The sequence below is a fragment of the Pezoporus wallicus genome, unplaced genomic scaffold, assembly GCF_028554395.1.
Source record: "Pezoporus wallicus isolate ANWC-B61680 ecotype Strahan unplaced genomic scaffold, APGP_CSIRO_Pwel_v1 contig_7842, whole genome shotgun sequence".
In the NCBI taxonomy this organism is placed as follows: Eukaryota; Metazoa; Chordata; class Aves; order Psittaciformes; family Psittacidae; genus Pezoporus; species Pezoporus wallicus.
In genome coordinates, this window is record NW_026638766.1 from 253,718 (window position 1) to 322,670 (window position 68,953).

Sequence of the window (68,953 nt, forward strand, 5' to 3'; positions counted from 1 at the left end):
GAGCGCGGCTGGAGGCTCCGCCCCGTCCCCCGCCCCGCGGCCCCGTCCCCGCCCCGCCCGGGCCCCGGCTGCGGCCGCTCCCGGCCCCCGGCCGGGCGGGTCTCTGCTCACGTCTGGTCCCGCCCGGGCACGTGGCGTTTGCGCGCCGGGTACAGGCCCCGCCAGACCTCGCCGCGCCGGCAGCGGAACGGGAGCGGCGGCGCTGCCCCGGAGCCCCGCGCCCCCGTGACCTGCCCCGCCCCGCGCCCGCGGACCCGTCCAGTCCCGTCCCGTCCCGTCCCGGCGGGCATGGCGGCGGGCGGGCGGCGCGGCGGCGAGGAGCTCCCGGTGTACCTGGCGCGACCCGGAGCGCCGGTGGCGCCCCGGCAGAAGCGCGGCGGGCTCTTCTGCAGCGTCGAGGGGGCCTTCGAGAGCAAGACCCTGGACTTCGGAGCGCTGCGTGTAGGGCAGCGCCGCGCCCCGCCTCCCTCCCGCCCCGACCCCGCTCCCGGCTCCTGCCCGGCCGCCGGTGACCTCCGCGCAGCCCCCGACGAGGAGCGGCTCCAGGACGTGGCCCCCGCGGATGACATGGTAGGGGCCGGCGCGGCGGGGACGCTGGACGGGTGCGGCGGGCGCGAGGCCGGCGCTGGGGCTCGGGCGGTGGCGGGGCCTCTCCCGACCCCGGGCCGCTGCCCACGGGCGGGGCTCGGCAGCCTCGGGACCCGGGGCCGGTCCCGCTGGAGCCTGGAGCGGTGCGGGCGACGGGCTCCGCTCCCGCGACGTAGCTCCTGCCATCCCTGGCGAGATGGGAGTGAGGGCAGCAGGCAGGCAGGGCAGACCGGCCGCGCTGCTGTCTGCCGGTGTGCGAGGCTCCTGCCCGCGGGACGCGTTGTCTTCGGTTCCCAGCCCGGTCCGAGGGTCCTCACAGCGTTACTGGGAGCGGTAAAGCCGAGTGCTGGAGCGGCTGACTGGGCTTACTGCGGTTGCTCGTTCTATACTTGAATGAAAGAATACCTGCCCCCATACCCCCTCACCAAGGGGGGTTTTAGGGCTATAACTCCAAACAGGCAGATCCTTATCTCACACTGACACAACTCCGAAGCACCACCCCAGAGGCGAGGGACATCCCATTGATCTGGAAGTGGCATTACTAAAGGTGTCATCAGGCACAAAGTTTCTCAAGTTGTGCCGCGATGAAGGTAGTGAACAGGTTCATCAGCTCCACAGCACAGATCCTCTTGCTTTGTGGTTCTGGTCCCGTTTACACCTGTGTAAGTTTGGCCGGGAGATGATGAAGTTAATGGTGTTGGGTGAACTCCTCATCTGGGGGGGTCAGTGTGCCGGTTGCTCAAAATGGGCAGAGGAGGCCACTCAGGTCAGTGAGCTCGTCTGGGGCTGAACTGTACAGTGAACAGTTGTCTGGTGTCCAGGGGTGAACAGGGCAAATTCGTAAAACCCATTTTTAAAATGGAACCAAAAATCACTGAGGTAAACAGCGAGCCTGCAGCTTAGCCTGAGGGGAGTGGTGGGTGTCCTGGGGGCTTGTGTCCAGAGTGAACCTTGATAAAGTGTGTGATCTGGAGGACCCACCTCACCAGCCTGATGGGAGAAGCAGCAGCACTGAGATGCAATTGGCCTGTTTCAGTTTTGAGGAAAAGCATCAACCCTCTTTAATGTCTGCATCTTCTGTAGGGGGCTCTCAGCTATGCAGTGGTCTTGAGGTTTCTTCACCCTCTGCTCTCTGGCTTCTTACTGGTGCATTCTTTGGTTCCCGTTTTTGAGCATTGCTCCTTTACAGCCTGTTTTAGAGTCAGGAACAAAGTTGACATTATATTCCTCTCAGTACCAACCTTGTCCACATGGTTTGAAGAGCAGCTGCAGAAATGACCACTGTATCAACAGTTTTATGGCGCCGCTTGTTGGGAAAGAAACAACCTCAGCCTGTCTGCAGGCTTTGCTATGAGCTTTGCTTTGTTAGCCCTACCAAAACTTTGAAACAGTCTTGTTCCCTTTTAAGGTCTTATGTAGATCTTTATCTCTGGAGTTTTGTAGCAGAGGTTTTCCTTCCACAGCCCCTCTCTTCCTGATGATTTCTACTCCTAGATTTCTTCCTCTGAGGCCTTCCACCAGATGAGCATCAGGAACCAAACCCTTTTTATCTGCATGCCTTGCCTAAGAAAGTGGGAGGCTTCACAGATGGGTTCCTGTGTGTATGTGGCTGGAAGGAATCCTATGACTCGCTGCTGCAACGTTCAAGTTCAGGAGTTCGGGTGCTCCATGCACACCGAGGCGCACCGCGTGCCAGCTTCTGCTGAACCCTGCAGATTCAGAGCGCACAAAGGCTCTTTTGTCAGGGCAAATCGAACCTCTGAATAAATTCACAGATTAAGAAAGAGAGAGAGAGGTTAAGTCACCTACCTTTGACCAAGAAACTTAGTAGGGAAGCTGAAAGTAAGAGAATAGCCTGCACACAGGGCAGCAGGCAGAGATGTGTCTCCTCATCCTTGCAGTGAGCAGTTTCTTGGAAGCCCCCCAGACAAGCACACCTTTTCTTTAATTTTTTTTCTTTGTAATGGCATTAATTGCAATCAAAGCGCTGGCTGTTCTGCAGGAAGAAACTGCAGCGTGTAACACGTGAGGAAAATCAACCTGTCAGTGTGAGACAGGCCCAGGTATGTGATTCAGTCTCACTGTGCTTTATCACCAGGTCTGCTGGAAGAGCAAACCCTGAGCTATGGGTGCGGGCACAGTGAAGCCGTGGTTATGGCTCAGGTCAGTCAGGTGCCTGCTTGGCTTCACCACTGGGAGCCTGAGCTTTGCCGGCTGGCGCAGGGACAGAGCGGGTGATGGGTTGCTGGGGCCCTGGCTGCAGAGGCTCTGCCTGTGTGGGCAGATGGGCTTTGGGACTTGATCACATCCTGGTGCCCAGTCCTGGCGCTGGGCTTGCCCAACCAAGATGTGCCTTTCAGGAGTCTGCTTTCCCTGCCATGAGTTTCTGCTGCAGCAAGGGTGGTTGTTGCAGAGCACTTGAAATGTGTAGGAAGAGTGTTGAGGGGCTGGATTCTGCTCTGATCTGGACTGTTTTGCAGAGACCTTATTTAACAGGAGCTGTTTAACTCTGTGCAGGTTTCCCTCAGTAACATCTTGTGTGGACTCTCAGGTTTTCCTGCAGTTTTCCTTGAGGTCTGCCATGCCTTTTGTCTAACTGGAGCGGATTACTTTACTAAAATGAAGTCAAAGAGAGTTTCTCTGTAGGTCACAGACAAACCTTCTGAATTCCTGTGGTAAGGATGTTCACAGAGAGCTAGTAATGTGTGAATAGTGGAGAGCTGCGCCACTGGGCCTCTGCAGGGGAAACATGACTTACAGAGCGGGGAAGGAGCTTTTAGCTCTGTGCTCAGTGCTGGAGAAGGTGGTACAGCAGCAGCTTGTGATAGCCTCTCCCATGCACCTCCTTGCTGCCCAGCCCAGGCAGGAGCACTCCCTTGTTGCGCTCAGCCCCGTCCCGTCCAGTCCCACTGCGTGGTTCAGCCGTGAAGTCGTCATTGCCAAGGCAACTGGCTGTGGTCCCACAAACACGGCACTGCAGCGGCCCCACGGCGGCTGGGGCAGCTCCATCAGCCTGGCGCCCCGGAGGGCGAGGAGCAGAGCCAGGAGTGTGAGGGAAACCACTGGGCTGTGAAGGCCAGCCAGGGGTCTGTCCCCTCCTGAGGACCTATGGCACCCTGCCCTTGGCTTGCTCCTGGGCAGATGTGCCCTGTCCTCTCCAGCTGTGTGACACCCTCGGACCTGGTGTGATAGATCCTGGAGACGTGGGGCTGCCTGCAGTGGAGAGCGAGGCTTGAACCGACTCAATCCTCTCTCAGTTTTTCTGACACGTGTAAAATGTGCTCTGACTTCAGCATTCAGTGTTCTTGTTTCCATTGCCGGTAATTTATAGCAGAAACACCAAGCCAACTGCAGCGTTTTCCTCACGGGTGAACTTAGCATGATCTAAAGTTGCAGTTGTGTGCTGCCTTTTTGCACAGTTCTCCCAAAATCTTCCATTTGTGAAAGAGATCATAAAGCACTTGGATAGCACCAGTTCATAACCTCAGTATCACCCCATTCAGCAGAGAGCTCAGGTTTCTGTTTTGGTTTTACGTTTTTTAAGAGAAAAATTTGGAGTTACATTATTTCTAGTATTTCTGCAAACAATAGAACAAACCCAAGCCACTGGACTAGTTCCCACAATGCAAACAAAACAGTGAAAGCTGTGATAATTCACAGAGTTTGAGGATAAATACTCTGGTATTTATTGGAAAAAAAAATCCCACTCATTTTTGTGTTGGGTTTTTTGGTTTTGTTGTTTTTTTTTTTTTTGGTTTTGGTTTTGTTTTTTTTTAATAAGAAATCTGATGCCTGAAGCACAACAGCAAGAGGTCAGTTCTTTGGCTGTTCGTGCTGGGATACACATTAGTGCCAGCAGTTATGCAGAACTGCAGTTCAATAAACCACCCTCTGTGTGAGAAGGCACAGATTTCATGGGAGTTATGCAGTAGGGCCGCTTTTATAAAGAAATTGGAGTCAGTTGAAGAGTTCCTGCTTGCTGCAAAGAGCTTTTGTGTTACCAGAAATCTCACCCTAACAGAAATAGTTTGATTTACCTTGTGCGAACAGTCCTTGGTTTCCTTCCTCCCATGCTCCTGGCTGTGGTGGTGAAGGCTGCACAAGCGTCTGCTCTGGTGTCGGTAGTGGCAGAGCCAGGAACTGGCTGCAGATGTGAGCACTGTGATGGCACTGGGCTTGGAAGGACGCTGTGGTTGTTACTCCGGGTGGTGATTTTCAGCCTTCTTGAAGCAGATCTTCCCTGTCTGAAGGGGTAGGGCATTGGACAGGCTGGCTGGCATGACCTGCAGGATGAGCATTCCTGCTGCTGCCTTTCTCTTGTATTGTGACCCCGAGGGACAGGGTTTAGAGAGAGTCTGGCCAGTGGTTTAGAAGGGGCTCATGTGCAGGGCAAGGAAGGAGTTCTTTCCTATGCCTGTGGTAGGGTTTATAATGTTCTTTATCTTCACAAAATGATACTCCAAAAGACTTTATTTAAAATAAAAACCCATTGATCTTGTTTCTCCACATTTAACAAATAATAATAGATCCTAGCTATGGAACATTTTAGGGGAGCAATGGGGCATCACCAAGCATGCCACGAAGTACATAAAACGTATACCAGATTCTGTGGCAATAGCCTAATGCAGCAGGTTGGAAGAGGTGATGCTTCTTTTAATACTGTGTATTTCTTCTGGGGTTATCAGAAAACACAGCAAGAGCCGCATGTGATGCGGCATCAGGAAAAGTGCGTTGTGAGTAGCTTCCAGAGGAGCTGACTTTGCTTCTGTCTTGAGTACAGACCCACAGGGGGCTCGCCCAGTGCACTGATGGGGGATGCCACAAGAACACCTGCAGCAGGACATGGCATCCGAGATGCAGCAGCTGCTCTCCCTTGAGGCGGTTGTGGCCAATGAAGCCCAGCAGGGTACGAGGGGTTCTGTCCCTGCCAAGTTGCTGGCTTTAGGATGAGGGGCAGAAGCGAAGGACTGATCCCCAGGCGTCTGTGGTCCTGACAGAGGTGCTGCAGAGATGTCACCAGGAGACTCCTGGCAGGTAACGTTCAGTCCGCAGACATGCTTTGGGAGCCAAACTACATGAGCCGCTTGGACATTTCTTTGTGTTCTTGCAAATCTGTGTGGCTTCTGAGATGCCCATTTTAGGAAAGAAAGGAAAACCATAAAAAATTCTGGGAAGCAGCTAAACTTTGTGAGCTGTGCAAGGCAAGACTCACTGCTGTCTCACTTGGAAAAGGCTTTGGTGTGTTGGAAACTCCTCTAAGCATTTTTCTATGAACATAGTTGAAAGTGTCAAATGCAAACTTCGGTAGGTTTAAATTGAATTAAACATTTCAATTTGTGGTTTGGCCGCAGCAAAACGGTTGGCTCTGACCAAAATAATGTTTTCCTTTTTATCTGAGATGTCAGTACCTTCAAGAGGCCAGAATAGCCCCAGCTGACTGGGTGGATACAGCTCCGTAGGGAAACTGTAGGGGGCTTAGAAGGAGGGTGTGTGACTTGTTTAGTGGGAAGCTTTATGCTTTATGTGTTAGATGCAACTCTTCTCCAGTATCACAAATGACCTGGAAAGAGAGGTACAGCATGTGTGGAGTTGACAGTGGTGCTGTGAATGCCAGCTGGGGAGGAACGATCCCAACATGACCTTTGGGACTCAGAGAGGTGATCCGGGAATGACAGAAAGAGATTCAGCTCTGAAAAGCACAAGCGAACAGACCTACAGAAGGACTGTGAAATGTGCAAGATTTTGTGATGAGACCCAGACAAGTAATTTCCTGTGTGTGGCCTACTCTTCAGAGGTTGTCTGGGAGAATGCAAGCTGTTCACTGATGGTCAGTCCTAATCCCAAGGAAAACTGTGGTGGAGACAAGCTAGAGCTGCATTTGCTCTGTCACTTTACTTGGGTGGAAGCTTTCCCTACACAGACCCCTTCCATTGTCACCTCTGCCACGAGGTGGAAGGCGGAGAGGGTTGATTTTTCTGCTGAGGAGCAGTTGCTATGGATGGCTGGAGGAAATGGGAGGAAGAAACACAAAATAAACATGCCAGCAGCCTTCCTGGAGACAGGGATGAGAAGCTGGAAAATACAGCTGAACCTTGGCTCTTTCAGCAGGGCTGACTCTCAGCTGTGGGTTGGATCCAGCAGCATCTTTCCCATTGCTCTTCTGGGAACAGCTGAATTCCATTTTACAGCACACGGATTTGGATCCAGTAACGGGTTGTTTACATTCAGTGAGGGGGGAGAAGCAGTGATGCTAAGCAGAGAGCCCAGACTTTGCTAGTCCTTGCTTCGCAGGTTAAAGGTGGCAAGACAGGTGCCTGTATTTCATGGACTTGGGCTGGCCTGCCCATGCTCTGAGGGAATTGAGTCACTTCAGTGGAAATCCAGATGTTCTTGTGTAGCCGAAGCTCATCTCATGGAGGGAACTAAGTGTGAAGTGGAAGCCATCTCTCTCCTGGCTTGGCATTAGCATTCTGGGGTGAGTGGTCTCTCCTAACCCAGACATATCCATCCAGGGAGGCATGGAAGCAGCTGCCTGCAGTGGGAGCAGGTATCTCCCAGAGGTTGGTGCTCTGCGCCCTTGTCCACATTGCAATGGGCATTGCAACGTCCAGGTACCTTACTGCTCTGTCCGGGTGCTGGTGTGGCCACAGGCATCATGGATGCGCAGGGATTGCTGTGTGCAGGGATGTCTGCTGTGTACAGGGATGTCTTCCCTCTGTGCTTGGGCACCTCCCAGGGCCCTGTCCCAGCTGTGGTCCAGCAGCCTAGGTAGCTGCTGTGTCTGGAAGTGTTGGGTAGCTGCTGTTTTGTCAGTCATCCCCAGAGTGCTGCCTGCAGGCTGCCCCTTGTTGCACAGTGGGTCACAGTGCCTGTGGTTTTGCTAGGATGAGGTATAGTGATTTCAAATTGCACAACAAAGATTCACAGAAGTTCTGTGTCAGTGGAGAAGGGAAGCGACAAGGGAGGTACCTTTCACATCATGGTGAAATAGCTGAGCGTAGTAAAAATCCCGCTTTTCAACATACGCATTGAAGAAGTGAGGAGGGACCTGAATTTGGCTCAGACCTTCCCCTCATGGCAGACTGATGTACGAGGGAGTGGGGAGAGAGCAGAAGGGGCTGAGCTACCATCATCAAGTGCGGCACATGTTCTGGTCCCACGTGAGAAGGGTTGTTCCACTGTTGTAGCTGCGTTTGTCCTGCATGCGGTGTGAGTCTGGATGTGTTTGTGGGTGGGGTTTGGGTCAGTTTTCAGCCTAGGCTGGCTCTTCTGAGGCTTGGAGAAGGCAGGTGTCAGCTGGGAAGGGAGCCACAGAACAGGGACCTGGAGGCTTGGATTGGGTGGGAATGGGAATGGTAATGAAAGGGGCATGCATGCTGCGCTCTAGCTCTGCCATGCCTTCGGAGGGAGGTGGTCATCCACTGGAGCTGGCAGGGGATAAACATGCTCCTGTCTCCCGTTATGAGCTGGAAGAGTACTGTCATTTTAAAATAACTTTCCATTTGACCGTGCTTCTTGTTGAGAATGTTTTGAAGCACACGAGTAATGCCTCATTGATGCACCTGGGGAGGTCCTATGGAAAAAAAAAACACCTTTTTGTCCATTTTGAATGTTTTGGGCCCAGGCAGCACGTTTTACTGTGATTTGTGTGAGCATCATGTAGTGCCCAGGTGGGGAGCACATCTCTGCAAAAGAAGGGTCTGAAGTCACCTTGGTTGCCTGGCATTCAGGGGGCTTGAGCACTGTCCGAGTGCTCAGGTCATCAACATCTGCCCTCATAGTCATTTTGGTAGCTAATTAACTGCTGCTGTTTCTGTTACTTCAGACAAAATAACATGGTGCCACCCAGCATGGGGATACTCTTAAACTTGCTGGGAGATGGGTGAATGAAGTTTCAGGATGTTTGGCAATAGGCATTGAGGGTCCCTGCATTCCACCCTCAGCCAGTCTCATTTCAGTAGAAACCAGGACCTGTTCTTGAAGCGTCGCAGCATCGTGGCAGCACAGTTCAGTCTGGTACCTTACCTCCTCCCCATGTACTACTCAGTTGCAGAGGCTCTGGCACAGCGCTGTGGACACTTCCCTGCCCGTGGATCCCCAGGGAAAGGAAGGCTTCAGCCTTCTCTTGCCAGCTGCAGGGTGCAGGAGCTGGGGAAGAGGAGGCAGTGGTCCAGCCGCACCACGCAGCTCTTGCAGTTTGCAGGCTCTCCTAGTCCTGGCAGCAATAAGTAATATTCTTGAGAAGCTGCTGACTTTAAGCCGGTGAAATCTTTCTCTATTTAGAATAAATATGTATCCAGTAAAAGTTTCTAAGAGCTTCAGCGCACACAGAATAACAAACTCGGTGAGTAGTAAAAGCCTTGGGCTGGATCACTGAGCTGATGGAGGCATCAAAGCTTGTGTTAAGGGAGGGCTGCCACACCAAGCTGTGTACTCACACCGTTCAGTAAGGGGAGCATATAATTGATACCATGGAATGTGCCTCCACGCTGAACTCCACAGCAGAGCAGCGCTCAGGACAGGCCAGGCGGCCGTCACCCACTTGAGAGCTTTGTAGCAAAGCCGGCTGCAGCGTCAGGGGTGTGCCATGAAGGTTGCTTTGCTTGTGCACATGCTGGTGAGCAGAGTGCTCTGTGGATTCCTGCAGTTACCACAAACCGCAGTTACGTTGTAGTTTGGAAAACAGAGGGGAGGGTTGGGTGTTGATCATCCAGGTCAGGGTGCTAGAGAAGAGCTGGAAGTTGCCCTGTGTAAGGTTTGGCTAGTGGATGCCGTAATTGTGTGTCTCGGCATACGCTGAATACCTGTGACCTTCCCGCCTCGATCACAAGTCCTTAGCGCTGCCAGCACTCGCAGTGTTTCCGCAGGACACGCGATTCCCGGGGCAGACGCGTGGTGCATCTTACTGCTCCTTGAAAGTCTCCAACTGCTGTGCTTGTGACTCGAGGCTGAGGCTGACCCGCGTGCCACAGGACCACGGGCCCGTTCTTCCCTCATGGGAAGGTGTCAGCTCGCGCCGAGCCGTTGGGTCCCTGCTCCCCCGGTGACCGTCGCTGCACCCGGGTGCAGACCCGGCCCTGCTCGGTGACCCCTCCGCAGCCACCCCGAGCCCCGGGCTCCCCCGGCGGAGGAGCCGGGGCCTGGCGGCGGGGCTCTGCGCGGGGACCGGGGCCGGCTGCGGGCTGGGCCGTACCTGGTGCGGGGAGCGGAGCCCGGTAACGCCGCACCGGGAGCGGCGCCCGGTATCGAGGTGCCCCCTGGCGGCCGCGGGCGGGGCTGTGGGCGGGGCGGGGCGGGCGGTGTCCCCGGTGGCGGCGGGCACGGCGGGCTCGGGCTCGCCTTTGTGCGGAGCCGGCGCGGAGGGCGGCGTTGGGCCGGGCCGGGCAGGCAGCGCCATGTCGTACCAGGGCAAGAAGAACATCCCGCGCATCACGGTGGGTGCCGCGGGCGGGGCGGGGGGCGCTGCCGGTGCCGAGCGCCCCGTGGGGCCGGGGTCGGTGCCCACCGGGGCGGTGGCGTCGCCGCGCAGACAAAGAGCCGCCGCCCGCGCAGGTGCCCCGGAGCCGCGGGGGGACCCGGGCTGCGCACGGCCGAGCCACGGCGGGGTCAGTCCGGGGGAGAAGCTGCTGCGGCGGACGGTGCCCGGCGGCGCCCGCTCCTGGAGCGCTGCCCGCGGCCCCGCCGGCAGCCACCCCGCCTCCCGCGGAGGTGAGCGGTCCCGCAAACCCGCCGGGCGGGCGGGCGCCCCTTCGAGCGCGGCCCGGGCTGTCCCGCAGGGCGTTCCCTGCTCCCGGTGCTGCCGCGTCAGGTGCGGCTGCGGCGCGGGGACCGCACCCAGCGCAGCCCGGCCGCGGGGCGCTGTCCGGCATCTTCGCTTCGGGGACGCGGGGAGCCCGGTCCCGAGGCCACCGCTGCCCCTCCGGGGCTTCCGTGCCTCCCGCGGCGGCTGCAGCACCTGCCCGCCCCCCCAGAGGAGGCTGCACCGAGCTTTCTTCGGGGAGAGCGGTCAGGGCTTTCGTTTCCCCGGTGCCTTGTCGCTGGTTTTACATGGCTCCCGATTGTCCTTCTGAGGGCGGCTTTTGGCCCCTTGGAGGAGAAAGAAAATCGAAGCACCCGCGTTTCATTATTCTTTTTAATGTACAAATGTGAACAAAATGCTCCCAGAGAAGCACAAAGATCGTTAACGCTGTAAAGAGAAATTCCTTTGTCAACCCAGATTCAGTTGCTTTAATAAGCAATGTTGCCACTGTGCACATCTTGTCTTTCCTGTATCCTTAGACCACCATGATGATAAGGACATTGCTTCTGCAGGTGGGATTTCCCTTGTTCTCTGGGGCGTCTCTACAATGACCTTTTTTCTGTTAGGCTTTACTAATATGCAGGGCTTGTTCTCACTCCTCTGGGATCTGGCAGGAAATTTCTCACCTCAGTGGTAACAAAATCTCTCAGGTTACTTTATTTCTCCCCATTAAATCCTTTCCTCTGCCTGCTGAAGCTGAATGCGCTGTGAGTGAGTGGTGTCTCCTCTGACTCCTGCAGCTTGGTTACCAGTTTGGGGACTCTCTTTCCCTGCTCTGCAGCATTATCATGTCGTGGTTGGGTGGCGAAGATGGCTCAGGAATTCCGTCAAATGACCCATATGCTCTGAACCCACCCCTTGAGGCCCAGGGAAGCCGTGAAGTGAAGTCAGGTGTCTCTGTTTTAGAGGGATGGCAGAAGGAATATCTCGGATATGGTGTCTCTCCTGGAACAAAGCCTCTTCTGTCCCTTTCTGCAGGTTGTGCCCCCTCTTCCCCCCCCCCCCCCCCCGGCATTTGACTGTTTATTCCTCCTGAGGTTTCCACCCCAGAATCTGTTCCTGCACATCAGGACCATTGTGACTTCTGGGATGGTAGATTGTCAGCTAAGCTGCCCTCGTTAGGAGAGAGACTTTAGGGACTGTAATGTGCCATTAGGGCATAAGATACCTGAGAGACCTTTAAAGCACCACAGCTGGAGGCAGGTCTGGCATGTAGCTCACCTGTAGATCTCAAATCTGATAGTACTGCAGTGACAAAGCCTGCAAATGAAGGGAGCCCTGGTTTTACCAAATAACTGTTATCAGAGCTGTTGTTTGAATCAAAATTGCCCAGTCTTTCTGGTTTGGTCACACTATCGAGGTAGACTGGAGTTCCCGTGTGTTTTCTGGGTGTGCGCCATGCCTATCCCATTCCACTGCCTGTCACAGCCCAGGAGTGGCACCTCTGAGATGTCTCTGGCACCTCTAAAACCAGTGAGGTCTGTGTGGGGATCTAGCATGTGGTGTTGGGTGCAAGTGGGGAGAAAAGCCTCAGTTACTGACTAGGTGGATGTTGGCAATCTGGCAGCCATCAGTCTGGCATTTCTTGCCATGCCCACAGGCTGTGGGGGATCACTGAGTGTAGCTGGTGGCTGCCCTCAATCCCTGTGGTTCCAGCCAGAGGTTTTTGCATGCTGTTGTGTGGTGCATTAGTAAGGAGGAGACATCCAACTACTGATGAAACACCATGGCAATTAGTGTCTCTTATCTTAGAAGGGAAAGAGTAGTAAGGCCATACACCTGCTTCCATGCATTATACTCTGGTGCTTTGTAAACAGGGTGAGCCCTATTCCTGAGTGGTTTCAGTAGCCTTCTGGAAGCTGCAGCCTCCCTTCTGCAGCATTACACTGAGAAGTGTTAACAGACCCCCTGATGTTTTGGGATCTCAAATGACTGGATGATGCTTAAGAGCATCAGGAGCAGAGTGTGGGCATGAGGGAATGAGCAATGGTTTTGAAAGCTTGGTCCCAGGAACCAACAGGCGGAGAGACAGGCAGTGCTTAGCAAAAAGGTTTTCTGGCAGAGCACGGGTGCTGGTGGTGATCCTGCCAGGCTTTGGCAGGGCTCTGCTGGAAGATGCTTCCAGGTGTGGCCTTGTGGGGCAGAACCTGGGCCTGCAGAAATGGATGCTCAGGAAAGGTACCACCACACTGGTGACAAGTGGGCTGTTGCTGGCTGCGTGGAGACTTGTTGAGGCACAGTCAGGGGCTGGGCTGGAGCTGAGGTGCCCTGCAGAGGCTTCTCCCAGGCCAGGAGAAAGGTGGTGCCCCTGGAGCCTCTGAGGATGTCTCCATCTGCTAACAATGGCTGATGACACAGACTGACACTGGCTGGCAGGGAGATGTGGTTGTGGAGATGCACAAATGAGCTCTGGCAGAGGAAACAGTGCATTTATTGTAATCTGAGGCTGCTCTGGCTGCAGAAGCTTGTCTGTTAATTCAGACTGGTTTCCTTGTAACTGCTTTATTCTCTTCCTTTCTTGTTCACTGCCTCTGAACGTCTGGATGCACTCCTGATTGATGCTAGGGCCCATGGATGTGGTACCATTTGGCTTTCACTTATTTTATGCTATATTTCTCCCTCCACGCTGGGTAGCTGCTGGTGCAGCCTCCCTTCTCCCCACCCTGCGGCACAGGGGTGTCCGGCAGATAGGCTCAGGGCGGCCCCTGAATGAACGCCTTGTTCCAGTTCCAGCATGATGGACCTCACGATTCTGTGTACTAACAGAGTTAGCACCGAGCAGCATTTCACGTCTGCCACAGAATGATCGTTTGTGTTTGCGGGCAGGCACATCTTCTGAGTTCATATTAACAGCTTATTCTGCAATTGTCCAGTGCTGCAGTTGCCTGGCCCCAAGCTGTCCGTCTGTGCCGGTCTCCCTTTGCTTCCCCTTGCCTGGTGTGCAGGGAGAGGCAGGGCAGCATCAGCGTTTGCTGGCACTGCTGCGCGAGCTGGGGAGGTTTAAAGGGTGTGGGCAAGACAAAAATAAAAGAAGGAGGCCCAGTCATGTTACTGGATCTGAGACTTTTTCCTTCGTGTAGGTTAGGTAAAGCCAAGGAGGATCTGCCAGGGCATGGGGAACTGCCTCCGTGGGAGAAACTCTGTGTATGAAATATAAAAACCAGTCTTCTTCCCTGTGTTTCTAACCATGGACCTCATTCGTCCATAGCCGATGTCTGATACTTGGTAGTTGCTTGGTAGTTTCTATGTTTCTTATACTGCTACTTAAATACTCACTATTTGCATCCATGGGAGCCAGGGTTCAGCTGCCTGCCCGCTGTGACTGACAGGCTGTAAGCAACTGGCTGTGGTCACACGTGGCTCTTTTAGGGGTTTCTGAACTAAAAATCACAGTCTTGTTGGTGAGATGACAGTTGGAGAGACACAAAAGGAAGGACAAGCACCCTGCGCTGGGCGAGGAGGAGAACCAGTGGCTTGTCAACAGCGTTTGTTGGTGCTTGGGGTCTTCAGCCCCAAGGCTGAGCTTTCCCTGGTGTGTGCCCGTCAGGGAGAGGCAGCTGAGAGCTGGCCCAAAGACCTGGCACTTCCAAGCCAGTGCTGTCCTCCCCCATCTGTGCCTGGGGAAAAGATGTGCACAGAGGGTGGTAGTGAAGGTCCCCCAGCGCAGCAGTCAGCGCTGGTATCTCCGTGTGCAGTTTGTGATTTGTTAAAGCTGTCTCTTTAAAGGAGCTGTGCAGGAGGTCTGTGACCAGCATCGTGCCTTTACTTCCAGACTTTCCTTCCCCATTAGACACCAAAATTCCGCTAGACCTTTGTGCTGACGTGCAAGCTTAGGTCAGGAGAGAAGAGGAGCTGACCCCAGGTCTGCTTGTGGGTGGGATGTGAACAGGGGAACAACTCGACCCTGCACTTTTCCTGGTGGGAGGCTCGGCTCCTGATGGGCGTTAGGCTGTGCTGAGCAGGGAAGGTAAATCCCAGTTGCTGGGACTCCGGTTGCTGGTCATCCGTACGGCCGTGAGAGGCCCTTGCCTGGGAAGCAGGAGGGACGATGGCCTTCCCGCTGCACCAGCGCTGAGCTGCAGCCACGCCGGGCGTTCTCGTCCTTTCCCCACCCAGTTTCTTTGTCTCCTCTGTGAGGATGAGATTGCTGTAAAAACGCACGTGGGTCTCCGGGCTTTGGCTGCTGCAAGCTGCAGGAATGCAGGGGATTCTCGTGCATCCTTCTGTTGCCAGGGAGGAAGCTGCAAATTACCACCACTGGGGTGATACGCCCAGGAATCACCCCGGGGGGGGGCAGATGAAGAGCAAATGCAGGTCCCTGTATAGGAATTAATTGTGCAAGAGCTTCACAGGGTGAGGCTGGTGTGTGAGCCCTGCTGAAGGCTCCTGTCAGCCCTGGTCCAGGCTTGCACAGTGAAAGGGGGGTGTACTCACATGCCAAAACCTGGGCTGTGGGCACCAGGGGGGAGCTGAGAGGAAAATTAGGGGAGCTTGAGAGCTGGAGGGTTGTTGGAAGCATTTTAAGCAGTCAGGAAGGCTGTATTATTCTCTGGAGCAGCACAAGTAGCTTATGTCACCCAAATACATGGTAGTCCTGTGTGCGGTGGGGCTGTTTGCCCCTGTACAGCCTGCAGCTGGGGTTTGGGCTTGTGCACGTGAAGGTAGAAGAGCAGGACCTTGACCTTCCCTGTTCCTCCTCCCCATGAGACAGTTCCCATTCTCTTCCATCAGTGCGTGCTTGGTTGCCCAGGTCCACAAGTGCGAATGCAGAAGAGCATAGAGCAGTTCTGGTTTGGATGCTCCTCTGCTCCCTGGCTGCCCTCCTTTGGAGAAGGCTGCTGGCCACTCTGGGTCAGTAAAAGGAGAACAGAGGAGATGGTAAATGATGAGATAGTTCAGTGCCTTCTGGGTCTGGTGTAGAGCTGTGTCATTGTGAAATGCCTCAGAAGGACTACCCTGAGCATTGTAGTGAAGGCACAGGTTCTAACAGCAGATGCATCATCTTCAGGGCTGCCTGTCATGTTGGTGGTCTTCGCAAGGGGGTAACAGATGAGATAGAAATTGTCTTCTTTAATGCAACTGATTTTGTGTGGTATTTGGATAAAATTTAAGGACATGCCCTTAGTAACTAACTTGCTCTAAATGCTGGTATGTGGCTTGAGCTCCCTGCAGATGTGCATAATGACCCGGTGTAGGCAGCTTTTGACTTCTCTCTGTCTATCTTATGGAAACATCTTTGCTGTGTCCCCAGTGACTCTCCTGTCCACTCATTTCTGCCTCAGGTGTTTCTGGCAGCACCTGCTCCACTCAGAAGCAGCCCATAGGATTGAAAAAGTCATAGTCTTGCTCTTGTCCTGTTGTTTCAAGTGTCGGTACAGAAGTGAAGTTTCTGCTGTCTGATGCTGTAGGATTGCACCCAGGGAGGGCACTGCCCTGGCTGCTGAGGAGCGTCTGTGTTCTCTGCTACTGACAACTGCTGTGTCCTTCCCTTCACAGAGTGATCGTCTCCTTATTAAAGGAGGGAGAATAGTCAATGATGACCAGTCATTCTATGCTGACATTTACATGGAGGATGGCCTCATAAAGTAAGTATGGGACTTCTGTTATCCGCATCTCCTCTTAAACTGGTTTCAGGTTGATGTTTGTTTTGGCTTTTTGTGGACGTGGTCTGTATGCAACTTGCCAGCCACTAAAACTTGATAGCCCTGGATACCTCTGCTTAGAGGCTCAGCTCTCTGCAGTGTGTGTGAGCACGTATGTGATTGCCTGGTGTGTTTGTGTACAAACTCCAGTGACCGAATTGCAGTTGGGCTGGAGACTTTGTGATACCGTGTCCATGGTGCAAAGCGGGGCTGTATTTTGATGGGGCTGTTTATAGCTGGTGACCAGAGCATTTGTGCCCAGGCAGGGCTCAGAGCCAGCTTCAGGTCTTGCTATGGCACAGACTTTCTGGGTGTCTTCAGGCAAATCTCTTAGCCTCATCTGCAGCCTGGAAGTCTCAGAATCATTGCCTGGGGACCAAAGTACTCTTACAAGTGAATTCTGGTAAGAATACACTGAGCGGTTTAAGTCTTTTGGTGATGATTCATCTCAATAGAAGCAGTGGAAAGAGCTGCTGGTTTATTGCTGTGAGGACGCTGGAGTGAGCAGCTGTGTCCACAGAACTTCTGCAACTCTAAGGAAAAAGAAAAAACAGGCCTGCAAAGTGGCTGAAGTTGAACAAAATGTGAAAATGGAATTTGCTCCTCATCTACCTCCCTGGTGTGCCAGGGAAAATCAGAGTTTTTCACCAAAATCAACTTTACTTTTATCTTGATTTATCAGGGAAGACTGAGGAAGGCTTCAAGAAAATAGGATTTCTGAAAGAAGAGATTTGAAAGCTGAGTGCTACATATGGACAGATAAAAGGATTGAGGGGGCAGGGGGCTGAATGGAATCCTGAGGTTTGGGTGACCTGGCCTAAAGGAGGGTGGGTATGCCTCGGAAGGAGACTGTTGTGTGCTAGAACAGTACAAACCCCAAAGGACTATGATGGTATTTTAGGTTACGAGTAGATGTATACTGGAGCTTTTTAGGTTTCCTCTTTTCTGAAGGTATTTTTAGGTACTTGGGGTTTTAGCTGCCTTCCCTATGGTGTGGCCGTGCTGATAGCAAAGATGTCTCTCAGGGGCATCAAGGAGACAACATGAGAGGGGAGGTCTTTCTCTGTAAGTAAGCCTTAGACTTGAGCCACCTTGAGGTGGGCAGAAGGATAAGGGAGAGGAGAGATGAGGGGTACAGCTTACTGGAAGCAGGGCTGGTGGTGTGTCATGTGGGCATGCACCCTGGGTGACCAGGTAGGACTGCTCCCCCAGCCCAGTGCCTGCCCAGACAGCAGGTGCCATCCCGGACACCACCAGAGTAGTCGGGCAGACAGCAGCCGCGCAGCGCGTAGGTCTGGGCAAGGCAGGCAGCCGTGCGTTTTGCTGCAGTGAGGTGGTGTCACGCTGCGGGCTCTGGCAAGCCCAGGCCTGGTGTGGGGCAGAGTGGGTGCGTCTGCTGGCTGTGGTCTTGCCCTGGCTGCTCCCCAGCCAGCCGTTCACTCGTTATGTTGTGGCTGGCTTTCCTTCACGTGGGCCTCAGTGTCTTGGTGTGATCTCATCAGGCAGATTGGAGACAATCTGATTGTCCCTGGAGGGGTCAAAACCATAGAAGCCAATGGAAAGATGGTGATCCCTGGAGGAATCGATGTCCACACGCACCTGCAGATGCCATACAAGGGGATGACAGCGGTGGATGACTTCTTCCAAGGAACGAAGGCGGCCCTGGCTGGTGGAACCACCATGATCAGTGAGTGCAGCAGCAGGTCCTGTACATGGCAATACCCAGCACTCTTGGAACACTGCCCAGTTATTTCTTTTTCTCTTTGCTTTTCTCAGTCATCTTTGCTTTAAAGGTCCATGGCATTGTGCTCATCTTTTCTGTGCTCTCTGACAATGCAGTCTATAGAGTGAGGACTGGGGTGAATCTTTGGGATCCTTAGTAATAGTGAAATGGTGGGCAGGAGGTTTGCATAGGGCCCCTTGCCCTTGCAAATCCTGTGTTCTGTAGTGCTTCATTGTCTGCAGCCACTGGTGCCCTGGGACCCTCAAAAAGGAGCAACGGCCCAGCTTTTTTCCCCTGTTAAATAAAAATAGGGCAGCATGATGCTCAGATGACTCTGAGCAGAAGAACAGAGCAGTGTCCTGGCACCCGGCACTGCTCAGAAGTAAACAGTGCTGACGAGAAAGGAAAGGGAATTCTGAGGTCCTTCCCTGGAGGAGGACATAGTTGTGCACGGGTCTGAGGTCTGGGTTTTAGTGCTGTGCAGGTCACAGGTATGTGCACTGCAGGGTTTCTTGGGGTGCAGGAGTAACTGTGGATCCTTCCAGCAAAGGGGTGGGCTTCCTGTCCTCTCCCATTGGCTATTCTTCCACGGGACCCAAAAACTGACTGTGTGCAATGGGCTGTGGCAGGGCATGGGGATGGCGGGGTGGGCAGTAAGAGGTGCATTAGGGCTGCAGCATGGGAGGAGGCTTTGTGTTAATGGGGTGGGAGTGGGGGTGAGGGAGGACGAGGACCTTCAGCTGATTTCTCAGCAGAAGCCTGTGAAAGGCCCTGGTCCCGTGCCAGAGGCCATTAAGCAAAGTGTCCGTGTGCTTCCCTGCCAATAACTGCGCTTGGAGGAGCCCGGGCACTCCGTGGAGGCGATGGGGACCTCTGGGGAGCAGCCCCGGTGCTGCTTGGGAGGCGAGCGGGGATGGCGGCGGCGCGCGGGGCCTGGCGCAGTGGCTGCGGGGAGCCCTGGCCCAGCCCGTGCCCCGCGGTGCCGCTGCAGTGGACCACGTGGTGCCAGAACCCGAGTCCAGCCTGGCCGAGGCGCTGGAGCGGTGGCGGGAGTGGGCTGACGGGAGCGCCTGCTGCGACTACGCGCTGCACGTGGACGTCCCGCGCTGGAGCGACCGCGTCCGGCAGGAGCTGCACGCCCTCGTCCAGGAGAAAGGTTTGGCTCCCACTGCCCACGGCTCCAGGGGCCCGAGCGGGACCCTCAGGAGCGAGAGCCCCACTCGGCCCCCTCTCCCCTCTGCTCTGCCCCTAGGAGTTAACTCCTTCATGGTGTACATGGCCTACAAGGATTTGTACCAGATGTCGAACACTGAGGTGAGACCTCGCTTGTCACCTTGGGCACGGGGCAGCGGGGGGACGGCAGCTGTGCGGGTGCAGCGCAGGCCAGGGCACTCCTTCTGCTCCTCAGGCATTTTTCCTTCTCTCTGTTTTAGCTGTACGAGATATTCAGCTGCCTGGCAGAGCTGGGTGCCATAGCTCAAGTTCATGCTGAAAATGGTGATATAATTGCACAGGTAACAAACTCCGCTTATGGTATGCAGGTACTGAAAATTCATTGCGGGCAGATTTGGTGCGGAGCATTAGCAAAATGACTCTGGAGCTGCACAGTTGTCTTCTTCAAGGGGATCTCTTGCTGCTCAGCAGCAGTGTCAAATTTACCAAGACTTTCTGCTGTATTTGTGCATAAGCAAATCTGAAATAGTGAATTAGCACTTATCTAAATAGAAGAGAGTGCCATCAAGTATGGTACGTTCACTCCAAGCACAGCTCTTTTTCAGTGAGGAGAGGCAGAGACCTTTGCCTTGCACATAATCAGCTAAAAGAGCTGAAGTGTATTGAAAAGTGCCATGACAAAATGAACATGAGCTGGCAGTGTGCACTTGCAGCCCAGAACACCAACCGTATCCTGGGCTGCATCAAAAGGAGCGTGACCAGCAGGGCGAAGGAGGTGATGCTGCTCCTCTACTCTGCTCTCATGAGACCTCACCTGGAGCATTGTGTGCAGTTCTGGTGTTCTCAGCATAAAAAGGACATGGAACTGTTGGAACAAGTCCAGAGGAGGCCACGAGGATGATGAGGGGACTGGAGCACCTCCTGTATGAAGACAGGCTGAGGAAGTTGGGGCTGCTCAGCCTGGAGAAGAGAAGGCTACGTTGAGACCTCATGGCAGCCTTCCAGTATCTGAAGGGGGGCTATAGGGATACTGGGGAGGGACTCTTCATTAGGGACTGTAGTGATAGGACAAGGGGTAACGGGTTAAAACTTAAACAGGGGAAGTTTAGATTGGATATAAGGAGGAAATTCTTTCCTGTTAGGGTGGTGAGGCACTGGAATGGGTTGCCCAGGGAGGTTGTGAGTGCTCCATCCCTGGCAGTGTTCAAGGCCAGGTTGGACAGAGCCTTGGATGCCATGGTTTAGTGTGAGGTGTCCCTGCCCATTGCAGGGGGGTTGGAACTTGATGATCTTAAGGTCCTTTCCAACCCTAACGATTCTATGATTCTATGATTCTAAGAGCAGAATTTTCTCCCTGCTGTAAGCAGGCAGCCAGCTAATGGACTGGCATTTGCAAGGGAATTGTTGCAAAGGATGTGGTTTGGTTTTCATGTGGGTAGCCTGTACACGGGGTGTGCTGAGGGGAAGGGCTCAACACAGGAGGAATCTGTTTTAATGTGTGGTTGATAGTTTCATAGCCTTGTAATGTCCCTCTGCCCTAGGAACAAACCAGGATGTTGGAAATGGGAATAACCGGCCCTGAGGGCCATGTGCTGAGCAGACCTGAGGAGGTAAGATGCGAAGGACAGTAACACTGAAGAGCTTCCCTTGCAAGCACAGGCACGACAAATGTTTTTCAGTCTTGTTGAGTCTCCCAGCAGACACAGGGCCTTCTGAGTCTCCCAGAATTAATCAGTCAACAAAAATGACTGTATGGCTGTAGCAGCATTTGAGGCTGGTTTGGGGGCATCTGTCTTGTATAGGTGACTCCACGGGTAGGAGAAGCCCAAGAAGAATCACAAGGTTAGTTTTAGTTCCTCTGTAAACGCACTGTTCATGTCTGTCAGGGTACTGACAGATTCCAGGCTCTTCCTGTTTAATCTCTGCTTAGGGTCTAAAGTGTGTTTCAAAGTCAGACAGACAAAGCCATTGGTGGAAGCAGCGGGAGGGAAGGAGGAGGGAAATTCCCTGGTTACCAATCTTTGTCAAGACACTAATTAGATTACTTCTAATTTTAGCTCTCAGGGTATTTTTCGGTTTGGTCCATTAATCTGAGTTGAGTCTAATTTCAGGTAGGTTTTCTTGAGCTAGCTCCCTGCTGAGAGGTGCTTTTAACTTTCCGCAGCACGTGAAAGAAGAAAATAGGAATTTGGTACAATAGCAAAGCTGAGCAGGGGAGCACAGGGACAGATTTGTACTTCAGTGTCTGCTGGAACTGAAATCAGGTAGCTTAAATTAAAAATGCAAGAAGTTGACTGTTTTATGACTGGTAACAACATATATAGCCTAGTGTAATGTAGTGCTTATTCTCTTTGAAGTATGAAAGTGTAAGGCATTCTCCTGTACAGGGAAGAGACTTAATGTCAAATACAGTCAACCAGAGTCACTGTGTGTGTAAACTGCCATTTATTTTTATGGCTTTAGGCCTGTTGCCACTAGTTGGCAAGCTAACCTGCAATTACAGGGTGCTGTGATTGTGCCAGGATTTGAGAACTGTCCTATTATTCTAAGACAGCACTGCGGTTGTCATCCAAAGCTGGTAAAACGTTGTTGAGTGTTTGATCTTGGAATGCCATTAATGCACAAGGCAACCGAGAATAGTGCACAAAGCTCTAGTTATAATCTGTTCAGCCAGATCCAGATCTGCCTGCCTTTGAGATAAACAGTGTCCTTCTTCCAGAACACACTCTACCTGAGAAAATGTTAGCTACAGCACAAATATCCCTGCTACTCCCCATAAAGCGTGCAGGCTGATGGAAAAACACTGAGAAGATGGTCCATGGGTCTGTGGATTTGCTCTGTCCCAAAGAGACCTCAGTGGGGGTTAAAGACAAACTCTTCTATGGGGTGATGGTGGTGATTTGGTATGGCAGGATGGTGCTGCTACAGGTAAGTAACCTGCTGTGAAGGGTATTCAGTGATGGATGTTTGCTCCTGTCCACATGTTAAACTCTGCCAAATACTTAAATCCATAACTGCATGCATTGATGAAAATGTTTTCTTGTGTGCATTTCTGTTTAAAGAGTCTTTAAGCGGAAGAGAAAAGCCTCTTTCCCTGTACAGGAAATAGGCCTGCAGAAGTACGGGAGGTGTCCGGGTGGGTGTGTGTCCGGGTGCAGTGTTCTGCTGCTCCTGCACCGGGAGAGTTAAGCTTGCACGGCCGGCTGCCTGCCTGCAAGCCATCACTGCATTCCCTGGAGCTGGCTGTCCTGGCCTCCCCCGGGAGCCGGCTGCTTGGTACACTGGCTTTTTAAGGCTTCTGTTTTGAACTTTCTCATGCCAAAGCTTGAAGCCAAACTGTAGAGCAAACAGTTGGAGAACCTCTGGGGCTGATCTCAGGCTGAGCATGGGCTGATGTAACAGTCCAAAGATATCCCTCGTGATGGAAACCTGCCCTTCGCTAGCAGCAGGGCAGGGAAGTAGGGGTGGGTGTCAGCAGGCTGGGCTGAGCAGTGGCAGCATCGCAGGACAGGCAGGCCCTGGTGTGAACAGCCTGGCAGAGCACAGCCTGTCGCACCCCAGCCACAGGCATGGGGACGTTTGGTTAACCTGCAGCCACAGGAAAGCCTGGAGCAGTGGTGGCTGCAAGGGGCAGCCCCTTTCGCTGCCTGGTGTCAGGCTGTGAGCTGCGCTGTCAGGTGTGGGCTGCAATCCCTCTGGCTGCTGGGAGAGCTGGAACCAGGCAGTGGAAAAATCAGCAGATGCAGCTCGGTGCTGGCCCCTGCACACGGTCCAGGCAGCGCTCCCTGGCTGAGCATCATGTGACTGTAGCCTGCGTGTTGGGCCAGATGCAGGGGGACTGCAGCTTCCCCCCGCAGGTCTTCCTGATTCCTTGCCCTTAGGGAGTCAAGGGTAAGAGCGAGGGCACAGGGTGTTGGCAGCAATCCGTGGTGTGCCGAGAGAAGCAGGGCTCCTCCCTGCCCTCCTGCTGCTCCTCTGCAGCCATGCACCATTCTCTCTTCCAGCTGGAAGCAGAAGCTGTCTTCCGGGCCATCACTATTGCCAGCCAGACCAACTGTCCTCTCTATGTGACTAAAGTGATGAGCAAAAGTGCTGCTGACCTCATCTCGCAAGCCAGAAAAAAGGGTGAGTGGCAGCTGGTGCTGCACACAGCCTCGGGGTTGCCACTGGGACCTGGACACCTGGGTTGTCTCCATGGTTGTTTTGCCGTGAGTGCTGTCCAGTGCTTCCCCTGCTGCTGGGAAGCAGTTAGTTCAGGGATTTACCTCACTTGTGAAGGGCACAGGGACAACACTGCACCGGGCCACACAGGGCCACCTCCTGTTGTCACATCCGGTAACATCAGCATGTGGTCATAGGTAGGAGCAATGCTTTGAACATCAAAGTTTGTCTGTGGCTGTGAAGAGCTCTCTGAGAATACTTGTCCAGTCCACATGCAAGTAGTTTGAGCTGCTGCATTTAACTTTGGTCTCCCTTTGAAATGCTGGCCCTTCAGAGGTGTCTGGGTGCCTCTTCAGGTGGCCGGTGGCTCCATTTGTCATTCTGTCTCCCAGAAGAACTTGTTCAGGCTGTAGGTTGTGTTTGGAAAGAAAAGCAGTTTCTCAGTCACCACACTAGTTTATCAGTGTGACAAGCCCTGCTCCACAAAAAGCTCATGGTTGCCACCCACCCCTCTCCCCTGTCCCTTAGTGGGCACTGGAAAGTGAGTGAGGAACAGGAGAGGAGGATGAGCTTGCCAGCTCTTTGGTGGCATGTGGTCAGTACGTATGAGGGCTAAGGGAGGAAGAATGCACGGGAGGCTATGAAGGACATCGTCAGAGCTTTGGTTGTTGGCCTGGCATAGGTTCAGTGTTGGGCTGTGTTGTCTGTCAGCCTGTGTGTTTCCAGGCTCCACCAGAACTGTCCTTTCTGTTCCCCTTCCAGGCAATGTGGTGTTTGGTGAGCCGATCACGGCCAGTCTTGGGACCGACGGGACGCACTACTGGAGCAAGAACTGGGCCAAGGCTGCAGCGTTTGTAGTCTCTCCCCCTCTGAGCCCAGACCCAACAACTCCTGACTACATCAACTCCCTTCTGGCCAGGTGAGTGACAGCAATGCTGAGTGATGCTGGTAGAGGAAAGAAGTGGACTCTGGCCTTGGATGAGGAAGCAAGAGGATAGGGAGTACCCGGACAGCATAGACTTTAGTTCAACAAAGACCACTTCACTGTAGGTATTTGATGAGCTGGCTGATGGAATGGCTTTGTCTCAGGAGTTGTGGTGGCTTACCCCTGGGAGCAGAAGGAGGACAGGGGAGACACCATAAGTTTAACATCAGTAATGAGAAAAATAGCAGGGCAAGTAGTCATGAATGATTTTAAATGCCCTGAAGAAGGCAAAGAAATGAGGACCAGCTAACACTGGCTTGTCAACAAAGGCATTCACCAAGCTGGAGAAGCTCTTCTGCATGTACCCAGTTGGGGAATGGCTGCCTGGGTTTTGATGGTACAGAAGAAGGTGGAGGGGTGTCACAATCTGGTGAACACAAAGCAGATGTTTTCTCACACCTGTAGAGGTGAGCAGCAGCACAACCTGCAGGCTGCAGGATACCATCAAGAGCAGCTCCTGCACATCTGACAGGGGTGGGAGGTAATTTTTCACTCTGAAGGCAAAGGGGTGGGGAAGGGATTTGTTGAAAATAGACAGCAAACAATAAAAGCACTTCAGCAATTCGCTTTGACCTTTTGTAGTTATACACCATCCTCTCACTGGCAAGGCATGCACAGCAGTCAGCGACACAGAGCTCACTGCTGGCCCTGTCCATGCACCACATGTGAATCTCTCACCCCTTTCTGTGTTTGTACATCGAACTGTGCTCATGGTGGCTGGTCTTTGTTAGCTAGGGAATGACTGACACTGAGGGGTTTGGAAACGACCTTTGAGGTAATGCTGAAAGCATCTCTGACTAGGTGAGCAAGGGATGCCTGGTCACTCAGACGTGTCTCCTCAGAAGGGCATGTTAGAGTAAACCTGGGTTGTGCCAGGATGGAGATGCCATCGCTGATGTAAGAGAGGTGCCAGTTCATTTGGGGTTTGAATATTCAGTTCGCCCTGGATCTTGCTGTAGTCAAGGAGCAAGAGATGCCTCTGCTCAGTCTGGATGTATGAAGTAGGGGCAGGTCTTGGGGACTGGCTGGGAAAAGTGAACCCAGCTACTGAGATGGCTTTTTAATCCTTCCCTTCCACCTGGAATTTACCCCAGACCTCAAAGGAGAGCCAGTAACACTTCTGAATCCCTGCAGCCCACAGGTGTCTGTCTTGACACCTTTCCCGTGCCATTTTCTGTAAGGCTTCAGCAGGGCCAGAGGCTGCAAGGCTCCAGCTGGGCTGGCTGCCTTGTTTTCTTCCACTGGGGCAAATCTGGTGGGGATTAGGAGGCATGTGTCTTCAGCCTGGGCCTCCGGCAGACATATGGCAGAAGTTACCAGAGGAAGATGGGGATTAGAGGTGGATTAGGGCTGATTCAGAGCCCTGCGCAGGGCCGTTGTGTCCGTACCACAGGCACCCGCCCTGGAGCCGGCTGTTGGAGGACACTTTCCTCACATGGCAGTGCTGGGAGATGGCAGTCTGGCTCTGCTTCCTCCTGCCTGGCAGCGCTGCCTCTCCGTGGCTGCCCGGGTGACTTCCAGGGAGCCATGGGCACCTCCTTGCCCTGCCTTGCCCAGCAGCTTTCTGGCTCTGCCCATTCCTGCCCTCTGCCATCGCTGTCAGGAGCAGGATGGGTCAGGTCATCTCATCCAGAGGGTGACCCCATCTGGGCAGAGGGGTTGGATGATATCTTCGGGCAGCAGCCACTGCAGGGTGCTGCAGTGAAGCTTCTCTGGGCCTCACAGAGAGCTGCTTCTGGGGAGTCCTGGCTCTTCATCCCACCATCAGATTTACGTGTGGCCGTGGAGTCATTTGCTGTTGTAGCACTTGCAAGCACGCCTTCTCGGTCTGTGCTGCTGGCTGCTGCAGCTGTGCTGTTAAGTGTCCATGTGGGGCTGAGGGAAGCCATTGGCAAGCTCCTGCCACTGAAACATCTCAGGCCAGAGCCCTGGAGCCAGGCTGAGGTGCTCTCCTTGCTGGAGAGGGTTGGAGTGCAAGTGATGGGTGGCTGTAAGGGCCCTCCTGCAGCCTTGTCCCCTTTCACAGAGACAGGGGTGGGTGATGCCTGCCTGCCACAGGTTCCCGTGAGGCAGGGGAGGGCTGTGCTTGCCTGGCAGTACACAAGGAAAGGGCTGGCTCTGGGGACAGTCCTTGGGTAGAAAGGCCTCTTTCTCCCTGGGGGCAAAGGCTGTTCTCCCAAGCAGACCTGACAAACTGCCAGAAAAGGTTTTTCTCACTTACACTGGGATGCTTTTTTTCCCTTGCGTTAGTGAAAATGGTGGTCTGGTATGGAAGGGCATCTTTCAGCTTGGCCCAAAGCCACCCTGGTCCCTGGGAGCTGAGCTGTTGACTCCTCTTGTGTGCTGGCTGCTCTGTGTCCCACACAGCATGGTGGCAGAGCTGTCTTGTCCCCATGGCCCCAGGTATTGGGGGTTTCATGAGTTGGGTGGAAGTCTTCAGACTGAGGAGCTGTAGAAATGAGGGTGCAGTGTAAAATAAAACTGAACTGTGTGCTGCCCATGCCCAGAGGAGATACATGTCCCTTGTGCCCCTGCTGTTGTCTGATGGCAAAATGACTGATGATGCTTTTGTTACCTCCACTCTCAGCGGTGACCTGCAGGTTTCGGGAAGCGCCCACTGTACATTCAGCACTGCACAGAAAGCAATTGGAAAAGACAACTTCACAGCGATCCCAGAAGGGACCAATGGCATAGAGGAACGAATGTCTGTCATCTGGGACAAGGCAGTGGTAAGAGTCATGCTTGGAGAGCGGGCAGGGTTGATGGGCACCTTGACACCCGTGCTCTTGCCCCGCAGAGCTGGGCACCCAGCTGCCTGTCTCCAGTCTGGCTTTCAGAGTCCCAGCAAGCCAGAGCAGGAGAGGCGGCTGTCATGGGTTCAGGAGCTGTGACTGTGACTCTGTGTGTCTGACACCAGTAGTAAGATCAGCCACGGTGGTCTGTGCCCAGCCAGCCGGTGGCTTCTGTGTGAGTGAGTGTGGTGCTTCCCAGGGCTTTACCTTCCCTTTCCCCAGAAGAGTGCTTAGTTCTCTTGTGTCTGGGCAGGCCACAGGGAAGATGGATGAAAACCAGTTTGTGGCTGTGACGAGCACTAATGCTGCAAAAATCTTCAATCTGTACCCACGGAAAGGGAGAATAGCAGTGGGCTCAGACAGCGACCTGGTTATATGGGATCCTGATGCAGTGAAGATTGTCACAGCAAAAACCCATCAATCCGTGAGTCCTCTGCTCGTCTGTGGGGACGCATGGGTCTGAGCAGCACTGTATAAAGGCTGCCTTGCTTCCGGGAGCTTGGTGTTGCCCTGCCGTGCTGGGATTGAGGATGAGGGGCTGAGTCCAGGCTGTGACTGTGGGGTAGGATGTCTGTGAGCCCTGGGCTGTGCACACAGGGCTTTTCTCACCCTGCTGTGTTGCTCTTCTCCTGAGCCTGGCCCTTGCAGGTGGGCCTGCATAGCCCACACACATTTTCTCTGGGTTCCTCTTCCAGGTAAAAATTTTTCCTGGCTTTGCCAGTGAGCTTTGTTCATGCCTTAGCTCAAGCCTATGTCCTGTCCTTCTCAGTTGTTGAGTCCTTGCTCACACTGAGCTCCAAAGCAGGAGGTCCTGGTTCATGCTGGGAGCTGTGGTGGGTTCTTAGCGTGATGCACTAGTGAACTAAAGGAGGCCTCTTTGGCAGGCAAGGCTGTTACAGCTGTCCTCTCCCTGCACTGGTGACTTCAGCAACGAGGTGTGGGCACTAAACTGCTCTGAGTGAGCAGGCAGTGCTCATGTCCCTCCTGACCATCATCCCCTGGTTGCTGCAGGCGGCTGAATACAACATCTTTGAAGGGATGGAGCTACGTGGGGCCCCGCTGGTTGTCATATGCCAGGGGAAGATCATGCTGGAGGATGGCAACCTGCATGTGACCCAGGGGACTGGACGCTTCCTGCCCTGCAGCCCTTTTCCTGACTATGTCTACAAGCGCATTAAAGCCAGGAGGAAGGTGAGGAGATAGGGATGCCAGAAGATAGAGTTGGGACACTGTTAGCAGAAATTGACATTTACCCTAATAACTGATAGGTTTTCCTCTGCTGTTCTCACTGGACCCTGGAAACAGTGCTACAAACTGTGTATCTGTGTATCTGCAAACTGTTCAGGTATATCCTGAACCTGTAGTTGGGATAGCTAATGCTTGGGTAGATAGCTTTGACCTTAGTGCTGGTGGAGGGCTCCCACTGGAGGCAGATGCTCATCTGGGTTGAGAGTGGGCAATGCCTGTCCTTGTTGCTGTCCTGCTGCTGCAGGAGTCTGGAGAGAAGTGCTGAGTTAAAACCAGAGACTGGGAAAATGGCCTGCTCCTTTCCCATGCATACAGCACAAATCCGTGCTGAGGGATCGCCTGTTGCACCAGGATCTGCACACCTTGCAGGGTGGGAGTGAAGGGAGGCTGTCACATAGGAGGTGGGTGTTGGGGCTGCACCGGACCGCAGCACTGCAGGGAGGTCTTGGGTGTGCGGGATGGAGGGGCGCAGGTCTGGCAGTGTGAACCTGGGGGGCCAGGGATCACTGGAGCATGGCACTGCTGTGGCAGGATGCTCCCCAGGAGCAGGGAAGTGTCACTGCTGCCTTCTCTCTGGTGACAGATGGCAGAGATGCACGCTGTGCCCCGGGGCATGTATGATGGACCCGTGTTTGACCTGACCACCACCCCCAAGGGGGGCACCCCTGCAGGGTCAACCAGGGGGTCCCCCACACGGCAGACCCCGCCTGTCAGGAACCTCCATCAGTCTGGATTCAGCCTGTCAGGTGAACACGCGTGGCGGTGGGCTGGGAGAGCGCAGAGCTGCTGGTCTGGGGCTGGAGGCAGCTGGGAGATGACCTGGGGCAAGCTGAGCACAAGGGTGGAGCATGGCAGCACCAGACCCTGCGTGCCCCTTAAGGACATGGCTGGAGCTGACCCTCCACCCTGCTGCACCTTGCAGTAGAAGCGAGGCAGGCTGTGGCCACGGAGGTGCCAGCACAGCTTCAGACCTTGCTCTTGCAGCGTGGGTCTGTTCCCAGAGGTGTTTCCAGAGATGTTGAAGCCACTGGTTCTCTTGCGGTTGTTACTGGAGTTGGAGAGGGAGCAGGTTGCTGTAGGCAGGCTCGGGAAGCACTTCTGTGAGACCCCAGGCTGCCTGACTGCTCAGTCCAGGGAAGAAAACGCTCTTAACTTCGCTTTCTCCCTTGCCTTTGTGCTTTCTTGTCCTCTCCCAGGTACCCAGGTTGATGAAGGCGTTCGCTCCGCGAGCAAGCGCATCGTGGCGCCCCCGGGAGGCCGCTCCAACATCACGTCCCTGAGTTAAATGTCCCTGCCGAGAAGGAAGCGAAATCCCTGTTCAAGCGAAGGAAGAAAAATGGTACATTGGTGTTTAAGAAGGAAAGGCAAACAAACCTGTTCTGAAGAATCAATAAGCCTCAAGCCTTATGTTTCACAAATGCTACTTCCTACCTAGCTTTAAAGATATTGCTTTGTTTTGTTTTATGCATAGCCTTAAAATTCTGTTGTTGTCGTCGTGGGTTTGGTCGAGTTGTGTTTTCACTCCTCCTCTCTGTATGCATGCCGCTCAGACAGGTCGCTCGGGTCAGTGTGTTGTTAGTGTTGAACGCGTGTGGGGTGCTGTGGTGCGGACAGTGGGAACAGCACGGCATGGGTGAACCGGCCAGGCAGGGGCCAGCCGCAGGCAGGGTGTGGGATGGGGAGGGCAGTTTCATGGGAGCTGGTGGCTCTGTGTTGTGTTCATGGCCTTCATCTCCACCCAGTGCTTGTTGGCGTTTCACCACAAGGCCCACGGGGGGCCCGGGTCATCTGTAAGGGCTGTTGCAGCGCCTCACAAAGGCGTTTACTACTTTGTACACTTTATTAAGAAAAAAACGTTCCTTCAAACAGCTCGTGGTGCTGGGTGACTTTTTCCTCGCTCAGGGTGCTGCAGCTGGGCAAGGGTGGCAGGGAGCTGGGCAGTGGGGCTGAGGAGGCGCTTCGGGCAGTGCCTGGGCTGGGACAGGCTGTCGGGGGCACTTTGCGTGCTGCTCACTGTGGCAGTGTTTGTGTGCCTGCCCGGGCAGAAGCAGTGTCCAGCCCAGCAGGGTCGGGTGTTTGGAGCAGGCTGTTCAGTTTGTCTGGCCATGGTGGTGGTGACTGTGTGGTTACAGAGCCCGGCCCCACACAGCCCTGCCTGGGCATGGAGCTGGGGCTGGCTCAGAGGCTGATTTCTGTGAGTGCCGTGCTCCCCTTCTACCGAGTGGTGTTTATCAAACTGAGGGTCACAGCCTTCCTGAAGCTTGCAAAGCATGCAGGAAAACCTGGATTGTTTTTGAAGTATTACAAAAAATGAAGAGTCAATTCAGGCCGTGCTAAATAAATACTCTTTCTTTTTTTTTTTCTTCCTAAAGTAGTTGACCTTGAAATACTTATTTTTACATGCCTGAGCTCAGACAGGACAAGTTGTCCATGCAGCAGTCCTGAAGGGTCCATGCCAGAACAGTTTTCCAGGGGTGGGGAAAGTTGTTCATGCTTGCAAGTTCTGTGAAGTTCTGCTACCGAGCAATTACAGATTTCTCCCTGTTGCCTGGTAGGGATTAAGCTGAGAATGTGGCTCTGTTTACAGAGGAAGAGGGAAAAGGGGAGATGGTTGTAGGAGTCTTTGGGGATTTTTAAAGTTGCGATCTTCTTGCCATTTAAGTACTTGAGTTTTGGGGTTTTTTGTTGTCAGCCATTGCAACAGGATTTATGCTGCAGTAGACTTTCCCCCAGTGAGGAGCAGGGCTAGTTTCCTTGTCTGAGCTCCAGATAACACATTTACAGTGCATGAACCGTGACCTGCTCCAGAGCAAGGCAGCGATAGCTGTGTGCTGAGCAGGGGACAGGTATGGCTGTTGGCACAGCCCCTTTGGACCGCACCTGGCCCCAGACCCAGAGTAGGACTGGGCAAAGAACTGTGGATCAGTGGGGAGGCTGCCCAGGGAACTTCCAGGGTGGAGGCCCCTTTCAAAAGAGGGATGTCTGGGGAGAGGGAGAAGAGAAGACACAGCAATTGGGGTGTGCTGTGACTTTGCTTTCCCATTGCAATGACCCCTTTTGAGGACTCCAATAACCACTTACTGGTGAAGCCCAGCTTTGCAGCTCTCCGGACAGAAGAGGGTCGCACTTTGCGGGTCGGTTGTTTCCATGCTGGCAGTGCACAGTGATGCTGCTGCCTCTGCTCCCAGCCCTGCACACACAAACGTGCTGTTCTGCGGCTATGCCAAGAGCCTGACCTGAGCAGATGAAACCAGGCTGCAGCTGTGGATGAGGGTGGTGGTGCTGCAACACCTCAGCCCCGGTGCCTGTGGGCACTTGTTGGCTGCATAGAGGCAACAGGACACGCAGCATAGCGAGTGCTGCAGCCCTGAACCAGCGTCCCCTCACCCGCACCCTCATGTGATGGCAGAAAAGAAACTGCTGTAGTCATCTAAAACTGGGGGGTTTGTATCATCATTGTGCAGCGGTGAAGGTACGTACTGCCATGGCACCATTTCAGGAAGAGGATGCATGGCACAAGCCAGAACAAGACCCCTTGACCTTGGGGACACGCTTTCATTGCTGTGCCATCATCATCCCTGTACCCTGCCTGTTAACACCAAGACCTACAACCACATCCTGCCACTCACATCTCTGTTAGAGACTGCTGTGGCTGGGAGCAGCGCAGTATGTCCTGGGGGGTGGAGGCTCAGAGGCAGACACCAGAGCTCCCAGCACACAGGGAGTGGGGCAGGGGATCCCCAGCATTGCCCCACTCCAGGACACCCCACCACCAGAGGGACCACAAAGTGAAGACACTTAACTGGTGCTGATTTTTGGGCAGGAGCTACGGCTGAGTTGCTTGGTGCTGTGTACCGCGGCAGAGGCAGGACAGGCAGACAGGACACTGTGGTCAGTTGCACGGATGGCTGATGCCCTGCCCTGGTGCAGGTGTGCTTTCTGCCCTTTCTGCCTTGCTATGCGAGTGACCTCAGGAGTAACACTGGCTTCTGAGCCTTTCTTATGCTGTTGGTTTTATTCGGATTTTTTTTGGAGTTGATCAGATTTAGACAGAAAGAGAGGAAAGCACAGGGGTGACAAAGAACACCGTTGGGTAAATGGGAGGCAAATGGTTCCCCATGCATTCATTATATTGATGAAAATAGGAAAAATGGCAAATCAGGAGGTGAAACCTCAGGTCTGCCAAAGCATTTAAATAACGGCATCTTTCCCAGCATTACCATAATAGAAATGCTTTGGCCATTCTCAGTCCTGGCAGTGACTGCACCAGGAGTACAGCTACTGCAAATAGTAGCTGCTTAAATTGAGCATGATTTAAATAGTAAAGAGAATAAAAACACACATTCCAATTCACTTCTGGTGTTGGAAGCTGAACCCCATTAGATTCAGTGAGTTGCAGCAGCTTCATATGATGGCAAATGGGTTTTTCAGGTTGACCTGGAAAGGCATCTGGATCCTGGTGATTTGCCAGTGCCTGGTTGTTGCCTCTTCATTTCCACCCCTGCCTGCATGCTCTGACAGCCGGCACACCAGCCCTGACCTGCGAGGAATGAGCACAGGAACCAGCACGGAGAGGGGGAGACGGACGGGAAACCTTCACTGCCTCCTCCCAGCTGATCCTCACTTCCAGCCCTCTGGTGCCCACACGTGGGGTGCTCACAGGAGGTGTCTGTAAGCAAAGGCCACCCTTCGGTGGAGACCCTGCAGCTGAGGGTGACCTTTCCTTCACTGAGAGCAACTGGCTGTGAGGATGTGGGTTTCCAACCTCCACGGAACCTGGACCCATGCTGCTGTCACCAGGAGTGATAGGAGTGATGACACTTCTACAGGCAGTGCACGCGTGGCCCTTCCGTCATGCTGCTGGCAGCACCAAGGGCTGTGATGCTGGCAAGCCAACCCAAAGGATGGGTTGAATGAAGAGTGTCTCATCCATTTCACACAGTCGCATTCCTGCCACCAAGACAGGCAAAATAGCAGGATTTCAGTCTAACTGACTGTGGCAAGTCACAAGGGCAGCACCCACAGCCTCTCTCCCCATGCCCAGGATCCACTGGCTGTAGGGTGGAAGCAGAGGAAGTGGGTGCCCCAACTCCCGCCTGGCACCAGGCAGTGGTCAGGGTCCTGGCAGCAGTGGTGTCCCAGCATGGTGAAGGTGTGCAGGTGTGCTCAGGGGTTGCTGTTCTAGTTGTCCTCCTTGTACGTGCCTTTGCTCTTTGCCAGTGTCAGGGTCTCCTGGATGTTGTTGTGGTGGTGTCTTGCCCTTAGGGAGAGAAAGGGATGGTTTTGCTGTGGGGGAAAGCCCAGGCAGTGCCATGGCCCACACCATGATGTGACTGTCTGGGAGCATCCAGTTCCCTGGCACGGGCTGTGCCTTCCCAAGGAGCTGCACTGAGCCCTGCAGCCCTGAGCCCCCACATTGAGCATCTGCCCACACAGATGGGGCACTCAGTGCAGGCTGGGACCTCGAGCACAGAAATGCCACGTGGGTCCTGGCAGACCAGCAGTACCCTGCGCCTCCGCCCCACATGCAGCGTTTACCAAGAGCCCAAAGCCAGGTCTGTCAAAGGCTTTGGCAAGAACAGGATCTCTTGTGCTGCCTCTGCACCAGTACTTACTTTTCTCTGTTGAAAACAATGAAGTCCCTCTGGAGCATCTCCAGGTGCTTCTGCAGGTGGCAGGCCTTTCACAATCAAATAGAAAAATAGAGAGATGAGGAACAGATTCACAGCTGACACAGAAAGATATTACAAGGAGAATTCCAAGGCAATATAAGTATCTTCAGGTATAAAAAGCATCTACGTATAAATATATTTATCTTTAGGTATAAAAAGCATTTAGGTATAAAAAGCGTCTTTAGCACTGCAGTGGGGAGAAGGGCATTCAGATTCTCCTCATACAAAACCCATGTGTACATGTGCTGCCTTCCACCAGAGGGAAGATGCGGAAGAGTTTTGGGAATAAAGTTGGTCACAAGGGAAAAAAACCAGTCTGTTTATACAGTTTGCTGTGATCTGGCTGCATGGCAATCAGCTTAACTGGAAAATGAGAGACTTCTTGACCACGTGCTTGTACCTGCTCGCTCTCACCTGGGAGGAATTGCTTCTGCTGGTGTCTTTCTCCTTCTTAGCCAAGCGCTTTTTTTTCTTGTGAAGAGGTTTTGATTCTAGGATCATTTCTTCCAGTTCGAAGGTTGGGTCACAGTTGAGTCTGCCTTTCTGGAGAGGGGAGAGGTGCCCTGAAGTGATCAGAGCCCATCCTGAAGAGTCTTTGGACAGCCTCCAGGAGCTGAATTGTGCAAACCTGAGCTGAACCCACGGTTCGGCACACACAGGGCACCCACTGCACATCATCCCTTCAGCCAGGGCACACTGCCGAGGGCTGACAATAACTGCTTCGTGCTCCCTGCTTCTGCTCTGCCTTTCAGCTGCTTTGAAGTGAGGGGTGGTGTGTCTGTGCTGGGGAGGAGTGCAGCAGCAGCCTGCGGACCTGGCTTTAAAGCAGTGCATGTGCACCCACCCCAGGGAAAACCAGCTACAAAGGGGGAAAACACATGCACGTAACAAATGTGCGTAGTTAGCCCAACTTTTGTTTGCCTGAAAACCAGAGTAACTCTGCACCCGCAGCCTGATTATTTTCTATACGGGTTATGTTACTTCTGTGCTTTCAATCCAATTAAAAAAGGATCAGAAACTCTAATCTACTGCACTTGTAATTTTACTAAAAAGAAGGGGCTTGTTCAGGAGAGCCATCACAGGAAGAAACGATTGCCCTGAACCGGTGGGGGATCTCCAGGCTGCTCGGGAGCCTGTGTCTGGTGATTGGTCTTTGCATTCCCAGAGCAGGTCCAAAGCAGCTAAGAAAGGCTGCTCAGCGCAGGTTGCTCACAAGGGCTGTCAGTGTGTGCTTCACCTGCTCGGACCAGTTCTGCATCCAGAAATTCTGGGAATATTATAAACAGAGTAGATCAGTTCTGGGGCACCCGCACTTTGTAGTCGGTCCCCATTGCTCCTTATTACACACACAGGAAAGTGGAAATCCTGCCCATGCCTCTCTATCCCCTATCCCTTGTGGCATCTGATGCTCTTGTGGAAAACTGTGAGAACTCCTGTGACCTGGTGCCTGGCGAGAGGACAGACTGCAGCCTGCAACACCTATAAAAGTCCAGCTCCTTACCATGGGAATGAATTCTGGCATTATCCTTTTCTGGAGAACAGCATCCCAGTTCACGTCTGACAGATACGGGAAGTCCTGGATATCTTTCAGCTGAGAAAAACGCTTCTCAGGGTTCAGCTCAAGCAACTGCAGTGAGAATTAAACAGAAGAGGTGAGAGAGTGAGGCCCTGAGGTGGGAGATCAGAGACTGTGCTGGGGTCCAGCAGGCCGCTGCCCTCCCGGTCAGACACTCAGACACTCTGCTGGATGGGCTCAGTGACACCGGTGACACTGCATTAATGCTGCTGCTTTGACTGGTTCCTCCTCTCTTATTCTGGCTCAGATACCCTTCAACAGCATGTGCGAGGGGCTCACAGCCTTTAACTCTTGTCTTTATGAGCAACTTTTATCTGCATTTCAAGCAATGAGGCAGTGCAGTGACATGAAACAGCTTGTTCAAGGTTAAAAAGGTTTCAGAATGGGGAGTTAAAGTTATGCCTTTGTATCCCAAATTTAATACTGTATCTGTAAACATCCTCTGTTTTCTCACTCTAGTAATGGAATATTCATAAGTGTAATTCCCATGTGAAATAATGCATTCACACAGCTTATTTTGCCCTAGGAATTACTTGTGTGGAAGGAAATAATTGAGGTTTGTCTCTGTTCAAGGACTCGGTTTCATAAACTCCTGGTAATACACACTCCAGAGATGTAGCAGGAAGCCCAGATGATCCAAACCCCCCAGAAAGGGGTGGATGAGGAGCCCCCAGCCCCTGTCCTGTGCCAGGTCGGGCAGTCAGCGCCGCGCTCCTGTCCCTGCAGTTCATGCTCTCTGCAGAGCCCCGTGCTCCCGTCCCAGCGCCCGCAATGCAGCTTTGCTGCAAGTGAGAGCTTGCCTTGAACGGTAACAAATACAGCTGGGACGGAAGCACAGCTGGCTCATGTCTAACACATCTGGCTGCTGAACCCGCTGCCATGGGGCACTTGGAAATCTAAATAACTGAGGCATTGCATTATTCATTCACACGGGAGCCTGTACAGCTTGTGGTGTGTCATGGGCTGGGCAGACGCTTCCAACATAACAACACAGAGGACATCTGCAGTAGATACCCCGTATTACTGCTAAGCCTAATAAAATATTAGCTCCATTTAATTTTAAGCAAATGGAGATATTCTTCAATTCTCTTCTTGGAAAATATGCCATGGTTCTGTCTCAGCAAAGAAATGATGTCTCATTTTCATGAAAAAGTTTGAGAGTATTTCATTAGAGATGACAAAATATTTCTACAAAACATTCGGACCAAAGGTCAGATGAAAGCTGCAGTAAGTGCTACTTCATGGCCTGCATTTGAAAATTAGAAAGCTATATACGTACTTTCCAAAACTTGCAGCTAATGCTGTTACGCTGAGTTCACTATTCCAGCTTTGCTGCCACTGTAAGCAAACAGTGTCTGACACTGTCAAGCCATAGTTTTGTTTACTGAAGATGTGGCTTCACTTCAAACATGATTCCAGCCTCAAAATGGTTCTACTAATGATTCTGAAGCAATTCATGATAGCAGCTTTATTAAAAAATAATTGCAGTGGTACATAAAGCACATGGCACCAAAGGATTTCAACAGTACCAGCACTTCTTGCAAATCTTTTAAATACTGGGAAAAATATGGAGTTTTTTAAATAAAAAAGGCAGGGTTGTTAGGGGTTTTTTTGCCAGATTTATTGACACATATGTGAATATCTATTTTATGGTATGTCATTCCAGAGAGACAAACTTATAGGAGAAACAGTGAAACCAAAGTCTGCCTGTGTCCTTAGAGGAACCACATTAGCAGCAGTCATGCCTGTCAGCACAGACTCCATCCCTGTCAGTGCGGGATGCAGCACTGCCAGCTGGTTACTGTATTAGTGCAGCTGCAGCATGAGAAGCTGGACATTTACCACCTGAAGGTCTCCAGCACTGGGTCTGGACACAGTTTGCAATGACTGCAAAGGCTACAAAGCACGATGAAGGGCTCAGTGCCCAGATACAGGCAGCCCTGAGCCCTCCACTCCCACGCTGCCCTCACCTTTTTGATGAGCAACACCATGTCCGTGGACCACGCCGCAGGGTACATCACTGTGGCCGTCCTGAACACGTGAGCAATTTCGTCTGTGGAAGTGTTGGAGCGAATGTGATACGGCCTCTGGGAAAAGTGCCACCAAGAAAGCATTTTAATTCATCTGGGTTTTCAGACCCCTGGGGAAGTCTTTTTTAGAGCAAAGAAGCTTCAAATGAAGCCTCCTTGTAGATTCCCCATCCTCCCATTGAAAGTCTCTCCCTGTGTGATCGCAGCACAGTTGAAATAAACAGAATAATGTCAGCAAGAACTGTGACAACAGCCAGATACTTAAACAGCAGGACAGGAGGGAGGCAAAACCCAAACCAGCACTTCTGCTCCCATCCCTGAAAACAGGGCCATCGAGTCAAAAATCGATGTGATGAACAGTCCTGCCGTTCACTTAACATTACAAATGGAAAACTCAAGTGTTATGTTAGTATGTTCACAGGGGCACACTGCCTCCATTACCCAACAGGTCAGGCAGCAGCGTCCCCTTCATGTTCGCTAACTTGATCACTCACCATTTGAAAATCTGTTCTTTAAAATATATTAATCAAGGCATTTAATAAAGCGTTCTGCAAAGACTGATGACAGCGTTTCTTAAAAGCTTATTCTACATAGCTGGACTCGAAGCAGTTTCCTATCCTCACACGATTTTAAACACATTTTGCTTAGAAGAATGCAATTTGAATAATTCTGTCCCTCTTTTTTCACACAGCACTTCCAACCCGCAAATCTCATCATCTGCCTACGCAGCTCCCAACCTTACCAGAGCTAACAGCAGAGCACTGACATGGCAGGCAGGGATTGTTCTGATTAATTTACATGTTGCAGCTTGCTTTTGCTCAAACTGCTCAATCTTATTACAACAGCAATGAGATTTGTTTTCCAAGTGTTTTTTTCCTGCAGGATGGGAGCTCAAAGTAAATTATACTGCAGCCCAGACTAGAAGAGTTGTTGCTCGTTTGCCTTGCCCAGCTTACATCAACTCAGAGGCCTTGAGTGCAGCAGGGAGCTGTTGTGCCATGCTATTCTGTATCGCGACAGCTCCTCTGAGCTCTTAGCTGTGATCACAGGAACCCTGGTGAAGACGTGGTTCTGTTTCCTATAGCTTGATAACCCTGAAAGCCTGGAATTTGCCTTGGGTCTTTCATCCCTGTTCTAAAGCATTAACCTTTCCAACAGAGTGTTTAAGGAAAGGGAGGAAGGGAGGAACGCAGGGAGTGAGTGAGGGAGGGAGGGATGGATGGATGGATGGATGGATGGATGGATGGATGGATGGATGGATGGATGGATGGATGGATGGATGGATGGAGACAGGAGCTGCATGCACAATACCCGGGTCCGGAGCAGCTCATAGGCCGTGATCCCCAGTGACCACCAGTCCACAGCGAAGGAGTAGCCAGTGGGTTTTGTGGAGTTAAACATCTCAGGTGCTGCAGAGCACAGAAAAAGGAAAGTTTGCCTTGCTGATGTCTCAGGTGAGGCACCAGAACGCCTGGTGTGTGCCCCAGGGAGCAGCCCTGCGGTTCTACCAGGACACAAATTCACACATTTCCCTTCACCACATCTTTGCTGCTTTTTAGTTCAAAAGAGGGGCAGCGCTGGTGGCACAGTCCTGCACGGAACAGCACGGAGGTGGACCCCGATCAGAACACACACGTGTCCCTGCAGCAATTCACCTGCCGAGCGTGTCAGGCTCCTCTGCTGCTGTCCCAGCCTTGCAGTGCAGAAACGTCCCAGCCGAGGTGCCGCAGTGTGAAGAGCTGACACCCATGGGTGCAAAGCCCCGGATCTCCCACCCCGCCGTGTGCCGCGCAGCCGCTGCTCCCACCGGCCCCAGTCCTGCCTGGCACCGAGGGCTGTCTCGGTGCGAGCCAGCCTGACCCAGCACCCGGGACGCCAGCTTAGCCCAGACACTTGCCTGCCGTGGGAACACATACACCTTGAAAACGTGACCCTGCTGACTGACCACGGCACGGCACGGAACACCTTCCCCTGTGTTCAAAGGCAGTGTTCTGGCTCCTCTGTGCCTGCTGATAGGGAGGGGGTGGAGGCACAGGATGAAATGGGGGGGTTAGCCAATAAATTTGCCTTTTCACAGTAAGGGGAAAAAATGCAATAGGATTTTGATGTGAGATGGAGGCAAGACTTGCTCTAAAAAACCCCAGACCAAGAGCAAAGCCTTCATTAGTGCATGTTTCCTTTTTAAAAGGACTGCACCTGTGATGCAAAGGTGGGAGGTCAGCTTGGTCATTGGATAAAAAGGGATTCCCAGGAGATTGCCCCGAGGGATTCAGCTATGTAGTAGCTGCAGGGAGGATGTGTTTTCTGTTACTCAGCTCTCAGAGGCAGTATTGCTGCATGTGAAAGTGTGTAACTTCTGTGGGAGCAGTTGTGTTAGTTGTGTAGAGATGGTTTTGAGTGCTTTTGCTTTAGTTAGAAAACTTCACTTTACAGTTGCAGAGACCTTTCTGTGTTGTGTTTGCACAGCTTCATTCAGCCTCAGCTCAGAGTTCCTCTCTGGCTCATTACCTGCCTTCTCCAGCCCTGATTCCTCCCAGGTTATGTCAGTGTTACTTTGCTTTATGCTTATTAACTGTGCTTGTGTAAAAAGTATTAAGTGGGGCTCTTGCTGATTTAAAGTCAGCTGCTTTGCTGATTTAGACAGTAAGTGACCGTAAGTCAGTTTTCTGTGTTCCTCTCAAAAAGTGGAAAAGAAAAATGCACATTTGGAGTACCAGGAAGACAAGGTCCGCACCGGGAGCGAGCGCTCTGTGGGTGCTGATTTGCTTATGAAAACTGTTCCTGCAGCTGGCCAGAGGCTGCCATGGAGGCATCCACCCGCTCCAGAGTCAGTTTACCCCAGGATTGCCCTCCTGTCCTGCTGCTGTCCTTGGGGTACAGGTTAGAGCTAAAGCCTCACCCATCTCTCCCTGGTGCTAGCAGTGCTCTCTGCTGTGGCAGCCTGACACTAGGACATGGGTCCTCCCTGCATGCTGAGCGATGCTGTGGCTTGGGAGCTCAGCAAGTCCTACTTCCACCGCTTGGTCTGACCAGTGTAATGCTAGTTTTTAAAGCAGCCAGTTTATATAAAACTTCAAATTATCACTAGTGATGCAGCAGTGTAAGACTTGTGCTAGCGTACTGAGGGACCAAATACAAGCCTCTGTGCTTCCTTTTCCTTTGCAAGGGCAGCAAGAGCATTGCACCATCATTACATGGCTTGACTGCTGCTTGTGAAATGCTCTGAGATCTCACAAGTGCAACTGTCTTCTGTTGTAATCAAAACCATGCTGTCAGTATGACACAGTGGCTCTAAAATCTATGTTAGCAGCTTGCATTGTTGTATGCAATCAGTAGGTGTACGCATGTTTTCCAGCTGCATCAGGGTGTTACTGGGGAGGGAGTCCTGTCCCGTTGCCCTGCAGCACCTCTTGAGCTTGTTTCTCACTTCCAATAAGTGCATTTTTGCTACATACTAGGGGGAAAAGAGAGTTTGAGCTCCCACCAAAAAGGACTTGACCCGTTTCCTACCACAGCTGCCAAATGAAGGCCATAAAATGGCAACTGAAGAACACCCAATTGTCAGTGGTTCTTACCCATGTAAGGCTTTGTGCCAGCGATGGTGGTGACTTTTATTTCTTTAGTCAGCATTGTGGCAATATTGAAATCAGTGATGTGCACGTGTCCTGAAAGACAGAGGTTAATGTCTTACTTGATTAGCTTTAATTTCACAGGATGAACAGCTTTGAATCAATCTTTAAATGAAATACTCCATGGAAAAGAGTTTCCAGGAGCAAAATATTTTGGTGGAAGAACTGGTGTGTTTCAGCTTGCAGGAGGCAGCTCACAGATGTGTCTGGTTACATCAGATATCCCCGTAGCTACCTTTTGGGGAGCAAAACAATGGAGTTCTCCAAGAAGCTGTTAAATGATGATTGGTTTGAGGCTTCCTAAATCGGGGGGGGGGGGGGGGGAACTGACGTCACAAAGAAAAATTTCCATCATGCTTTTGAGGGAGGGGAAAAAAATCCTTGATATTTTTGGCTTTCTACCTACTGCCCTTTGGGGTTCCCAGGTACTAAGCACTCTCCGTTCTCATCTTTAGAGGATGTCTCTGCAATGAAACAGATGCTTTTGCTCCAAGCAGAAGAGCCTTGTGCCAGAAATTTAAACATCATCAAACCCTCCACTGGGTGTAGGAACAGTTTCTGCTGTCACTGCTACCTGGAAACAGGAAAGGAAATAGGAGGTGGATGTGATCTGCAGGGATGAGAAGGGAAACGCTTCCACCTAGCTCTCGCCTGCTCTTCTACTTCCACTTATTTTTTCCAAGCACTTAAATTATTGTTCCTTATTCCCTAAACTCACATCAGTGAGCATAGCAATCATGCAGAGCAGGGCAGGTGATCAGTGTAAGGCTGGCTTCACTTCACTGAAACTTGTGGGTTAGTTCAGCCCAGTTCTTCTGATCAGATGCAGGTGGTTTGTTCTTCCAGACCTCATCATCCTCCCAGGCACTGAACTTGCTCACCCTGACAAAGGTGGGCTCATTATCAAAACATCAGGTCTTTTGTACCTGGTGTTTTGCAGAGTCATTGTCTTCCTCTGCAATAACAGAGAGTGGCTGAATTGCTCATTTTCTCTAACCACGGAGATCAAATTAAAGTGGCTTCTACTGACCGAGATGCTACAACACTGCCCCCAGTTGTTAGCTTCAACAGCTAGAAATTCACTCTTTTTAGTTCATGAGGTAAATAGAATAAGATCACCTTTATGTGTCTGAAAGTTGCTGCTTTGCCAATGAACTCCTGCTGTCTCTTCTGGATGCTATGAAGCATTTAAGTAAATCTTTGGTTTTGTGCCTACACATGTGTTATTCAAGAATAGTGATACAGGTTTCCATGCTGCAAATACCTGATCTAGGTGGGGAAAATCTGGGGAATAAAAGTTAAATTCATGATTTCACCTAAAAACGCTGTCAGGGCTCACCTCTCACATGGTATCTGACGGATCTGTCAGGGCACATGTCCCTCCTTCTTGCTTAAGCCGTCTGCTGCTAAAGAGCAGGTAGCAATCACTAGGGAGTACTTGAGAGGAAAGAATGATACACAACTGTCCTGGCTGGATGTGTCCTCTCTGTCCTTGCATTGTTTCCTTTCATCTCTAGCTCTCATTCCACATCGTGGGGAGCTGTTTTCATACAGATGAATCACAAAGACTTGTAAAGAATTTGCTATTCCAAGCACAAACATGCCTTTCTCTGGATGTCTCTTTTAAACTATCAACTTCAAATAAATCACACGTTTTATGAACCAGCTCACTTGGGAATTGACCAAACCAAGCCGCTGGGGCCGAGCAGGGAGGCTGCAGACGGTGCGAGCAGGCGGAGCTGCGACTGCGGCGCTGTGGAGCGGGAGGGCTGAGGGGTGCGATGGGCGCCTCTGCGGGCGTTCAGAGTCAGGGCTTAAGGCTCATGTTTTCCTGAGTGCTCAGCACCTCTGAGTGCAGCCAGAGCTGTGCTCCAGGCACGGCATCCTTCCCAAGCTCATCCTGTCTGCCTGAAGCTTTCGGATCAAGCCTGTGGTTCTACATTGAGGCAAAGAACTTTCTCATTATATTCAGCACCACTTACTACATAATTCCGTCATCTTTCCAGATCATCTTTTGAACAAAAAATACAAAGCTGCTGCAGATTCAACTAAGGTAATATTTTAAGGAATATGGAAACAGAGGCATTAGGAGCTGTGGAGTATGGAGGCTCTTAGACAAACTGTTCTGTAACATTCTTAGATGAGAGCAAATGAGCTGTGCCTGCAGTGCCTGCGTTGGCAGGAACTCATCCATTTTAGCACTGCCCTCAAGAAATAATACTGAGCGAAGGCATTATAGGGCTCTGGCAAAAAACAGACAAACAAACAAAAAAACCTCTCAGTTTTAGTTTGAGCTTTTCTCCAGCTTTATTAGGCAAGTGACATGGCCAAAACCTGCTGATGAAATAGTCACAATTCTTGGAAACTGCCATCTGTTATATTCTTTTATTCCCAGGTGAGCTGTGCTGTCACTGAGCCAAATCGACTGCTCATCACAGGAGAAAGTCACTTTGTGCTTGGAATGACCGCTGAAGGTGGTCAGCAGCTGAGGATTTTTCACTGTGGGACCTGATCCCAATTGCTGATGTTGAACAATTGCTTTATTTATTGCACAGAAAGACAGCTGCCCACTATTCCACTTTATTTATGCCTCATTTTAATTTCTTAGCTGAAAGTGCTATGCTAATACAGAATGTCACCAAACAGGGTGACAGAGGCAAAGGCATGAGATGTGTGCCAAGTTCATGACACAGGAGTCTCAGCTGCAGAGGTACTTCACAGCTGGAAAGGAGGAAGAGCCAAAGGACAGAGTTGGGGTCAAGAAGAATCTAAAAGTGAAGGGCTGAAGTCTGACTGCTGAAGGTCTTCAGGCGCTTAAATACTCCCTGGGGACCGGCCTCAATCAAGAACATTATAAAGAACTGATGTTGGCAGATAGCATGCGTTTTGTGATCACAAAACATCAGTTGTGAAAACCTGGTGAATGCTGAAGAGAGAATGGGGAGCTGCAGCTCTGCTCCATGGGGAAAGAGATGCTGGAAAACAAGCACAATCCAGGCTAACTACAGATGAAAATGTCACAATAACAGTTGCTGTGGGGACAAGAAAAAAATTGAATTGTGTGTACACAAAGCTTTCTGTATGCATGAGAGGATGCACCTTTGTTGCCATGAATGAAGAAGAGAAATACTACAAGTCATAGTCAGAAGGACACTGAAGTCAGGGGTAAATCCACACAAAATAACTGAAACCTCTGCAGCAGACAGTTAAACCGTCACAGTAAGCAGGGAATAAACTCAAAATCAGCCTAAATTGCAGTCATTACAGAACTTTGCAGGTTACATCCTGCTGAGCTGAATGCAACTGCAAAGACAAGCCTCTTGTTTTTTCCCCCTTTGGGAATGCTGACCTATGTTTCTGCGGTTCTAGTGCTCCCAGAACCCTCCCGGGTGGCCTGTCCCCCCCTTCCTGTGGGGCACAGAGGCTCTCGGGAGATGGTGACAGAGCACCCGCGGCTGGGGCTGGCCCGGCACCGGGCCGGGTCCGTGCACGGGGCGGCAGCGAGGCCGGGCGCAGCTCGGCTGACGGCTCCTCAATAAATCATGAGCCAGCGCGGAGGAGAGAGGGGGAGAGCTCGGGCTCGGGCGCTGCCGGGCAACCCTGGTCACACGCGGCAGCCGCAGCCGCTCCTCGGGAGCTTCAGCATCTCCATCACAGCCTCTGAAGCGATGACATTCCTAAACTAAGGCTAAAGGGGAAAATAAAACAACATCTCTTACATCCCCTGCCTCAGATCCTCTTTGGAGCTCCCTCCCAATGTCAGATGCTCAAGGAAAAAGAAAATACCTGAATCTGAATACCTGAAAAGGATTATCTGTTCAGCCATGATTCATTCTATTTGTGAGTCTACATCACACCCAGCCTGCAATTACATGAGCATTTCCATTAAAATGATTATATTTTGAGGAAGTTTAAAGCAAGAGCCATGAAGGTCTTAAAATAAGGTCTGCAAGGCAACTGACCGCAGGCACACAAAAAGCGTTGGTCCTGGGACGCTGTCAGGTCAATCAGTCTGAGGAGGTGTGGACGAAACTCTGAGGCACCCTCATAAACATCACTGCATCACAGGGTGCCTAGTGCCATGAAGGTACAAGATGCTGCCACTCAAAAAGCAAAAGACAACAACCAAAGCATGGAAGGATGGTCCTGGTCCTGTCTGAGCTGAGACTAAGCAACACAAAGTGAGGAAAATTGACAACCTGGACTTCACCTTGGATGTCCTGGTTCTGAATGCACGACCACAAAGCAAGTGACACTTACCATGCTCATCCAGTAAAATGTTGTCAGGCTTGATGTCTCTAAGAGAAAAGGCAGAGGAGAGACAGCCATTAGCCTAAGGAAGTGACATGGAACACGGCTGCAGATGCTTTAGGAAAGCCCAGGCTCCAGAGGGGCTCACTTCCAGGGACATTGTGCCTGAGAAGGTGCCTTTGCTGGGGCTCTTCAGCTCTGATATTCCTGCAGGGTTTGATTTGGGCATAAGAGAACAGCTAACCAAAGAGCAGAAGCAGAGGGGTGGTTCAAGGCTATGGCTGTGATGGCTGCTGTGGTTCGGACTAGCAGCACTCAGGCAGTCCACTGACAATGTTGGAGCTTCTTTTTCTCTTTCCTCTCCTGTTAACTTTGTAATCTCTTTCAGTACTGTATGTTCCCCATTTATTAAATAAAAATGCAATTATTTCAACATCTTTGCTTAGAAACACATGGGTCCCCACAGGTTTTGTTAAAAACAACCAACAAAGAAAACCCGAAGTAATAATACCTATTGCAATGCTTTCGCTTGAAGGGACAACGTGTATACCTGATATGCCTACTGTATCCACCTGAGTGACTTTACAAGACATTACCTGGTTTTAATGAGCTCATTACATCAGTTCCCATTCACCTGCCCTCAGGCACCTGGCAGCCAAGCACCATGCATGGGGCAGACGCAGACCCTGCACTGCCCTGGTGCCCTGCCAGCCCAGAGGAAGGAAATGAGCAGGTTTAGGATCTTATCTTTAAGAATGCAGTCACTGAGATAGAGTTTGAACTCACCCACCCCCCTGGAACCAGGAAAAGGCATCTCACCGTTTCTGTTCTCTGGTATCTTCTCACCAAAACTGCTCCAGTGGGCTCTAAATACCAGTCCCCTCCCTTGTGCCACCCCCAGCACACAGGTAAGCACAGGGACCAGAGTCTTTATCAGGAGTTCAGGTGGCCTCAGGTATGCAGCTGGTTTTCCTTGTCAGTGCAGCAAAACTGCCTCAGGTTAGAGCCAAACAGCCCAGAGGGAAGGAAGCTCCATATCTGACTGTGAAAAATGGGGATGCCACGCTTGGGAGAAAACACCGACTTAAGCAACAGCTTTAGGAAATGTTTCAGCAAACAGGGTTTGGAAAAAAAATGGGTTCTTTGAATCCCCTGGTAGAAAAGCATGTTTGAAGTTTTGAAATGAACCACAAAGGTTTTCGTTTCTAATCCAGCTTTCGATCTTTTCTTAATATTGTTTTTCTTTTCACTGGGGCCTTTTCTGAACTCAGTCTGGTGCGAAGCCTATGGACTTGCACCGGCACAGCGAGATCCTTCCCATGATGCAAACAATGAACAGGGATAGTTTTGTTTATTGATCATTTGTTTTTCATGAACTAATTACGCCATTTCCTACCACTCTTCTGCATGCACGTGGGAAATAATTCCAACCATCGGTCTGTGTTTGCTGTCTCTGCACAGCTTTGTTCAGACAAAACAAGCAAACACTTGCCTGTCTCCTCATTACAGATGTTGCAGCTCAACTGACTCAGCACAGTCACTTTATCAACCTACCCCTGTCCCACTGGGTCACAGTGGTAATTAAACAACTTGCACTCAGTGTTAATCAAATAATTTGCAAATTTGACCAACTGCCATGCATGTTTTGTTGTGCTTGATTCGCCTTAAACATGTAGGGCTGCTTGAAGTACACACTGCAGCCTGAACTTTAGCTTTTCCCCACCTATGTTTACAGCTTGGAAAGGGGACTGCAGCCCCAGGCACCCTGTGCTCCTGTAGCTATCTTGTCATTCATCATTATGATGATCATCATTATCATCATCATCCTTCAGACTTATTCTTACAACATTGAGCCTCTAGCCCTTGAGTCCTATAAACAGTACTACTACTTGTGATGTATTACTAACAGAGAAGGATTTCTTCTCTGTTCTTCCTCATGCCTGTGCCCCACTCAAATAGTTCAGGCCAAGCCAGCAGCAGAATTTACCCCTCACTGCCCAGGACAGAGACAGCGAGGCTGCATTTCATGGTGTGTAATTCATGCTCATGCATTATTTGGTGTGGGTGAGCAGGTGCCAGCACGACGTACCTGTCGCCACACACCGGAGCACATCTGAGGGCGGCTGGGACGCTGGGATCAGGTGCATCAGGGTAGAGATCTGCACAGGTACAGAGCAAGCCAGCAGCACGGGATGTGGGACCCCTGAGAAACCAGGAGCTGCGCTTCTAAAGTGGTACTTTTAAATGGGATAATCTTCTTCCCATCTTTACTAACCCCCTGCTGGTCACTCCCTCTTTACACTCCCTGTTTGCAGCCACCAAGTCAAAATATGGAGGATCCCTGAGGTTTGCATGGCCCAGTTCACCAGCAGGAAGCAGTTGCACATCCATCTGTCCATCCAGAGCTGACCCTGCCTCTCCAACCAGGGAAAAGCTCTACCTCCCCTGTTACTCTGTAGGTCTCCCACTGTGTGGGGAGAGCTCAAATACTCTTTCACTGGCCATAAAAAATCTTGGTGACCAAAAAGAAACTCTCACCATTTCTAGAAAGGGATTAACCTCATACAGAGAACTGCCATGTTTGGTCTCATTCCTTGTCTTTCTGTGTGGTACAGAGAGAGGAGCAAAAGGCAAATACCTATGAATGTAATAATAGGGGAATTCTGAATGCTGATGCCTACTCACCCTGGACCAGGACAGATGTTAATGAGCTACAGCTCATTTCGCTGGGAAACATGGTGTTTTACACAGAAACATTCAGCCTACGAGCACCAGCCCTCCTCCGAGGTCCCCAGCTGACCTGTGGATGATGTGCCTGCTCTGGAGATAGTCGAGGGCCAGCACCAGCTCACAGATGAAGAGCTTCACGGTGCCTTCTTGGAACCGCACATTCTGCTGGAGGTGGTATCGCAGGTCCCCTCCAAGCAGCAGGTCTACCACCATAAACATATCTTCTTCATCCTGGAATGAGTACCTAGAATGGTGTAAGCATGGTTAAAGTATACTGAAAAAAGACAGGTTATAATGAGACATATGGTACCCCTGGGAATACTCATCATTTCTTGGAACTTTTTCAATTGGGAAATAATATTTTCATGACCTTTCCATGCTCCCTTTCCTGTTGCAACTAAGCTCCTACTGGCATACCTGAGATGACCATAATTTAGCTTCAGATCCATAACAGTCAATAAAACCATTGGCTCCACACAGTAGGGGATGCAGCTGCTGCTCTCTGATGTTCCTCTTTAAGTGACCTCACTTGATGCAACTGTTCACCAAGTGCCCCTCTGAGGCAGCGACTGGCTATGAGCTTTTTTCTCATGGATTTCCTCTCACAATGCATGAGCATCTTCATGTGATGAGCAGCATCAGAGAAACAAAGTATTACTCCACACAAAGCTTATAGTGCATGTACCATTCAGAGTGCAGGAAAGCTAAGGAAATGCTAAAGGCATCCCTAAGCCAGAAGCAACATGAAAGTAGGGACATTCAGCTGATTTGCTCTGTGAAGGTCTACCCATATGTTGTTTAGTTCTCAGCTGCTCTGTTTTGCCTGGAACTGCTTGTTCAAGTAGGAGTGCAAGGTTTGGAGCTATGTCCAAGGCTCTGGGAGGTCTAGATACATGGTTCTCATTTATACCCTGGTTAGAACAACACTGAATGGCCATACTATCAAAATCACGAGAGTTGACCAAAGAGCATTCAGGTTTCAGGAGGCTGCAAAAAGGAACATTAAGTTATTTAAGATTTGTGATCTTCAGTGTGGTTTAGCCTCACATTTTGTGTTTAGCATTGATAAGTTCTACCTCCTTCTAAAAATAAATCCAATATCCAATAAATGTAATTCCCCACCACCCCAGAGCGATCCTGTAACTACAGTGTATTTGCCACTGCGTCGTGTGCTGTATGAGACCACACCACTTGAAATATTACTGGTGTCCTAATAAAATCAACCTGGCAGAGTAACAGTAATAGAGTTATTTAAAATTCCTTTCTACTGCCCCAAAACATGCTGAATCAGAGGGGGAAGAATTAGAGCATCTTTTATCACTCAGATGGTCAATCCCATTGCTAATGGTTGAAAAAGGACTATTACCAGAGTGTGTACGTTGCATTTATCAGGTACTCTTGAAGGAAGGAGACTTTTTTACACACACATTTCCCTAATAGCTATTTGGGTTTCTGCAATAGAATTTGAATGGTATTATTTGTCTGTCAGTAAATTCACTGATAAATTGCTTTTATCTTTGCTGATAAGCAGAAGCTCAGTCAAATATCAATAAGGTATTAAGGAAGGCTGTTTAAAGCACAAAACAAATCACAAAATCAGAATCGGGAGGTGATGAGAAGAAAGCACTGCTTGGCTATTGACCCTGTGCTCTTACTGCATGGTCCTGGGAGCTGCTGCTTGTTGTAAAGAGCACAATTAAATAACAGTGGGTTATGGTCACAAGCAATGCCTGCCTAGGAAGAAACCACAAGGGAACACATGAATAAACTCTCCTGTGCTTGTCTGGGGGGTCAGGGGAGATAACTTCTTGTTTAATTAAATGAGATTCCTCTAAGAACAGAGTCCCAGTCAGTGGAACAGCTGAGGAGCCTCATGGGACCGAGCCACGGTGCAGGACGTGCCTTGTCCAGAGCACAGAAATGTGCAAGTCAGGTCTCAAAGACATCTATCTCTAACTGACCACACTGACTTAGCCAGCAAGCAAATGAGCAGTATCTTACCATAAATTAACCAGGAAAGGGTGTTCCAGGCCCTGCATAATCTGCAGCTCCTTGAAAACGTTTCTCACTTCATTACGCTCCACGCACTTCTGTTTATTCATATATTTCATGGCATACATCTTCTTGGTGTCGTTCTTTTGCACAACACAGACCTAAGTGAGCAAACAGAGAGATAAAGCAGAGATGAGTTCTCAGTAGATTTAGGCAGTCACATGGGTGTTCTCCATGGGCTTTAGCAAAGTCCACGCTGCCAAATTCACAGCTCCACATGCTGACACTGCAACCCTGGAGCTCACAAGTAAATTTCTCACCCAGTTTTCAGCCAAAGAAACGTTGATGATGGGAAGGTGAGGGGAAAGAATTTGTCACCACAAAGACAGGAGACAGGGAATTGCACACAAGTCAATGTTTTATTTAACAGCACTGTATAATCTTGGTCACGTCTATCCTTCCCACATCAGTTACTGTTCGGACAAGTCCTTTCCATCACAGAACTTCAGGTTAGAAACTGGGGAGCAGCACCTTCTTGGTAAGCTTCATTCAGCTCACAATGAACCTCAAGCTTTGTTTGAGGTTATTGGGTTTTGAATTTTAATCTTTCTTTAGTTGTATTTTATCAATTCCTGAAAGAAACCTTGGTTCAAGGGAAGACTTGGGGTTTGTCTGAGTAAAACAAAACAGACCAGTTTTCCAGACTTGTTTCCGTAACGCTTTGAGTTTGGGATGCAAAGTTTCTTTCAACCACCAAGTAAATCTGTCTAGAGATTTCTGTCACACTCTGTACCTAAAGCACATACCCCATTCCTGGCAGAGTGTGCCTTTACAGGAGGTGGTAAATGACTTTCTAGAACTCTGTCGGCGTATGCAAGTGGGCAATTCCTTAACAGCATTAAAATAAAATGCATGACCGTAACCTGATGCTTAACAGCAAACTCTGAGTTTCACAGAAATACCCTCTTAAAATTGCCAGTCTTTCATGTTGACTGTAGTTCTTTATTAAAGCTGCATCATGATGTTCAGTGTTGATTTGAAGGGGAACCTCAGAAAACGCTTATCCAGAAGCATACTGAAAGTCAGCTCATTTGATTTGTCAGTTTCCCATTTTAATCTCCTGTAATAGAGATGGTGGCTACAGTGTGGATGAGGAATTGGGCTCTGTTTCCCTCTTGATTACCAGGAGTTGAAGCTCCGGTCAAAGCTCATTGCCAGTGCAGGGGTTTATTTCTTTACTCTCACATGAGCCTCTAATTCACCCATTTCTCAATCTATTACATTCCCAGCTGTCCAAACGGTGATTAGTTCACAAAATACTTACTTTTCCGAAGCTGCCCTTCCCAATAGCTCTCAATATCTCAAAATGGTCAAAGGTGACTGCAAGAAAGAGCAAACATTCACATATTAAATAGCCGAGCAAACGTTTGATGCTGTTACATGATTTCTACTTTTTCTCCATAAGAGGATACCCTGTTGCTTTTGGAGACCTGGGTGCTGTTTTAAACCTGGTGTTTAACAGCTTTTTCTCTTTGCAGCTCAGCTACAAAGGCAAGTTCCCTGGGTCAGCCTTTGTCAACAGCAGGTCAGGCAAGGAACCATCAGTGAATGTTTTCACTCTGCCCTGCCTATTAATCATGAAAGCCTCATCTTGTTCCTGCTGAAACCAAATTCAAACAAGTTGAGTCCATCAAACACTCATACGAGGTGAAGACATCGATGGACAGCCGGATCTGCTCCTCCCTGTGGTATTCTAGACAGCTGTTTGATAACTGAGCAAGATAAACACAGCGACGTGGGCAAAGCTCTGCTGCCGCACAGCATCCAGAATGGTTGATTCTGCTCAGAAGGGAGACAGAAGAGCAGCAGCTTTGCAGACCACGCACTGGAACAAGAGGGAGGAACGTGAATGTGCATTTCACCTCCTGGCCTCTGGCGGGGGATGGAGCCAGGAGCTGGGCATCTGCACAGCGAGAGAGAATGTTCTGTAAGGGCCAATCTGAAGGACCCTACACATCAAGTGTTTCTGATCAGCCAGGATGAAGCTGCCTGTGTTTCATCTCAGGCAATAAATAGATCCAGAGAAACAGCAAATCAAATTACCATACAGCAAACACAATTTAACTGCACTGGGCTCAAACCCTGCTGCTGCTTGCTGGATAAGGCACCATAGCAGTGGTTACTGAGTTGAATGTTCTGGATCCTGCTAATGCTTCTCCAAGAGGCTGGTGCCCAGCAGCCATCAGCTAAGGAAAGGTCTTGCTGCTGGCTGGACCAAACCACAGGGACACCCCTCAATGCACCAGGGGAAGGTCCTTTCCTTTTAATAAATAGCTGAGCTGGTCACAAGAAAGCTAACCTGCATACTTTGTATTTAACTCTCAATCTCAGCACAATCACATTTAACCTCTGTTTTAGCTTTCCTACCATCCCCAGTTTTCACAGTGAGCCAATCCCGAGTCTCACTTCCAGAGGGTACTGAAATTTGCGGTGCCCAAATCAGGAACCAAACACGTGCTCTTCATCCTGAAGACACATCTACATATTTGACAAACCTCATTTCACTGCCTGATGGCATCTAAAACTGAAAAACCCCAAGCATTTGCCCTTCAGAGGGAAAATTCATGCAATATGCCAACTCAGACAGATTATGTTTAAGAGATGCCAAACAAGATAACAGAATTGCTATAAAGAAGTAACTGAAGCATAAGCATGAAACACCATTGTGGAAGCAGGGGTTGTATTTCTAAACCCAGGTTCAAGGAACAACATTTAAATTTAAAAAAAAAAAAGCAGAACCTAACCAGCCCCAAAACACACCCTTATCGGAGACAAGTCAGCCCTGCCAAGAACCTGAACTCTACCTGCCAAGTGGAAGTTGATGCTTTCGGGGCTCAGGTCATCCCATCCCCACCCACCCCAGTACAGCCAGCACAACACTGCATGATCTGGTAGGGCTTGCCTTCCTTTTGTCACGCATTTCCCCCATTTTCATTATATGCCTTCTGTCCCTTCTCTGCTCTGTAGCCTCAGGAAAACAAGTGCTGCCAGCAGATCAAGAATGATAACGTAAGTCCCTCCGTGTGGGGGACCTGAACGTGATGCAGATCCAGGCGAAGAAACAAAGACAGATCTAACGCACTTCTCAGTCCCAGAGCAATGTAAAGGCAGAGCAGCTGATGGTGGGCTGGAGAGGACATCGGCAAAAGGCCACAGAATGATATATGTCCATCTCACCCTGCCACTGCCCTCACCTACTACTTATTTCTGCTTCTTCCAACAGATCTGGCCAGCTGGGGAGGATATCTGTCTGCCATCCCCCAGGATGCTTTCCACACCCTTGTGCCCAGAAGCAGCACAAACAAAATCCAGTTTTAACATGGGTTCATCCTGGCTGCATCAGGAGCTGAGATCGCCTTGGAGCACTGAACCTTCTGTTCATTATATTTTCTTTTCATCTCATGAGCTTATTATGCACAACTGTGCCTACTTGGAGGAAACACTAAGAGAAAAATACTACTGTCATCCTGCTTCAGCCAAAGGCAAACTGAGCCACACGGGGGGGGGGGGGGGGGGGGGGGGTGTCACCTGACAAATGAAACTTATGGTACACAGAAAACAAATTACAGCAACAGCGATTTGGAAAAACCTGCAGGAGGCATCGTGTCTGTGTGAGAGCCAAAGGACAACGAGCGAGCACAGGCCCTGTTCTGTGCCTGTCTCTGCGCAGCATAAAGTGGTCCACTCAGCTCAATATAAATCCAGATGTTTCCACTCTCAGGTCAGCCCCTTCACGACCCTGTTTTGCAAAAAGCTTCGCCTCGTTGCAACTGCCTGAGTATTCTACAAGCTGTTTTGTTGGGGGGGTTCAAGCACAGTTCTCTGAGAGGCAGACCCAATGCCTGGGTGGAATGGCAAAATGCTCATGAGCCCGGCAGAGGTGGGATTTGAGCTGTGCACCGGAGCACTGACATCACTCAGGCTGTTGCTGTTGACACCTACGTAGGTTCCAAAGGAAAAGCCTCTCCATGACACAGCTGAAGAGGTGGAGCTGCTCCCCACCAGCCTCAGCTGGGGAAGTGACCCCACAGTGTCATGGAGCAGAGGAGCTGCTGTCCTGCTTCTGGCTGTACCCAGCAGCTCTTAACTGAATGACAAGATTGTGACATGGAAGGTGATGCAGTCTCTGGTCTGAGAGACCGTTTCTTTGCCAAGAAAACAGAAAAGTGAATAGGGGACCTCTCCATTTCAGTTGGGTTTCTCTCTCCCCCCATATATTAAAGTACAACTAATTAGAGAAAAAACATGCCACCACTTTTTAAGGGCCATGAAAGCACAACTGCACCAGACTGGACACTGCAACTGAGTGCAAGGGTGACCTCTGAGCTCACTGAAACTCAACAGCTCAACATTGAACTACTTGAGATGGTCTGGACCAGGTCCTTCCCTTGACTTCCCAGCAAGACACAAACACACTGATCATGGGGCACAGCATTTCACACTTGGGAAGCCCAGTGCCCTTTGCCACAGGGCTCACAAGGGCTTCATGTGCTGCCAAGTTTTGTTTGCAGAAACCAAGCCCCTTTCAAGCACAGAACTGGCTTTCATAAGAAATCACTGGCCTGAGAAGATTTACTGCCCCAGGTGAAAACGCATATGGCAGTGAGCAAGCTGAGTCATGCAACAGAAAATACATTTATGGAACAATCTTTTAATGACTGACTATACACTTGGCAGCACAGTGACACTGGCCTTGAACACTGCTCTTCAGCAATTTATTCTCCTTTTCCAGCCAACCAAGCCCTCATTCTGGTCTTCAAGTGCCAGTGGGTAGAGCTGCCCAGCAGGGCAGCCACTGGGAGCCTCCACCTCTGCTGACCAGGTCCTTCTCTGTGTCCCTCCCACCAAGCCCAAAGCAGGGACAGGAACATGCATTGCTGAAGCTATCTTCCCATCACACTTCAAACTCGTCCTCTTTGTGCTTGGTCTCCAGAACAAACCTCCCCCACCTCCACAAGCACAGCATTTCCTCACTGCCTTCAACGCACCACCAGCATCCCTGAGACATCTCAAAACCAAACTTCTGACAACGTTCTCCCAGTGCCCAGCTGCACAGAGAGGAAGCAAAAGGACCACCTGACACTGGACCACAGCTCTGCAGGCGACCAAGGACATGCTGCTGCAGCAGACACTGGTATTCCTCTGGTTAACCAAAACCTCTGGGTGTTTGCAACTCTGTCACAGGAGCTGGGGGCAGCTCTCAGAGTCACCATCTCTGCATTGGTGGACTCTGCAGTCCAAGACAACGACTGGGAAGAGCTCTTACCATCTGTGTTTTCATCTAAGGGGGGTGACTTGCGGGAGGTGTTTGCTCCCATGATGTGCTCAGCCCAGGCTCAGCTCTCTCCACCACTCTTGGGTCACCTCCTGCAAAGCAAAATGACTCCTTGATGGCGATTCCCAGGGGTCACTCCCAGCAGAGCTGGGCAACGTTATGCTGCTGCTTCCTGGAGAAGGCAGGACATGTGCCCACCTGAGTGCCAGCGCCAGGGCTTTATGAGCAGACTGTGCTCTCCGACAGGGAAAAGTGCTCAGCAGCACTGAGGTAAGGGTCAGACCTTCACACGCGAGGCGAGCAGGGTTAGAGTTACCACTGACGGGCCACTACCGCGCTTTCTCGGAAGGGGACCGCAGCTCAGAGGGGGTCGCAAATAGTTTCTCTTACACCTCATTATCGCTTAAGCGCTGCTCAGGGCGGGGGGTGCTGCTGAACAACCGGGACCAGGCAGTAAGAGCAATACAGAGCGCTCTCCTATCGCTTCTGTCCCGGAGAAACCGCAGGTGACTGAACTCTCCCGCAGCCACCGGCACGGCCGGGAGCTGATACCGCCGGTGCCGCCTTTGTTCGCGTTCTCCCGAAGCCCGTCCGCGGGACCCTGCGCTCCTACCGCTGCTGACACCGAGCGCTGAGACCCCCCCGGAGCGCGGCTGAGCACGGCCGAGGGAGGCACCTACCTCGGAGGGAGCGGAGCCGCCCGGAGGGGCCGCGGCAGGACCGACCACAGCCTGGGCAGGGCGGCGGCAACCGGAGGAGCGGAGCGGAGCGGCTGCAGGGTCCCCGCCCGCGGCGGGAGGAGCCTGCGACACCGAGCCCGAGCCCCTGCTCCGGCACCCGTCAGCCGCGCCCGGGCCGGGGCAGGACGATCTGTGCCGGTCACCCCTGCTCGGTGCGAGGAAACCCGCCAGGAGACGCGCTCCCGAACAGCGCCGCTGCTGCCGGCCCGCCCGGGCTCCTTCTGCTTAGCGGTACCGGGCGATCGGCTTTTACTGCGGTGACAAGGGAGGGCGCTGAGGCTCCCCTCGCCCCGGTGCAGCCTGCCCCGGAGAGAGGAGGCTCCCCTTCAGGGGGGCTCAGGCCGCGGGGTGCGGAGCTCTCCCCCTCCAGCCGGTGGGGGCACTGCGGGGCGGGGCAGCTCACACCAGGCTCAACGCCGGGTCCCGGCTGAGCACAGCTCAAGTTACTCTGCTATGTGCAGGGCTGAGACCCAGGAAGCGCCATCTCCTCCATTCCTATTTGAATGGGTCCTGTAAAAGGACAGACACCCGAATTCACAGAATACAAACTGGTTTGCGTTGAAGGAACCTTAAAGCTCCTCCAGTTCCAACCCCTGCCACAGGCAGGGACACCTGCCCCTAGAGCAGCTTGCTCCAAGCCCCTGTGTCCAACCTGGCCTTGAACACTGCCAGGGATGGGGCAGCCACAGCTTCTCTGGGCACCCTGTGCCAGCGCCTCAGCACCCTTACAGGGAAGAGCTTCTGCCTAAGAGCATGAGCTTCTGCTCATCTCAATCTCCCCTCGGGCAGGTTAAAGCCATTCCCCTTGGCCTGTCCCTGCAAGCCCTTGTCCCAAGCCCCTCTCCAGATTTCCTGCAGCCCTTTTGGGCACTGGAGCTGCCCTAAGGTCTGCCCAGAGCCTTCTCTTCTCCAGCTGACCCAGCCCAGCTCTCTCAGCCTGACTCCAGAGCAGAGCTGCTCCAGCCCTCGCAGAATCTCTGTGGCCTTCTCCGCACTACTCATTGAACAGCTCCACATCCCTCTTGTTTTGCTTCCCCAGAGCTGGATGCAAGACTGCAGTGGGGGTCTCACCAGAGCAAGGCAGTTTTCCCATCCCACTGTCTATACCCTTTGGGTATCAGCTTTTCCTCTCATTCTTGAGTGCTCAGAGCAGGCTCAGGTTCCTAGGGCTCGGAGGGAGAGCAGTCCTTGCCCCAGGGCAGCTACAAGTCAGAGTAATTATCCAATTTTAGCCATATTCACATGTTACTTGGAGAAGAACCAACAAGCTGAAGCACAGCTCAGGTCCCCTTGAAACTCTCAAATTTTAGTCAAATGCAGCAAATCAAATTGTCTGAAAATTAAACACATGGGTTACAGGAGGAGAAGAAAGCTGGAGTCACTGCAGAGTTGGACCAGGGGATGTGTCCTCACCAGCCCCACTGTGAGAACCTTGCAGGGCCCTGAGGCTGGTCAGCTCCTGCCTCCACTGCTCACCCCTACAACACAGGTGGGGATCCAACATCTACTGCACAGACACAAAACAACAAAGTGGCTGAAATGAAAGCATCTCTGGTGGGCAGGATAATAAGTTCCTGCTGCAGGGAATGTTTAATGATTTACTCCAGCACCAGAGATGCTGAAGCCTCCCTTCCCTGCCCAAGGTCAGACTTCACCTCTCGGAGCATCCCCCTGCGCTATTCTGCATGTTCAAAACAGTGTCTCCTGAATGGACTGAAATTTGCTGCAATGAGGATCCTTCCTATCTGATGTCTCACAGCAGCAATTGAAATGAAATTTGATTTTGATTTTGCCTTAAATTGTTAGAAATCTTTTCTAAACATTGATCTTAAGATTTTATTTCCAACAAAAAGCAGAACCCAAGACAAGACCAGGACAGTTACTGGCTTCAGAAGTGAAAAGGTTGTTCTCTGCAGGGGGAGTCATCTGGAGAGCTTCAGTATCCCTGTACGTTGGCAGAGATAAAATAGTAAAGCTGAATTCCAGAGCAGGCCAAGGGAACAGCAGAAGGCAGCTCTGCTGCAACAGCTTCTGGGGAACAGCCAGCCTCTGCTCCGACCAGCTCCAGCCCAGCTGGCACTGCTGGGAAATGGGAAAACGCTGGTCAGCTCAGAACTGGCTGGGAACTGGCCGGGATTCATTTTCTATAGCAGACAAAGGCTCGAGTCCTCAGCTGGGGCTTTGCCTGGCCTGCAATCGAAACAATAAAAAAAGCCAGTAAAGCTTTGCCCTCAGTTCTCTTAAGAAATGGAGTTTCCCCAGTCAGCCAGCTCGGAACCAGGAGGCACTTCCCGAGATTGGAAGTTTTTCAGTGGGAACAGAAAATGAAAATTTGTCCCAAAAGCAGACACCCATTTACTGAGCTTACCAGTGTAACATGGCACCAATCCACGGCACAGAACAAGGGCGCTGTGTACAGGGAATAGCAAACTGCAGTTTTCTTCTCTGCTACCTGCATTGTACTCACAACCCTCCTTCACTGCTACCGGCACCCGCTCGTCCGACTTTGGAACTTAGGGAAAATGCAGGAAATTTCCTATTATATGTAACACACGGCATGCAGAACTGTCATATCTGTCGTATCTGTATCCAGGCAACTACCTGCCAGAGAGGGAAGGATGCCACCTGGCCCATGTGTACCTATGAGCTACCTGTCCAAAATGTTTGTTAGAGCTTACATCAGAGTCATTTACATAGATTTTCCTTAGGTTTCTTACAACAAAACCACCACTTCCTAGCAGGCAGACCTGAGAGCAGCAAGACCAAGAGGAGATCAGGACTCAGGCATGCCACAGCAGCAGATGCCCTGTCCCACCCCAGGCTCCCACCACACAGGGACACCTCTGGGCATCAGTTGGAGGTGAGCTCCTGGTGACATAGCGCTGGGAAGCAGAAGGGACGTTCCGTGGTGCCGCAGCGTTCACTGTGGAGCTGTGGAGCTGTGGGGCTGTGGCTGCACCGAAACATGCTGAGCAGAACCTCGGCCTCCCCACGGCACTGTCGTGGGGACCAGCCACCGTCAGCCTCCCGCGGCTGACACGGGAGCACCACGGCAGATCTCTGGAGCCTTCTAATGGAGATGAGGCAAGGCTCAGCCCTCTCTAGGTGACTCTGCGACAAACCAAACGCCCTCCACTGACACACTGAAATCCTTTGCTCCTACCCAGCCTGTGCGCATAGAGCAAACCCTCCGGCTCTGCGAAGGGCAGTGGGAGCAAAGCACCTAGTTGCTGCCACTGAATTCAGACATTCAAGAAAGGTTTCTTCTCTTTTATTCTTTCACAGTTTTAACTATTCAGCCAACTATATTTTTGTTGAAAGTACCAAACTGATTTCTAGCATCAGCTTACAAAAATAGGGAAGTTTAAACATATCTACAGTATAAATTTCCCAGAACCTTAAGCCCTAAAAGAAGTGCAGTTATACTCAGCAGCCATTTCAGCTGTAACCCGCTGGTGAACTTTAACATTATGGTATGTCTTCCATGTGTTAGATTTAATATCCATTGCTGACATGTCTTATGGTTTAGGTGGGCTCCCTTTCACACAGGTGAAACTTTGACTGAATTGGAGATATCTTGTATACATTGCAGGTGGATGCTTGTTCAAAAGCTCTGGTGTTGATATACATCTAAAAGCGTAGGTATCGGTATACATGTTTAATCGAGATTAAAGTGGTATGTTGAATATTTTACTCTGCTTCATGTAGTGTCCCCAGCGCTTTCCTGCCGCTGCCCGGGGACAGCAATTCTGCCGTCAGCCACAGCGGGTCACTGCGGGCTGATGCTCCCCTCTGCAGGGCGAACAGGCGAGAGCATCCCCCGTCCAGAGTCATCACTGAAGGTGAAGTCTGCTAGAGGGGGGTGTCCAGGGGGAGGGCTTGCTCTACACAGAAGAATGCTGTGTATATCAATGTAAGATTAACTGAAGCTCCATATTCCTTCTATAATACTGCTCCTGGTAAAGAGACTGTAAAATCATGACATTTTGCACAAATCCACTGGCAACAGTGTCCTTGTCCCTGTCTCTCTATAACATACAAAGTACCAGCTCTCCATGTTACCCATTTGTCTTTTGCTGACATGCTCACTGAACACAAACCAGTATTTCATAGATGGAATGTATTTCATTAGCCTGAGCTTTGCCAGCAGCAGCTGTTGGAGGGTTCTGTGCTAACAGTAAAACTCACCATGCTTTTCTGGCTGGCTGCAGGACTAAAAGGTGACAGCTCTAAAGGCTTCAGTTTTCCCCAAATATTAGCACAAGGCTCCTTTTGTTATCCCCACATCTCTTCATTCTCCTCAACCTACTATCAACTTGTTCTGACCTCTGGAGTAGTGGACTAGAAAGAACACTGAAGAGCAAGCTTGAGACACAGGTTTCTGATTCCCCTTCAATAAGAAGATCCCCCTTGCACAACAGTCTCTATCCTGTGCTGGTAACTGCAATTTTAAACTGGCACTATGAGGTATCGATACTTATGCAAAATCAGCTGCAAAATCCATGCAAAGAACAGGGTGTATCAGCTTCTATCAACCTCATCTGTCTTCCAGCTCAGTTATCTCTACATATTATTGCACTCACAGCTACAAATGCACTGAAGACATCTTCAGAGCCATATCTGGAGTGGGAAGGGGAGAAATAAGGAGCAATAAGAGAAATAAAAGGTATATGGAGGCTGCTCCCTCTCCCCAGGTCTCTTCTCAAAGAGCACACAGAATTTAACCCTGTTTTATAGTCCCACAGGCCTTGAACTCAGCCAAGGATATGTTCAAGCTTCCCTGGGCAACCTGTGCCAGTGCCTCACCACCCTCACAGGGAAGAACTTCCTCCTTATATGATTATATTACTTTTAATACATATGGTACGTATTGACTTGTATTAATACACAAAAGCTTATAATGATTTAAATAAAACCAGGCAGAAATCTCACAAAGACATTTGGGTAGGCCATGATACAGTCCAGTTAACTCAGTTGTATCTCCAGCTATCCATTACCTCCCAGTCCCATGTTTTCGTTTTCTTCACAGGGAAGTAACAAGTTTGAGTCTCCCATGGCACAACCCCCTCACTGAGTCCCATGTCACATTTGCTGACTGTGTAACAAATTTTCTGTGCCATGTTCCACCTGGGTGCGACTGGGGTAAGCTGACATCTCCTGTCCTCACAGCCCCACTGTGCTGCTTTCTTCAGGTGTGGAAATTGCTTTTAGTTAAAAGGTGTGTTAGGATAGAAGGAAGCAAGTTGTCCTTTGAGGTGCTGGGGGGGTTTGTGCTGCAGTGAAAACTGTATTATAGAAAGCGAAATTCTGCTGAGCTGTCAAGAAAATGAGGAGCAGCAGTAGATAAAATCCTGATTTCTCTCAGAGAGGCTTAACACAGAGTATTGGTACAGCAGCAAGCACAGCTGAGAGCCACAGCTTAATAGTTGGGTTTACAATAGAAATGCCCATAGCATTCTTTTAAAGCAACTACCATGCATGTCTCATTCCAGATGAAATTTGATTACAATATTAGGATGTCCTGTAAAGAGGCTTCATTCTGCCTGGGTTCATTGCCAAGGAGTTCCCACTACACCATGACTGGAAGAAATATTGTTGTGGTATTAGGAGTAGCTCCCTTTTTCAGTTTCCCTCTTTCTCTAACAGTGCTGGGAATGAAGGGAGCATTAGTATTCTGGTGAAGGGAGGCTGTGACAAAGGCTGTGACTAAGAGGCCTCCTGACTCCTCTGTGGTGTTGCCAGTGATGTAGAGGGGACGGGCTCCAATTGCACCGGTTTTGAATTAGCCCTGCCATGGAACAGAGAAAACAGAGGCGTGATTCACAGCACAGGCACGATGCCTCCAGCTCTGCAGGGCTAGCTTTGCACTTCGTGTGGAAGAATGGTACCAGGTGAGCAAACATGTACCTTCATGCAGGGATCGCAGACATTTGTGTGCCAGTTTGTATGCGTGTGTGTGTGTGTTCATTTTAAAAAGGACAAACTATATCCCAGTGTGACCATGTCTTATCTCCTTTCTGCATGTGTTTCCCTGGCAGGACTTGGAAACTTCATGCAGGACGTGCTGTGGTGCTTTAGTCAAGTAAAAGGAACTATAGATATTGGGGTGGCAGAAGGTAAGTCTGTTTTTCCTTTTGTTGCTGCAATCAGCAGGGACTCAATCATGATGTACGTTTTGCCCAGTCAGTGTGCGGGGGGGGGGGGGGGGGGGGGGTCGCATGTTGGTGAGAACTGCTGGCAAAGTTACACTCCTCCTGTTCTGCCTTCATTATGTGCTTCTGTGTTTGAAAGAGATGGGTCTCTAAAATGAGCTAGATTAAGCATTATGGCTTAATCACATCTACAGTCTTTGAAATAGATTTCCTTTTGGTTTTCAGCTATTTACAGAATTTTTCAGGGAATTATGAGACAGCTTCTCCCATTATGACATCTATGACTGGAATCAGTTGGATTCTGTTTCTGGGTAACTTAAGTGTATCTTGGTGCTTGTCCTTCTATCTGGAGTTAAAATAAATTGCAGAGCATACAATTCTACAGACAAGAATCTGTATGGGATGGACTGATGTGGGCAGTTGTGGGATTTGGGAGCACAAAGACATCCCCTTCCATGCTCAGTAGCTTTCAGGGTGGTTTGTGCTCCTCACTCACTTAGGCACTTCTTCCTCTGCAAGTGCATCTGTTTGGCATTTAGCCAAGATGTGGACTGCAAAATCACGGACAATTGAAAAGAACTAAAAGCATTCAGTTTTCCTGACTTTAAATTCATGCATTCAACTTCTTTGTAAGATTGTTCTGGTTTGAAAGTCTTACCAGGCATTTTCCTACATTTTCTTATTCTCATTTCACATTTTTGTCTTCCTTTCTCTTATTGTATTGCCCATTAATACATTAGCTCTTTTCCCTTTCCATTTCATATTTTATTCCCATTTCTTTATCCTTCAAGGATAACTGAAGCCTTGATCCCATCCCTCTTCTCTTAACCCTCCCAGTAGAGGCAATAGTTTTACATTTTGTACAGTGGGTGTGGTAAAACCCTGGCACAAGTTGCCCAGAGGGGTGGTGGATGCACATCCCTGGGGAAGGAGCAGGTTGGGCTGTGCGTGGTGGGTGATTGTGTCGGTGGCACAGCAGCGGTGCTGGAGGTTCCATCCCTGTGTACCACGGTGTGCGCTGCCCTGTTCTCACAGTACACACCTGCGCGGGCAGAGAGTAAACTGGATGCAGAGAAAGGGGAGGTTGTGACTTCAGAGACAGATGCTCATATTTCCAGACAGTGTATTAAATAATCTCATTGTTAAGTCATACACGAACACATAAAGTGACTTGCCATGAAAATTGCTTTATGAAAAACTGTCTCTTGTTTCCTGGCATGGACCTGAGATACCCAATAGCACTTATCTTCCTCATTCACTCTGTGTGTTGCAGAGTGAGCTGTCACCTCTAGGCAGAACAACTTTGCATAGCTCGCAGCTTAGACCTGGTTGGTTTTCCACATCCAGAGAAGGCATTCTGAGTAAAGAGAAAGATACTGCAGTGAAACAGAACGTCTCTCTGCTGGCACAGGTGCTCTGCATTTCTTTAAGGGGTATAAATGCAGTCGTGCTGCCACCTGCTAAAGGCAGTACGAATAGAAAGACTGTAGCTAGACGATGAGACCCAACAACAAAACCACCCGGGGTTCCACATGAGGCAACAGCGGCAGGCAAGAGCCGTGAGTGGCTTGGTCCTAGGTCCAAAACTTATCTGTAATTAAGGAGCCCGACAACAAAGGGGTGAGTGTTAGCAGGGCGTTGTTTCCCTCCCACTTGCCCCCTTGAGGCTGTGCTTTTTTGCTATCCTGTGCCCCTCAGCAGGCCGTGACAGACCGCGGAGTGTGCTCAGATGCAAGAGGTTTCCGCCTCGAAAAACACTGACCCGCGTCAGTGCTGCCGGCTCAGATGGGTGCTGAGGGGCCCGAGTCCGGAGCACTGCCTCGAAGGGGCCGTGCCATAGCAGAAAGTGTTTTCCCGTCGCGGTTGGATGTGCGTGTCGTGGCGCAGGCGTCCCCGTCCCCGTGGTTTACTCTGTTCCCCGGCCGGGCCCTTGGATCCGGCGCCCAGTTGAGGAGCAGCGGCCCCCGCGGGTCCCGCGGTGCCGGAGCTGTGGGGCGCGCTCGGGGAGGAAAGCGGCTTTACCGCGGGCCCGGCCCTCCTGTCCTCGGGGCATCTCCCTCCCGCTGCCGCCCCCCGCGCCTCACAGCGGCCGAGCCCCCGGTGCTGGGGGGCGCGGTGCGGGGTGCGCGCGAGCAGGACGGGCTGAGTCAGCGCTACCGGCCGCACCTCTGCCGATGCGGCGGGGCCGGCCGGGCCGGAGCGCTCGGCTCAGCCGCCGGGCCGGGTGCGTGGGGTCCGCCCGGGCGGCTCTCCGCAGAGGGTCCCCGCAGTGTAGGCTGCCCGGGCCTCGGGGGTCCGCATGGGCTGAGCAGCGGCTGCGTTCCTGCCCTGCAGGGTTTCTCTGGCGGTTTGCGCGCTCCTCGGTCTCTGTATGGGCTTGTTTCCTCCTTCCCCGCTCGCGGTTCGGAAGATGAAATGCTTCTCCCGGTACATGCCGTACCTCTTCCGGCCGCCCGGCGCCGTCCTCTCCTCCAGCTGCCACTCGGAAGGTACGGGCAGCGCGCAGAGGGACCGGCGGTAACGGGCCGCTGGTCGGGGTGGGGGGCGAGGGGGCTGCGCTGCGGGGAGCGGCTCCGTTATGTCCGGAGAGTGCCCCAGGGGTCGCTGCCGGCCCCGCGCAAGGGGCGAGCAGGAGGACGGGGAGGTTCCGGTTGTGGTGCTGCGCGTTTGTCGGGTGTAAATGTGGCCTTCGGTTCATCTGCCTGCTCCCGATAAAATGAAACCGTCGTGTGCAGCGCTGCCTGCTTTTGGTTCCCGGCGCCTTTTCCCTCCTTCCGTCAAGCCTTTTCCCAGGTCTTGGCAAAAAGAGCTCTGCGGTATTTGGGAAAACCCAAGTGTTCTCAGCAGCGTTTGAACTCTATCCTCTGTATAGGAAGTCGGAGAACCGGGTCTGTGTTGGCTGAGGTTCCTTCCCTTCAGGGCACTTCTCCAGCAGGAAGGGCTCCGTTCTGGTGCACAGCGCCCGGCGGTGCCTGCGTGTTTGCTGTCAGTCAGCTTTGTGAATCATCTGCAGCCGTGCAACCAGCTACGTGAGATCAAAATTTCATATCGCTGCTCCTCCCCTACATGGAACCACAGCAATATTCCTTGTGCCCTACCCAGAGCTAGCTAATGAAGGAAACCCTTTCCTGACACGCAGCTTTCTACAGACATGTTCATGTGGTCTGTGTCTGTGCATGGATGGATCTGCCAGCCGCACCCATAAGCCACGGGAAGATCCATCTGGATGCAGCAGGGATGTGTGCTGTGGCTGGTTTGGGGAGGACTGGCTCTAGTCTCTGCCCACAGTGTGTCTGTAGTGAAGAGAAACTCCATGGGGAGCACCTACCATGACTCCTGATGCCGTGACCTGGAATGTCCTAAGGCTGAAGATGTGGAGTGGGAGGGGTCAGGCTGGAGGGACTGGGCAGAGGATGATGTTTGAGGCTAAATTATTACATCTCCTGTGGCTGCTGTTTTAGTCCAAGCAGACAGTATGGAGGTTTTGGTTTAATTTTATTTTCCCCGAAGTTCTAAGTAGATAAAATTAACCGAGTCAATAACTTGTCCTAACTCTGGAATTCTTCCTTTGAAAATTTCTCTTAAAGGATACTCAGCTAGGTAACCTTCAGGGGAAAAAGCCTTTGAATTAAGACAAGAATCCTCTTTCCTGCAGATGAGGAAGCAAGCACAAAGATAGGAAGCGAGTTCTCTCAGGTCATACGATTGCCAGACTTTGAGTCATGCATACATTTTTCATCCAGAATTCGAACAGAAATGTATTTTTGTGCCATTTTCTGGGCGGGGTTTGAAACGTCCCCTGTTCTGCAGGTTTCATGGGTGATGAGTGATCATTATATCCTCCCCTTAAAACCTGCTGTTGTTCTTAGGAGATCTTTAACTGCATTGTTAATTTGATAGGACAACAACTTGAAATCATTTTCAGTAACTTCTAGATTTTTCTGGCTGTTTGAGCAGCCGCCCTGGGAGCTGCATGAGCGCAGAGCAGCTGCAGTGCTGGGCAGACGACACAGGATGGAAGGCACGTTAATAAATAGATCTTAAATAATCATTGGTGTAAATATTATGCGTTTGAAGATGAATGTGTCTTTCAAGGCCTGTGAAGAACGGCCAGCACCCATGCCCGGGGGCTCTGCCTGAGCTGCAGCTGCAGCAAAAGCACAGGGCAGTGCCTGTTGGTGAGGATGGGCACCAGCCCGTAGTGCAGCTCCACTTTGCCCTGGTACAGAAAGCCTTTGTCCCCATCCCCATCATCCCAGAGAGAGGGCAGAGCCTGCTGAGTTATCCTGAGGGCATGCCAGGGCGACCCGTGGCTGTCAGACCCGTCCCAGTGTGGTGCCCACGGCTGTGGCTGTGCTGGACACGAGTCTGCGGGGAGCTGGGTGAGCAGCAGCGAGCTCTGCTCCACTTCCAGCAGCTGTGAGCTTCACTGAGGTCCTGAATTGCCCTGGAGTAAACCCACATAAATTAAATTTGAAGCAGCTTTAATACTACAGAATGGTATGTGCATTAGAGGTACAGCAAGATTGTGTAACTATGCAAATATGGCTTGGTGTAACAGTCTATAATTATGTGAAGAGAGGCCATTAGTTTAGGGCTGATGGAGGAGAGCACTGAGTTAAGATTGAGCTCTCTGCAATAATTGCGTTTCCTGATTTAGCTGTTCTTTAATTTCTCTGTCTGAATGCTACACCAGCCCTTGCCTTTTAGAGAACATCAGGCTTGCTCTCATCTCAGTTCTTACATTAATCAGGACTTGCATCTCATGCAGGAATCCAGCTGCCTGGTCTGTCCTTTCCATGACAGTAAACTTTGTGTGCCATGGAGAAACGGACTGTTGCTCAGGGGGAAAAGAGGTGAATTCCCTATCCAAAATGTTAGGCATGATGGATCACGGTATGTGACGCTATTTCTCCTCCCAGGGAACTTACGGCTTTGTTTCTGTTACCTCCATTTCCCTTCATTTGTGGAGGAGGCATACTGCAGAGCCCTGCCCAGCTGTTCCAGCTGGTGCATACAGAGATCTCTTCTTACAGTTGCACTCTTCCAGTGTATTTCTTTGGCCCCAGAACACAGGTCCTCGGTTTCTGTCTGGACGGTGATGCTCTGGGGGCGCGCTCACGGGGGAAGACGCGAAGGAGCCGCTATGACAGATGCGACTTTTCCGTTGGAGCTCAGCTTGCAGTCTCCCAGCCCCGGGAGGGGTCACGCTGCGACCTTTGGGCCGCTCGCAGCGCAGGCACTTGGGACACCAGCGGCCGCGCTCCTCGGCTTCTCCCTGCATTCGGGATGCCGGCGGCAGCGCACCGGAGCCGGGAGTGCTGCGGAGCGGGGCGCTCGCGGCTCGGCGGGGCCCATCTCGAGTCGTTTCTGAAAAGGAGAATGGGAAACGGGCCCGCGCCTCCTCCGGCCGCGCCGGTGCCAGTCCCGGCAGAGCCCCTCGGGCCAGGCTGGAGTCGCGCCTGCCCCGCTCGGTGCCGGTGTGAGGGTCCGGCGGCGGCCTTACCGGTGCAGGGGTCCTCCCGCCGCCCTCTGAGCCCCGCGGGAGGTGGCAGCGGCCGCTCCGGCTCCTCCTCTCGCCGCCTCATTCGCGGGACACCGACACCGTCACCACCCGGCCCCGAGGGGAACGGGACTGGGGAACGGCCATGGCAGCTGGAGCGGCTTCCTTGTAGTGACAGGCCAAGGGGAATGGCTTTAACCTGCCAGAGAGGAGATGGAGATGAGCTCTTAGGCAGAAGCTCTTCCCTGTGAGGGTGCTGAGGCGCTGGCACAGGGTGCCCAGAGAAGCTGTGGCTGCCCCATCCCTGGCAATGCTCAAGGCCAGGTTGGACACAGGGGCTTGGAGCAAGCTGCTCTAGTGGAAGGGGTCCCTGCCCGTGGCAGGGGTTGGAGCTGGAGGAGCTTTAAGGTCCCTTCAACCCAAACCAGTTTGTGAGTCTAATTCTCCACTAACAAACTGATGAGGTGTTTTCATCAAAAATACTTTCAAGTGTGACAGTTTCATCCTATCACTGGAGTAGTTTGACCACGGTTTCTGTTCAGGGCTGCTGCTCCTGGTCCTGCTGACCAGCCACCTCCAATCTAGTTCCTGGGCTGCCTGGGGCCAGGGCTTCCCACTGTTCTGCACATCAAACCACCCCAGCAATAGGAAGAGCTGAGTTAAGCTCACACATCTAAGGCTCTAGAGATATTTCCGTTATGTGACTATTTCATCCACTGCGGATGGGTTCAGCTGTAGCCTCACAGTGTTCCTGTGTCATCTATATTTAGTTAGTGCTTAAATCAGCACAAAGGTACCTTCTGTCATCCCTCCCTCTCTGAAGAGACCCGATTGCAGTTCAGGGTTGTGCAGATAGAAACACTTTGGAGCAGGGGGGTGGGATGCAGCTGCTGGGCTGAGTTTCCGAGCAGGGTGCCTGCAGTGGGCTTGAGGTGGGGTTAGTTCAGGCACTGTGGGGAAAGCAGGTGGTGAGTGGTGAGCCCGGCCAGGGTGGCCTCCCCGTGAGAGAAATCAGGGAAATCGTCCCTACCACACACAGCTTTGCCCATGTGCCGGTAGGATTGCCAGATCCGCTTCCCCAGCACCAAGGGCTGTGTGCGGCACAGACCACAGGCACAGCTCAGGGACTGTGACCAGGCCTCGAGGTGGTTCAGCTGCTGTCCTGGGCCAGCAGACCTGATGGTGAATGCCCAGTGATCACCTCTCAGTTCTTGTGTGCTCACTGAGCCCAC

At 51.5% G+C, this 68,953-nt stretch overlaps 3 protein-coding genes and 1 long non-coding RNA gene across 5 annotated transcripts in view; 3 read left to right on the plus strand and 1 right to left on the minus strand.

Moving 5' to 3' along the window:
* Window positions 1–279: 279 nt before the first annotated feature.
* DPYSL3 (dihydropyrimidinase like 3) lies at window positions 280–29,575 on the plus strand. Of its 2 annotated transcripts, none has more exons than XM_057412403.1 (14): window positions 280–570; window positions 15,884–15,972; window positions 17,532–17,716; window positions 18,744–18,908; window positions 19,005–19,066; window positions 19,186–19,266; window positions 20,467–20,535; window positions 22,930–23,050; window positions 23,849–24,005; window positions 26,659–26,800; window positions 27,117–27,287; window positions 27,875–28,054; window positions 28,695–28,857; window positions 29,308–29,575. In XM_057412403.1, exons 1-14 carry the CDS (start codon window positions 289–291, stop codon window positions 29,394–29,396), a joined length of 1,956 nt encoding a protein of 651 aa, XP_057268386.1. In that variant the 5' UTR covers window positions 280–288; the 3' UTR covers window positions 29,397–29,575. The 2 variants fall into 2 exon arrangements, with proteins under 2 accessions (XP_057268386.1, XP_057268387.1); XM_057412404.1 differs by lacking the exon at window positions 280–570 and adding an exon at window positions 9,896–10,022.
* A 3,668-nt stretch (window positions 29,576–33,243) lies between these two features.
* STK32A (serine/threonine kinase 32A) lies at window positions 33,244–56,098 on the minus strand. The gene is made up of 13 exons (XM_057412409.1): window positions 56,007–56,098; window positions 55,318–55,498; window positions 51,316–51,371; window positions 50,001–50,152; window positions 48,070–48,243; window positions 45,279–45,316; window positions 40,965–41,054; window positions 38,701–38,798; window positions 37,330–37,446; window positions 35,285–35,410; window positions 34,198–34,326; window positions 33,727–33,791; window positions 33,244–33,371 (listed from the first exon to the last, which is right to left on the minus strand). Exons 2-13 carry the CDS (start codon window positions 55,367–55,369, stop codon window positions 33,293–33,295), a joined length of 1,176 nt encoding a protein of 391 aa, XP_057268392.1. The 5' UTR covers window positions 55,370–55,498; window positions 56,007–56,098; the 3' UTR covers window positions 33,244–33,292.
* Window positions 56,099–61,822: 5,724 nt separating this feature from the next.
* PPP2R2B (protein phosphatase 2 regulatory subunit Bbeta) overlaps window positions 61,823–68,953 on the plus strand; it is a 60,006-nt gene continuing 52,875 nt past the window's right edge. The window contains exons 1-2 of the mRNA XM_057412396.1: window positions 61,823–61,957; window positions 62,105–62,182. Of these exons, the coding sequence (XP_057268379.1) occupies window positions 61,948–61,957; window positions 62,105–62,182 (88 nt within the window). The 5' untranslated portion in view covers window positions 61,823–61,947. The remainder of the gene's footprint in view (window positions 61,958–62,104; window positions 62,183–68,953) is intronic.
* Window positions 64,567–66,284, plus strand: LOC130600799 (uncharacterized). Its single transcript, XR_008972528.1, has 2 exons — window positions 64,567–64,707; window positions 65,151–66,284. It is a non-coding gene; the product is annotated as an uncharacterized LOC130600799 (long non-coding RNA).

Bases quoted from the DNA above. Each gene is read 5' to 3' on its own strand.
- DPYSL3 (XM_057412403.1), top strand. From the start codon at position 289: ATGGCGGCGGGCGGGCGGCGCGGCGGCGAGGAGCTCCCGGTGTACCTG. The intron at 20,536-22,929 runs GTAAGATGCGAA...TCTCTCTTCCAG, and splicing joins TGCTGAGCAGACCTGAGGAG to CTGGAAGCAGAAGCTGTCTT. The intron at 23,051-23,848 runs GTGAGTGGCAGC...TTCCCCTTCCAG, and splicing joins CTCGCAAGCCAGAAAAAAGG to GCAATGTGGTGTTTGGTGAG.
- STK32A (XM_057412409.1), bottom strand. From the start codon at position 55,369: ATGGGAGCAAACACCTCCCGCAAGTCACCCCCCTTAGATGAAAACACA. The intron at 41,055-45,278 runs GTAAGTGTCACT...TCTGTCTTTCAG, and splicing joins CATTTTACTGGATGAGCATG to GACACGTGCACATCACTGAT. The intron at 33,792-34,197 runs GTGAGAGCGAGC...TGATTGTGAAAG, and splicing joins GCAGAAGCAATTCCTCCCAG to GCCTGCCACCTGCAGAAGCA.